At 45.9% G+C, this 72,089-nt stretch overlaps 1 protein-coding gene, 2 long non-coding RNA genes and 2 pseudogenes across 3 annotated transcripts; 3 read left to right on the forward strand and 2 right to left on the reverse strand.

Annotated features, from left to right (window-relative positions):
• Positions 1–7,808: 7,808 nt before the first annotated feature.
• LOC136483135 (disease resistance protein Pik-1-like) lies at positions 7,809–26,349 on the reverse strand (annotated as a pseudogene).
• On the forward strand, positions 17,718–19,469 carry LOC136483136 (uncharacterized). The gene is made up of 3 exons (XR_010765323.1): positions 17,718–18,284; positions 19,188–19,257; positions 19,334–19,469. It is a non-coding gene; the product is annotated as an uncharacterized lncRNA (long non-coding RNA).
• LOC136483134 (uncharacterized) lies at positions 22,667–24,945 on the forward strand. The gene is made up of 2 exons (XR_010765322.1): positions 22,667–24,268; positions 24,565–24,945. It is a non-coding gene; the product is annotated as an uncharacterized lncRNA (long non-coding RNA).
• Positions 26,350–34,365: 8,016 nt separating the features above from the next.
• On the reverse strand, positions 34,366–40,285 carry LOC136481131 (uncharacterized; annotated as a pseudogene).
• Positions 40,286–44,687: 4,402 nt separating this feature from the next.
• Positions 44,688–63,500, forward strand: LOC136483137 (disease resistance protein Pik-2-like). Its single transcript, XM_066480228.1, has 3 exons — positions 44,688–44,791; positions 45,255–46,386; positions 61,193–63,500. Exons 2-3 carry the CDS (start codon positions 45,398–45,400, stop codon positions 63,210–63,212), a joined length of 3,009 nt encoding a protein of 1,002 aa, XP_066336325.1. The 5' UTR covers positions 44,688–44,791; positions 45,255–45,397; the 3' UTR covers positions 63,213–63,500.
• The last annotated feature ends 8,589 nt before the right edge of the window (positions 63,501–72,089 follow it).

Genomic DNA, 72,089 nt, shown 5'->3' on the forward strand with positions numbered 1-72,089 from the left:
GTGTTTGCCGAGTGCAATTCTTTGCCGAGTGCCCGATTTTTGACACTCGGCAAAGAATTTTGCACTCGGCAAAGTCTCTGTTTCCAGTAGTGTATGGATGTTGCCATATTTAGGTTCTACATGTTTACATGCTTTAGTTCCAGATATTTTGTGGTTTCCAGGTTTTGATCTATCAATTCATCCCTAGCAATGTGCTCATTGTGTGAAATCTAATCACCTATGTGGTTTATGCTGTGCTGCCTGAGCCCCATCAGTTAAGCAGCCAGTAGCATAAGAGTGGTCCAGCATGCAGGTCCATATCAGCAAGGCAGGCTGGCAATAGCAGCAAGGAGGTGCTGGGTAGTCATAGTGAAGCAATACGTCACCTGCATTGTTTCTTCAGATAAACAAGATTCAAACTTCTAAACGAGTGGGTTCAGTAACGCAATCACAATTCTAAGTTTAGAGCATTTTCTGTATTTCATATATGATGATTTACATACATGAAAATATTCAGATGGTTGTGGATAGAGTTGAAGCACTGCACAACGTTGCTTATTCTCCCAGAATAAGAAAATAAAGATTATTCCATGTTATAGGTTTCTAGTTTTGAATCGTTGTTACGTGTGCCTTCAACATGCATAAGAGGTTCAATATTTATGGGCATGGGCTAAATGCTTTCTACTTACAGTTCATGTGTGCCTCAGTGCTGATAAAAAGCTTCCTATTGAGAATCTGATGCTGTTTAGATTAGTGGTAATTGGGTTAAGGAACCTGCTCAGTTATTTCACCTATACATGTTTGGATGATTCCACTTCGCTGTGAATGACCGCAATATATTCAGTTAATAAACGTGGTGGATTCCAAAATGTCTGGCTGAGAGTATCTTGATACTATGTGGTTTGGAAATAGAATCCAATGTGTGCTTGATACATGGTGTGTACAGACTGCAGCTGCATTTTCTGCATATATGTGTGTGCTTAGGAGCCATTGTTGCTGATTTTCAGGCCACTGTGAGGCAGGGGTCATTAGTTGCTGCTTGCTGGGTTTTGAAGCTATTGCTGCTCTCTCTTCTATGCATATGCAGCAGTAGCACCTTGCCAGTGTAAGTTGTCTTCATCTTGCATACGACCATTTACTTTCGGCATGGTTGTTTACTTTAGAAGTAGTAAACTTAAAGAACCAAGGAATGACATAAAGATAAAAACAGCTATTTGTAGGACATACATTTCCCACTCAGATAACCTAAAGAATGCGAAGAAATGATGGCCTTTTCCTTATGCACTTATTCTTTGTCAGCGATTGGGTTGCAGTTGGGCATGCGATTGATGAGCTTCCAGTGTATTTTGATGATGCTGGAAGCAGAGAGGTAGGAGATTAGTTGGGTTATATTTTAATATCACATTTAGCTTATTGAGAGTACTGTTCTGAATTGAATTTTAATAGGTACTGCACAAAGTTGGAGTTGAAAGAGCTTGTGCTGCTGCAATTACCTACAGAGCTGTCTGGGCATTGAATAAATATTTCCCAAATGTGAAGACATTTGTTAGAGCACATGATGTTGATCATGGTGTTAATTTGGAGAAAGCTGATGCAAGGGCGGTACAAGGATGTTACAGAGTATTCTTGGCGACAATGGGTTCCTGATGCAACTTTTATTGACCATATGCACTTACAATTTTTATTTGCAAAGAGACTTCTATTGCTTTTATCATAATGGGACCAAGTATGCATCTAATGTACCGTGTAACTTTTGTTACTATGCTATTGTGCACTATCAGTAGATAGTTTGTTTCACATGTAGTACTTATAGTAACATATTTTCTGATGGAATTGTGTGAACAATTTGAAGGTTGTCTGTTAGCACCGGAGTTACTGCACAGGTAATACAAGTGGAAGACAGGAGGCCGACGTTTGGGATCCCGGCAGTGGCGAGGTTGTGATGCCATCCTGTTGGCCGGCGTCAGTAGACAGTGCGTGGGAGAGAGAGCCAGAGCACAAGTGAGCGGGAGAGATTCTAATCAATCTCCAGCTGATCTTCTTATTTCCCAACTAATGAGTACATATAGCTCAAACGATTAACACTCAGCCACTAACACTGAACTGACACAAGCTAAACATAGAAAGGCTAGTCCTGCGGGTGATCCATGGTGACCATGCATGGCGACCAGTCGTGACCGCGCCTGCTGGCTTGGTCTCAGCTGATCACGAGAGTTGGCAGGCGCACGGGCTGCACGCCGCGTTCCTAGCCACGAGTGCGCTTCCTCCTATGGTAGGTCTGTCCGAGCATTACATGTTTGATAATCTACTGCTTCCTTGTATGAACGCACGACAGGGGAAGGCGGCGCCGCAATGGCTCCCTGTTGTGGTACTGTAGCCGCTGTAGAGGCAGGCGCTGAATAGCTCACCTACCGCACTATAGCCACATGCAGAGGTAGGCGCCAGAGTCAGCCTTGCTGTGTTATCTAGTCACTGTTACAGCTGGGCAGCTGTACTAGGACTAGATAGGGTAGAGTTGTATATATATTTTGCCACTGCAACTCAACAAAGAGAGTTCAGATTTGCCATCTCCTATACAGGGCTCCGGACAACGCTGGTGTCTCTGCTGTGTGTGTGCTCTGTTCTCCCCTCTTCTTCTACCTCTAGTCATAGTGTGTGGTCGGACAACGCTTGTTCGTGGTCGGCATAGCTAGTGTGTGTGCTCGCAACACTAGCAGGTGTTCGGCAAGACTGGTGAGTGGTCGACTTACCTGAGCCGATGTTCCTGTGGGCTAGCAAGTGGTATCGGAGCCCTGTACAAACGCCATCGCCGGACTAACCGCGGGTGATGACGAACGGTTCGGAGATGGGCGACAGCAGTGGCACTGTTGTGGCTACACAGCCACGACAGGAGGTCGTTGTTCGCACGGTGTGGGAGGTCAGCGGCACCAGTTGGCCGACGCTGACTCGCACCAACTATGGAGAGTGGTCGGTGACCATAAAGGTCAAGCTCAGAGCCCGATGGCTCTGGAATGCTGTTGACAAGGGCACCGACAATGAAGAAGATGACATGTCAGCATTGGAAGCTATCCTCGTTGCTGTACCGGCGGAGTACAGGGAGCCGTTGGGGGCGAAGAGCTCTGCTAAGGAGGCGTGGGAGGCCATTGCGGCGATGCGCGTCGGTTCCAACCGCGCAAAGAAGGCAACGGCCCAGCTTCTGAAGCAGGAGTACGCCAACCTCAAGTTCAAGGATGGTGAATCGGTGGAGGACATCTCCCTCCACCTGCAGACGCTCATCAGCAAGCTGAAGAGCCACGGCGTCACCATCGACGAAGAGGAGGCATTCTCCAAGTACCTCCACTCCGTGCCAGCAAAGTACATCCAGATCATTCTCTCCATAGAGACGATGCTGGACTTGTCCACCCTCACCATTGAGGATGTGACAGGCCATCTGCGGGCGGTGGACAAGCGCCTGGAGCAGGCGACAGCAACAAAGGACAGCGGCAAGCTACTGCTGACAGAGGAGGAGTGGGCTGCTCGGAGGAACTCTGGGGTAGCCTCCTCCAGCCGCGGTGGCGATGGCAAGCGCCGTAGCAAGGCTTCTTCAGAGAAGAAGAAGAAGGTCGACCACAACGCCTACCGGCGCTGCGGGAAGATGGGCCATTGGGCATGGGAGTGCCCAAATCACAAGCAGGAGAAGGAGGCTGAGGCTCATCTAGCGCAAGCTGACGATGAGGATGAGGCCACTATCCTGATGGCGACGTTCTATGCACTGCACGACATCGAGGCCAAGGAGAAGGTAGAGGTGATGGCGGGCGAAGGACCTGGGATGGCCCTGAAGGCTGTCAACCTCGACGAACCACGCGCCCAAGTCTGCCTCGGACGTGTGGGCGTCGACCAGAAGCAGCGGTGGTACCTGGACTCTGGTGCCAGCAACCACATGACAGGCTCCAAGGAAGCCTTCTCCGAGCTCGACGATGATGTTACCGGTACGGTGAAGTTTGGAGACGGCTCAAGGGTGGCTATCCTAGGGCGTGGCACCATCATCTTCAGATGCTAGAATGGGGAGCATCGCACACTAACGGATGTATATTACATCCCGCCGCTGCGTTCCAGCATCATCAGCATTGGCCAGCTAGATGAGCACAGGAGCGAGGTACTGATCAAGGACGGTATCCTTAGGATCAGGGACCGAGAGCTGAGACTTCTTGCCAAGGTAAAGAGGTCCCAGAACCGGTTGTACCTACTCAACCTGAAGGTACAATAGCTGGTGTGCCTGGCGGCAAGGCACACCGAGGAGCCATGGCTGTGGCATGCCCGGTTCAGACATCTCAGCTTCGATGCGCTTGGTCGGCTGGAGAAGATGGTCCGAGGGCTACCCCACATCAAGCACGGAGGTGAGCTATGTGACAGCTGCCTGGCCGGGAAGCAGAGCAGGCTACCATTCCCAAAGACGGTTAAGTATCGCATGTCGGACGCTCTTGAGCTCATCCACAGTGACCTCTATGGGCCGATCACGCCAGCCACAAACGGTGGTCGGTGGTACTTCCTCCTGCTTGTGGAAGATTGCAGTCGCTACATGTGGCTGCAACTCCGGACAAGCAAGGACGAAGCAGCGGCGGCGATCAAGAAGTTCAAGATGCGCATGGAGGCCAAGAGTGGCAAGAAGCTCCGCACGCTGAGGACTGATCGCGGTGGCGAATTCACTTCGGTGGAGTTCGCTGCGTACTGCACGGATCAGGGTGTGGTACGACACCACACCGCGCCGTACTCGCCACAACAGAATGGCGTAGTGGAGCGGCGGAAGCAGACGGTGGTCGGCATGGCTCGATCCCTGATGAAGGCCAAAAGAATGTCGACAAGGTTTTGGGGTGAGGCGGTGACCACGGTGGTGTTCATCCTCAACCACGCTCCCACCAAGGCCCTGAAGGGCAAGATGCCGTTCGAAGCTTGGTATGGGCAGAAGCCGAGCGTGTCCTTCCTCCGGACATTCGGCTGCATCGACCACGTCGGCAAGACGAAGCCGATCCTCACCAAGCTAGAGGACAGGAGCACACCGATGGTGTTCCTGGGCTACGTGGAGGGTACCAAGGCATACCAGCTCTACAACCCATGCAGAGACAAGGTGCTTGTCTCGCATGACGTTGTGTTCGATGAGAAGGCGGCTTGGAACTGGACCAGTCCGAGCACGAGGGAAGCTGGCGGCTTCACCAGCACCTTCGTCGTCGAGCACTTGGTCATCCACAGGAGTGGAGACACTGGGGAAGAGGTGTCGAGCACTCTGGAAGGGGTGCCGAGCACTCCAGCGATAGAGCCGAGCACTCTTGGGGTAGTGCCGAGAACGTTGGGAGGGATGCCGAGCACTCAGGGAGGAGTGCCACGCACTCCTGGAGGGATGCCGAGCAGGCCAGGAGTGGTGCCGGGAGGTTCTGCAGTGGTGGCGACCACTCTAGGACGGGTGCCGAGCACTCCCGTAGTGGAGCCAAGACGTCTTGCAGTGGTGCCAACCACTCCAAGACTGAGGCTGAGCACTCCTGCAGTAGTGCCGAGCACTGCAGGAGTTGTGACGAGCTATCCAGAAGTAGTACCGAGCACTACATCCGGGGTGCCGAGCACTCTAGGTGCTCTGCCGAGCACTCCGGTAGAACAGGGAACTCCATCAACGTCGATCGAGTTCGCCTCACCTCCAAGTGACATCACTGAGTTCGTGGATGCCTTCCACAAAGGTGAGGAGGTGCGGTTCCGTAGGCTGGACGACCTCATCGGCGGTATAGGGCCCTCAGGCCTGGCGGGTAGGCTACTCAATAATCCAGAGCTGCTGCTCACCAGTGCTGAGGAACCACCCACGTTCACGCTGGCCGAGCGCGATGGAGACTGGCGACAGGCGATGCTGGAGGAGATGAAGGCGATCGAGGAAAACGAGACTTGGCAGCTCGTTGATCCACCTTCAGGATGCCGTCCGATCAGCCTGAAGTGGGTGTACAAGGTCAAGTGGGACGAGCACGGCGCCATTGTCAAGCACAAGGCGTGCCTCGTGGCCCGAGGCTTTGTATAGCGTGAGGGCATCGACTTCGAGGAAGTCTTTGCGCTGGTAGCGCGCATGGAGCCTGTTCGTTTGCTACTAGCTTCTACATCAGTAAAGGACTGGTGCGTCCATCACTTGGATGTTAAATCAGCCTTCCTCAACGGCGAGCTGGTGGAGACGGCCTTCGTCAGGCAACCTCCAAGTTTCGCCATCAAGGGAGCGGAGCACAGGGTGCTCCGACTATGCAAGGCTCTCTACGGGCTGCTGCAGGCCCCGCGAGCGTGGAACGCCAAGCTTGATGCCACGCTGGTCGAGCTTGGGTTCACAAGGTGCGCAACCGAGCACGCGCTCTACACGCGGCGACGGGGGAAGGAGGAGCTCGTCATCGGCGTGTATGTGGACGATTTGATCATCACCGGCGTGCGCGCACGGAGGACATCGATAGCTTCAAGCACGAGATGGCGGCTCGTTTTTGAATGAGCGATCTCGGGGCGCTCACCTACTACCTTGGCATTGAGGTGAGATAGGGGAGGGAGGCACTCACGCTCGGTCAGAGCGCATACGCCTCGAAGCTGTTGGAGCGGAGCAGCATAGCTGAGTGCAAGCCATGCGTGACTCCGATGGAGGATCGGCTGAAGCTGACAAAGGCTAGCACCGCGGTGAAGGTGGATGCAACACTCTACTGGAGCATTGTCGGCGGTCTGTGCTACCTAGTCCACATGAGGCCGGACATTGCGTTCGCCGTGGGTTACGTCAGTCACTTCATGGAGGATCCCAGAGAGGATCACTGGGCTGCAATGAAGCAGCTACTGCGCTACATCAAGGGGACGATGGATCAGGGGATCGTCTTTCCCAAGACCGGCAGAAGTAGGCTGCAGCTCACTGTCTTCAGCGATGCAGACATGGCGGGGGACATCGACGGACGACGGAGCACCTCTATCGTGCTCATCTTCCTCGGGTCGGCTCCAATCTCATGGATGTCGCTGAAACAGAAGGTGGTGGCGCTATCTACGTGCGAGGCAGAGTACGTAGCGGCGGCTACAGTGGCATGCCAAGTTGTGTGGCTGCGCCGGCTGCTGGGAGAGCTGACCGGCATGGAAGCTCACCCACCAGCACTGATGGTTGACAATCAGCCCGCCATCGCCCTCGCGAAGAATCTGGTTCTGCACTACCGGAGCAAACACATCGACGTGAAGTTCAACTTCCTCATGGACTGTGTCGATGGAGGGCAGATCGTCATCGAGTTCGTCGAAACTGGTCGGCAACTCGCGGACGCCCTCACCAAGCCGCTCGGACGTCTTCGACTCACGGAGCTGAAGGAGATAATCGGCATGGAGGGGGTACAAGGGTTAGCAGTAGGATTAGGGAATGAATTGTTAGATAATCTACTGCTTCCTTGTATAAATGCACGGCAGGGGAAGGCGGCGCCGCAATGGCTCCCTGCTGTGGTACTGTAACCGCTTTAGAGGCAGACGCCGAACGTCTCACCTGCCGCACTGTAGCCGCTGTAGATGCATCATTGTAAATGTAAGAGATCACAAGATATGTCAAAGTGAAACGGGAAAAAAAACTGAGAACGAAGTGTGTACAGATATTGACCAAAGTTTGAATGATGTTTTTGTATGCCACATGTATAACATACCAACGCTTAAAACAAACAACCACATACATCAGTTATTTATTACATATTATCGTGTTCTTTTCTCCAATGCAGGAGGTATGTAAATTTCTCAGTAACAAACTGGCACGCGGCATGGAGAAGAAGCACCGACACACATAACAAGCATCACATCTTGGCATGGGGGCCAAGTGTCATTTAGCAAGTCCACTTCTTTGTAGTAGTGAAACACTACATCTTTATTGACTGAAGAACGCAAACCAGAGATATATATAATAATCCACGAGCAACAGCGATCAGTGAAAGGTGCATAATTGTCAAAGACCTGAAACAGTAAACAAAAATGGACGAAGAAACAAATGCATCAGGCATCAGAAATTTCTGGTTTTTTCTTGAAACGGAGAGTTGAACTAAGCTACCGCTATTGCTTCTGTTCTAAGATATATCACCCACATATACCTGTGATTTCATTCGGCAAGGCAGAATGAGCGCAGTTATTCCTGGGCTTCTCTGATCTCCTCAATCTCCAGATTCTCCTCAATACCTGGGATTCGCATAAGTGCTGCCCTCAATACTTGTCCTATTCTTTCAATGATGGTCTTAACCACGAGGCTTGCGCCACTGCTGCCACCTGCGCCGCCACTGGTAACAATGTTTTCTTCAGAAATCTTGTCTGGTGCAGATGTCGTTGTCGTCGTCGTCGCGACCTCCCCCTTCTCCTGGATTACCTCTTCATCCTTGCCATTGATGGAAATAGTGATCTTGGTGGGGTGCTCCTTGGCTTCTTCTCTTACTTTATTAATCACCACGCTGATACCCGGAGCGTCGCTTTTATACCTCGGGGAACTTTGGAAGACAACCCTTTTGAGGCTCAGGAGGTGCCTGATCCCCACAGGGTCTTCACTTGTTAATGCTCGGCTGGTGTAGAACTTGAACTCAAGATGCTCCAGCTTGGGCATTGCACCTTGTTGGAAAGTCACCATGGGCAAGCGGCAATCTAGGCAGAAGCTCATCAGCCTTGAGAACCCAGCGCCTGTGATGACTATAGCCTTCCGTGGGAGGACTTCAAGTCTCAGTGTAAGGTCGTGCAGGTTTGGCATTTTCTTACACAGGAATTCAAGGTCGTCGTCCTCCAGTTTGCAGAGCCTGATATCCAAGGTGGAAACACTGGCCATGTGTTGTTTGAACCACCCTGGGACTCTCATATGACCACGGTGGACGTTCAAGCAGAAGCTCTGCAGCCTTGAGAACCCTGCGCCTGTGCTGACTGTAGCCTTCCTTGGGAGGACTTCAAGTCTCAGTGTAAGGTGCTGCAGGTTTGGCATTCTATTACACAGGTATTCAAGGTCGTCGTCCTCCAGTTTGCAGAGACTGATATCCAATGTGGAAACACTGGCCATGTGTCGTTTGACCCACTCCGGGACTCTCATGTGTCTGCGGACTATCTTGAGTCCTACGACAAGGAGAAGCTGATACGAATAATCATATAACATGATGGTAGGTCCTCTCCAGGTTTTACTAGTGAAGACAAAATAGTTTCCTCATCCAGATGTCGCAAGACAGCCAAGTCATTGTTAGAAAGCTTCCCCGCCTTAGCAGGATACTTGTTACCAGCAAGCACACTGAACGAGTTTGTGAGCAACCAAGGCAACTCCCTGACACTGGTGTGGCTCACATTCAGAGTCTTCATGTGCTGCAGTTTCCCAATTTCTCTCGGAAGCTCCCTGACCCTGGAGTGACTTACATCCAGAGTTTCTAAGCGCTGCAGCTTTCCAATTTCTCTCGGCAGCTCCCTAACCCTGGTGTAGCTCACATTCAGAGTCTTCAACTGTTGCAGTTTTCCAATCTCTCTCGGTAGCTCCTTCACGCTTGTGTTGCTCAAGTCCAGCGTCTCCAAACCACACAATTCCTGGATTTCCTTGGGTATCTCACTTACGTGGGTGCTGCTTACGTCCAGGGTCTCCAGACTCCGCAGTCTCCCTATTTGCGGCGGAAGTCCACTGATGGGCGTGGCCCTGAGACCCAGGTACCTCAACCGGAGCAGCCTACTGCAAATATCTGCCAGATCAATATCAGATAGAGGAAACCCGGTGCTTTCAATGCTCAGCACTCGCACATCTTCCAACTTTTCCCAGCGGACTAGACAACCACCAGCGTGCGGCCAGGGGTAAGAAAAAACCACAAGGGAGCGTGTACGCAGTGCTCCATCCATTACTGAAACAACGCCATCCGGCCTTCCCAGGAAACCGACAGACAACCGACGGATCCGACGAGCATCCAAGATCGACGGACGACTGTCCTCCTCATGATATGCAGCAAAAGTAGCCTGTTTTGATTTGCATACTAGGAAGGCTCGCATCATGGGGTGCACACTGTAGTATTGCTTATTCTCTTCTGATGATTCTGGCTGCAAGAGACCCCTGGAGACAAGCTCGTCAAGGCAACCTTCTGCTGCTGCTGCTGCTGCTTCCTCCTCCCCTGCTTGGTGGTAAAGAAATCCTTCGGCCATCCATATCCTCACCAGACCATGCCTTTCAATCTTCAAGTAGCCAGTTGGGTACATGCTACAGTACAACAGGCAAGTCTTGAGATGAAGAGGAAGGTCGTCATAACCAAGGCGTAGACTCTCTGCCAGCGGCTTCAACGACACATGATTATTACCACTACTCAGAAGCCTTTCAAGTCCATGCTGCTTGCCACTGCCCACGACAAACACTCTACTGCAAGGGGCATGCCACAGCACATCTCGGCAATCTTCTTGGGCAGGATCTTCGTGCCAAATACAATACTAGCTGGGGACCTGATCAGGGCTTTCTTCTTGTGATGTATGCTCAGGACTTTCTTAGTAAATACTCTCCTAGATAGCGTGGCAGCATCCTGATCATTGATACCACCGTATCGGTAGATGCATGCATCTCCATTGTCAAATTTAGTGAGATGACATTTTTCAGCTATAACATTGGCACGAGTTGTAGCGAGTGTTCTACGCCTCGGCACACCCTCGGGAAGAGCCCTTCTGATGATTTCCCAATCTTGCCAATGCCAGATATCATCAACTATCACCAAGTACCTATATAATAAAAGAAGTGGACACTTGTTTAAAATACTAGTATACATATATACAGTGAAAGAAATTAGCACTATTATTTATTTATGTATGTATGTATTTATTCATCAATTACTCTCTACATACGGTGAATTAATCAAATGGACTCTTTATTTATAAATTACTCCCTCTGCTCATAATTATTGCTCACTTGGCTTTATCCTAAGTCATACTTCTTTAAATAAACTTGCCAACTTCACACAAAAATGTACCAATATCTACAACATCAAATCTGTTTCGTTAAATTCTCCATGAAATATATTTCCAAAAGTGCAATTCATTTCAATATCAAATGTAATTTATTTACTTTATTTGCTTTTCCATAGCCATTCGAAGTTTTTCTCCTTGCACCACACATAAATCCATGTGTGGTTTATATCACATACTATACTTTGTTGACACCTACTTGTAATGTAAATCAATATGATCATTGCTTCCTACATGCGTACGTACCGGTTCTATATGATGACACATATATATATACCTTGACTTATTAGCCTTTTCTATATTAGCTATTGTACAATTCGGTAATTTACTATAATAGTTATGCTTGATACACATGAGTTAGGTTTTGGTATAGAATCATTGCTTCCAAATCATAAGTCATTTTCGCTTAGTGCTACAATCCAAACTTTTTAAATTTTGACAAGGATCATGGACAAATATATTAACATCTACAATATCAAAAAATAAACTATCAAAACATATTTCCTCATGATGTAGCCTCTGCTATCACCACGCTAGTGCCCCTACTCCCACTCAGCAACCACCCATCAGTTCCTTTTCCCTTTCCCATTTTCTCCTCTTCTTCCCCTCGTCTGTGCTAGCAACAGCCGGCAAACTTCGCCAAGCCTTCCCATGTATAAGGATCATGTGCCCTATGCATAGTCATGTTTGGTTATGGTAATTATAGATGACAACACAAGCACTATGACTAACATGTGCGCTGAGAAATCTATGAGTTACAAATGTGTTTCATAGTTTGTTACAAGGAAATCTATCTGATCTTATCAGATCAACATGAATATCTTGGTTTCCAAGGCTACATTGCCGGTGGCTTGTTTCCCAAGACCTAGATATTACCCCATCCAGGTTGGGCTTCTCTTTTAGCAAGCTCAGCTCATCCCGTCCCGTTGGACTCTTCTCTAGATGGTGAGGTACTCATGATCCATAACACCGATAGTAGGCCCCGAAGGATTTTTAGACGAGCTAGTCGATAGCTCTATCCATCGGTTACTACACTAAAAACGGTCTTCAGTCCTCCAGATAAAGTGCATAAAGAAGTCTTACTAAAGATAAGAATGTGGTGGAGCGATGAATCCAAGCTGCCTCATTTTCATTTCCTTTACTATTCCGCTTGTGATGCCATGGAGTATGAATCTCATAGTCCGGTCCACCTACAGCTGGTTCGTTAGTCGCCTATAAAACAGGATGTGGTGGAAGCTTTCGCAGAGCACACCACATCTTCTTCCCTGATATTCTTAATTAGATTGAGCAAATACCTAGATCAACCACCATGCCACCATCCCCAATGCCTACAGATGCTGCAGCAATGTTGGGAGAAGGCTCTTCGGGTAAGTCATGCTCAGAAGAATGCTTGTAAAGCAAGATGACGGCCTACAATGGGAGTCCTCGGATGCCTACTGTGGATGAGGGGATCACTATCAAAGTCTCCCCGATTTCCCATTGCTGCCTCTTCGAAGGTGTTGGGTTTGGTTGAAAACTCACTACTACATAAAAGGTTTGTAGCAACGGCTCAATTTTTTGTAGGGGCGGCTGGGGATGGAGGCGCCCCTATAGTGGGCGTGCTCGGGACCCATGAGACCAGCCGCCCCTACAAATGGGTTGATTTGTAGGGGCGGCTCACTCACCAGCAGCCTCCGGTGTTGCGATTTGTAGGGGCGGCTCAATCAACAGCCGCATCTACAAATGCTGCATGTACAAAAGGCTGCAGCCCCTACAAAAGTAGTCAGCGACGCATTTTAATAAAACACATCTGTAGCCTGAGCCATCGGACCCGAAAAAATTATGAAGATGGGTTAAGTTCGGACTCAAGTACTGCGTCCAACGTGCTCAGCGCTCCTCTCCTCTCTCCCCCTCTCTTCTCCCATTTCACCTCAGTCTCTCCGACCCCCTCTGCCGCCGGATCCCGCACCCACGCATTGAGCGGCCATTAGGGGTACCGGATCCACCTCATCTTCGAGTACCTCTACCTCGTCGGCGCCGTCGTGCATGGAGAATCCAGGTGAGGTTGTCCTCCCTATAATCCCCAATCCCCATGCTGCTACCTAGCGTTGCTGCTACTGTGCATCTGGAGTTCGGCCGCTGGAAATCCTCTGCTGGTTGCTATGTGCTGCTGCTACGTGCTTGATGCTCTGTGCTGCCACTGCGTGTAATCTAGGTGTTTTATGAAATGTCAATGCAAGCTAACTGTTGTTTTGCAATTGACTGCTATGTGCTAGCCTCTGTTGGATGGTGTTGTGATTAAATGCATCATCATACAAGAATATGTAATGCACTTCCCACCTGGCCCTTGTCTGTTTTTTGTACAGTTGTTTTTGTAAGAGTTAGGCAGTAGAGAGATGATGGAAGTGGCGAGAGAACAGAAGAAACATTTAACTGGTGTTGAGATTTTCTAAAGAAACATTTAACTGGTGTTGAGATTTTCTTAACTAAACCGTAGAGGACAAAATGGTTGGGAGTTGGGACATTTACTTGCATCGGATTCAAATTACTATCCTTTGCTGTAAGATCATATAACCTACAATCTGAACTTAGCGCTCCTACATGACAGAAATACTACATAATTAATAACTCTTTTGACGATGTATAGGTTCAGTCTGCAAATTAGCACTAGCATGTGTGACTGTGTTACAGGAAAAAAGCCCCCCAAATTTCTATTTCAGCTTTAAAATGTCTGATAATATTAGTTACCTAGTTCCAACATCTATTGCTTGCCTTAGACACTAGTGACGGTTGCCTGAAATTGGGTCATGCTTGAGTGAGTTTGATTCAGGGTATTTTTGGCCTGAGCTAGTTCACTTCTTTAGTAGTTGCTTTTGTTAGGACAATGGTCTGGACATCTTACAGAGCAGAAAATTAGCTCAATTCTCTCACATGCCTTCTAACATACCTAAATTTTTAGCATGTTTATGATTCTGGAGCTCTCTGTACATCCTTGGACCAATAATGCCAGCCTGTTTCTTGGTGTTCCTTATGATTTTTATTTCATCATGTTAAATTTTTTAAAGGCGTTAAAACTGTACTTCGAATTCAGGCATTGATGCAGTTTTAAAACGTCACTCCTCTTAAAGGGCTGTACTAAAAGCTTCAGTTAATGTTGTACAATCGTGCTGGCATCTCAGTAATTGATTTATGTAATTCTAGCAAAATTAACTGTTCTGTCAGATTTTTTATTTTCAGAATTACCGATTCATCACGTTAAATTTTTTAAAGGCGTTAAAACTGTACTTCGAATTCAGGCATTGATGCAGTTTTAAAACGTGGCTCTGAAGTAGACTTGTTAGCGCTACTAGGCCTGACAATCAGCCTTGTTGATATCAGAAGTAGACTTGTTAGCGTGTCCCTGGATTCGTGGCCCGATGACCTGGTGGGGATCTAGGTCTATTAATTTGCTTGTATATGTGAATTTTCCCCCAGTTTCTCTGGTCAAACGGCCTCTATCAGCACCCACCTTGTATATGCAAATTTGTCTCTAGGTGCTTGTGACAAGGCGCAACATAGCTCGAACACAAATTCATCTTATATTTAGAGGGTTGTTCGTCCTTTGTTCTCTCACTACCACTCTATCCGCTAGTACTTCTCTACCTCCATGCCGTTGTCCAGCAGTCATTCTCACGGCCTCATGGCTGCTCAGCCTATTAGCCCAACCATCCCCGTCTCTTGCCATTTGCCGACAACCGTGTGCAAGTAATCAAGCTGGCATCCACGAATCCACCTGCCTACTATAATGGTCTAATCTTCATGTTTTTGTGTATTGAATTGTTTCATATATTTTACTTACTAATCTGTTTGTTTGTATACTCCTTTTATTTTTACCTGTTGCTTGCAGCGCTCTTCATGATTTTTATGTATCGAATTGTTTTCTTCTATATAAGCTGATTCCTTTTTCACCACTGCCATACGAGTCACTAAATCAGCCACTACAGGCTTACGTACTTTTGCAGTTGCTTAGATAATATGACTTACTTTTAGAGTTCCTAATGCTCAATTCTTTTCTTTGATTATTCTAGCCTTTGATTACCTTGATAACGTGATTAGTTGTTACCAATAGTGCCCAATCGAAATTTTCAACAGCAAATATGGTGGTCATAGCTAATGCTTTGTCAATATTATTTTCATTTTATTCTTTCGTTATACCAAAGTTATGGAACACGTCTAACCCCAAGAGAGCCGCCGGCCTCGGAAGGCCCTTGCCCCGGCCACGTCATCCTTTTTAGTGTGTGCAGTCTGATCTTCATCGTGTGGATCATCTACTTTCCCGCCTTTTCCTCAGGACATTCGCGCGCTTCTCACGTCTGAGTGTCTGACACCTCTAGCGTTGTCTACAATTGGCTAGAGCACCTGTAGTCCTGTACAGCGCAACGAGCTTTCTCTCTCGGACCAAGGATAGGAGCTTGTTTACTTCTCCCTCCCTTTACCCTTCTCCCTCCCCCTCTCTCTCTCTCTTCCTCTCTCTCAAGCATTAGCGGAGGCAACGACGTGGGCGTCCTGGCGCGGCAGCCCCTGCTCGGGTGGCCCAAGGCGGGAGGCCCACGGCACGGAGGCCTCGGTCGCGGGCTCCCGGGTATGGGCGGATCCCGGCGTGGGAGTCCTATCGCGTGGCTGCCCCGACGCCCCTCGGCTCGGCAGCGCACTGGTGGGATCGACGGCCCGAGCAAGGGCACCACTAGTGCGCGGGGTCCAGGCATGGGCGCCCCTCGGCCACGGCACACCGGCCCTGGCAGGGCTCGGCGGTCTTGCGTGGGCGGCTCAGGAGAGAGCGTCCCCCAGCGTGGCATTGCACCGGCGTGGGCAGGCCCTGGGTGTGACTGTAGGCGCTGGGCGAGGGTGGCCCCTGGCCCAGCAGCGCACCAGCGAGGGCGTGGGTGCAGCGCGTGGCAATGGGCGCACCGGCGTGGGTGGCCTCTGGCACTCCGGCGGTGGGTGCCTGCGAGCATGCATGGAAGGGAGGGGCTGGTTCTGCCGACATAGACTCAGGTAAATACCCAAGCGCGCGTAGATCTAGGCGTGGTAGATGGCCATGGACAACCACGACGCCATCTGCATGGGTCTGGCGGTTGCTTGCGCTAGGCGCATGAACCACATGAAGCGGGCATGGCCGTCCTTGGAGCCACCACCATCTCATCACTCAGGCTCTTCTCTCCAAGGTGATACGGACGGCGGCGCACCTCCGTCCGTGTCCTATTTTTTTCATGGACAGTCTTGCCTTTTGCCTGGTGCTTTTTGCAGGCCAGGTCTGGTCTCCTTCTTGCCAAAAGATTCACTTTCCCTCTACTCCTGGGGGCCGAAGCTTAGATGTTGCACTCTGCGCTTGTGGATTTTTCGGTGCAGAGTTTGTCTACTCGTGTGGATCTGACTCTGCGTGCAATCTTCTTCTGTTCTTGCTTCTTTTGTTTCATTCTGTGTTTGTGTGTGTTTTCAATTTTTCTCTTTGCTGGTAGTGGCCTTTGCAATTTTAGTGAATGTATCTGAGTTCTAAATAGGTTTCCCTTTTGTCATTTGCCTTTTTTGTATTTTCCCCAGTTTCTATTCCATGGTTCCTGATGTTTCTTTTCTCTGTGCTGTGTGATGCAAGGTACTCAACGAAGGGTACTAGTTGTTTCTAGGAAATCAACTTGAGTGGATCGGCTAGATTCGAAAGTGAACCAGTAAGTTCCTTTGCTTCCAGTTGCATTGTGTTTCTTTTTTGCTAAGGTATTAATGTCCCCTATGATAGCTATCAAAGCAGATGGCATTCTTATAACCAGTTTTTATTTCTTAAGAGCAACCACAATGTTGCAGAAAAGTAGACCATAGGCATTAGAATATTGTCTACCAGCTAGCTGAAACATTGTAGAGGTGGTCTATAGAGTAGTCCACAACTAAAGGTATCCATAGTCTTATGGGCTGCCCATAAGGAATAAACAAATAATTCTTCTCTCTGCTCACTCTCTCCCATGCCTCTCTCATATGGACTACCCAGACCATATACATTGTGGTAGCAACAATAACTATAGCCCACTGGCGCAAAAGCTGTCCATATACACTGTGGTTGCTAATAAGAACCCAAGGTTATTATGATAGCTATCTTCTGGTTCACCAGTTCAAAGCAGATGTCGTATATTTGAAGAAAAAAAAAACACCACTTCCTGCATTGCTGTGAGGATTAGATTATTTTTTTGGTCTACAATGACTTTATGATCAATTTTAGTTCCATAATTTGTTATTGCCTTTGAGTAAGGTTGCAGCTAGAGCCTGTGTGCACTGATATTTTTTTGGTTCTATAGAAATTGGCCAATAAAACACATGAAGATACACCAATCTCAGGTCTGAAAGCAGGCTTGTTGATTGCAATCCATGCAGGTATGGATGTTGCCATATTTAGGTTCTACATGTTTACATGCTTTAGTTCCAGATATTTTGTGGTTTCCAGGTTTTGATCTATCAATTCATCCCTAGCAATGTGCTCATTGTGTGAAATCTAATCACCTATGTGGTTTATTCTGTGCTGCCTGAGCCCCATCAGTTAAGCAGCCAGTAGCATAAGAGTGGTCCAGCATGCAGGTCCATATCAGCAAGGCAGGCTGGCAATAGCAGCAAGGAGGTGCTGGGTAGTCATAGTGAAGCAATACGTCACCTGCATTGTTTCTTCAGATAAACAAGATTCAAACTTCTAAACGATGGGTTCAGTAACGCAATCACAATTCTATGTTTAGAGCATTTTCTGTATTTCATATATGATGATTTACATACATGAAAATATTCAGATGGTTGTGGATAGAGTTGAAGGACTGCACAACGTTGCTTATTCTCCCAAAATAAGAAAATAAAGATTATTTCATGTTATTGGTTTCTAGTTTTGAATCGTTGTTAGGTGTGCCTTCAACATGCATAAGAGGTTCAATATTTATGGGCATGGGCTAAATGCTTTCTACTTACAGTTCATGTGTGCCTCCGTGCTGATAAAAAGCTTCCTATTGAGAATCTGATGCTGTTTAGATTAGTGGTAATTGGGTTAAGGAACCTGCTCAGTTATTTCACCTATACATGTTTGGATGATTCCACTTCGCTGTGAATGACCGCAATATATTCAGTTAATAAACGTGGTGGATTCCAAAATGTTTGGCTGAGAGTATCTTGATACTATGTGGTTTGGAAATAGAATCCAATGTGTGCTTGATACATGGTGTGTACAGACTGCAGTTGCATTTTCTGAATATATGTGTGTGCTTAGGAGCCATTGTTGCTGATTTTCAGGCCACTGTGAGGAAGGGGTCATTAGTTGCTGCTTGCTGGGTTTTGAAGCTATTGCTGCTCTCTCTTCTATGCATATGCAGCAGTAGCACCTTGCCAGTGTAAGTTGTCTTCATCTTGCATACGACCATTTACTTTCGGCATGGTTGTTTACTTTAGAAGTAGTAAACTTAAAGAACCAAGGAATGACATAAAGATAAAACAGTTATTTGTAGGACATACATTTCCCACTCAGATAACCTAAAGAATGCGAAGAATTACAATCTATCTCCAGGTCCATGTGATTTGAAACATGATTTTTATTGTAGCTTGAGGCAGTGCGTTAAACAGCTTGGAAGTGCATAGTGGAGTGAAAATGATGGCCTGTCTATTCTAGAATTTCTTTTGTGTGCTTTGTAGGTCTCATGATTGATTTTTGCCATGGGCACAATGGCCATGGCTAGACTATCAATTTAGACTTACCATTATGCAGGTGGTCACACACTACAATTTTTCCACGTTGGACAGATCCTTATAGAGATTTTTTCCGCTTACTAGATCATCCCTGTGCAACTCCGGCAAGAGCAGTTAGTTCCTTTTGTTGCACTTGATGTTAGAAGGTAAGGTGCATCTTGCAATAACCTGAATTTCATAGAAACTTTGGCCAGCTATTCAGGAACTAAGCGTTTGTTCTGAATTAATGTTTAACCATGAAGTGTGGCTGCATGAACCTATGCAAATTTAAGTCTGTAAGTTACTGTGTACAGTTTACGTCATGTACACATGGTTGATACCGTATTCTAGGCCAATGTGGGACTGCAGTTGGAATGTATTAAATCCGCAAAATAAAACAAACTTTCAGGCAGGCTCTTCCAGGAATTCAGGAAAATGCTGGCAAGACCAGCAGTGTGATGGTTGCATGTCTTAACCTTCCTTTGCAACCAAATCGTCCGTGTTCAATTTATCCACCTTAGTGGTTAGGTCATCCAAATTCTCCTTTTCCTTATGCACTTATTCTTTTTCAGCGATCGGGTTGCAGTTGGGCATGTGATTGATGAGCTTCCAGTGTATTTTGATGATGCTGGAAGCAGAGAGGTAGGAGATAGTTGGGTTATATTTTAATATCACATTTAGCTTGTTGAGAGTACTGTTCTGAATTGAATTTTAATAGGTACTGCACAAAGTTGGAGTTGAAAGAGCTTGTGCTGCTGCAATTACCTACAGAGCTGTCTGGGCATTGAATAATTATTTCCCAAATGTGAAGACATTTGTTAGAGCACATGATGTTGATCATGGTGTTAATTTGGAGAAAGCTGATGCAAGGGCGGTACGTGGATGTTACAGAGTATTCTTGGCGACAATGGGTTCCTGATGCAACTTTTATTGACCATATGCACTTACAATTTTTATTTGCAAAGAGACTTCTATTGCTTTTATCATAATGGGACCAAGTATGCATCTAATGTACCGTGTAACTTTTGTTACTATGCTATTGTGCACTATCAGTAGATAGTTTGTTTCACATGTAGTACTTATAGTAACATATTTTCTGATGGAATTGTGTGAACAATTTGAAGGTTGTCTGTTAGCACCGGAGTTACTGCACAGGTAATACAAGTGGAAGACAGGAGGCCGACGTTTGGGATCCCGGCAGTGGCGAGGTTGTGATGCCGTCCTGTTGGCCGGCGTCAGTGGACAGTGCGTGGGAGAGAGAGCCAGAGCACAAGTGAGCGGGAGAGATTGTAATCAATCTCCAGCTGATCTTCTTATTTCCCAACTAATGAGTACATATAGCTCAAACGATTAACACTCAGCCACTAACACTGAACTGACACAAGCTAAACATAGAAAGGCTAGTCCTGCGGGTGATCCATGGTGACCATGCATGGCGACCAGTCGTGACCGCGCCTGCTGGCTTGGTCTCAGCTGATCGCGAGAGTTGGTAGGCGCACGGGCTGCACGCCGCGTTCCTAGCCACGAGTGCGCTTCCTCCTATGGTAGGTCTGTCCGAGCATTATATGTTTGATAATCTACTGCTTCCTTGTATGAACGCACGACAGGGGAAGGCGGCGCCGCAATGGCTCCCTGTTGTGGTACTGTAGCCGCTGTAGAGGCAGGCGCTGAACAGCTCGCCTACTGCACTGTAGCCACATGCAGAGGCAGGCGCCAGAGTCAGCCCTGCTGTGTTATCTAGTCACTGTTACAGCAGAGCAGCTGTACTATGACTAGATAGGGTAGAGTTGTATATATAGTTTCCCACTGCAACTCAACAAAGAGAGTTTAGATTTGCCATCTCCTATACAGGGCTCCGGCCAACACTGGTGTCTCTGCTGTGTGTGTGCTCTGTTCTCCCCTCTTCTTCTACCTCTAGTCATAGTGTGTGGTCGGACAATGCTTGTTCGTGGTCGGCATAGCTAGTGTGTGTGTGCTCGCAACACTAGCGGGTGTTCGGCAAGACTAGAGAGTGGTCGACTCACCTGAGCCGATGTTCCTATGGGCTAACATTACATTGTCCCTGTGAAACCTTGGAGCCAAGTCTTCAGCTAGCACGAGGGAAGCTGGCGGCTTCACCAGCACCTTCGTCGTCGAGCACTTGGTCATCCACGGGAGTGGAGACACTGGGGAAGAAGTGCCGAGCACTCCGGAAGGGGTGCCGAGCACTCCAGCGACAGACCCAAGCACACCTGGGGCAGTGCCGAGAACTTTGGGAGGGATACCGAGCACTTAGGGAGGAGTGCCACGCACTCCTGGAGGGATGCCGAGCACGCCAGGAGTGGTGCCGGGAGGTTCTGCAGTGGTGGCGACCACTCTAGGACGGGTGCCGAGCACTCCCATAGTGGAGCCAAGACGTCTTGTAGTGGTGCCGACCACTCCAAGACTGAGGCTGAGCACGCCTGTAGTAGTGCCGAGCAATGCAGGAGTTGTGACGAGCTATCCAGAAGTAGTGCCGAGCACTACATCCAGGGTGCCAAGCACTCCAGGTGCTCTGCCGAGCACTCCGGCGGAACATGGAACTCCATCAATGTCGATCGAGTTCGCCTCACCTCCAAGTGACATCACTGAGTTCGTGGATGCCTTCCACGAAGGTGAGGAGGTGCGGTTCCACAGGCTGGACGACCTCATCGGCGGTATAGGGCCCTCAGGCCTGGCGGGTAGGCTGCTCAATGATCCAAAGCTGCTGCTCGCCAGTGCTGAGGAACCACCCATGTTCACGCTGGCCGAGCGCGATGGAGACTGGCAACAGGCGATGGTGGAGGAGATGAAGGCGATCGAGGAAAACGAGACTTGGCAACTCGTTGATCCACCTTCAGGATGCCGTCCGATCAGCCTGAAGTGGGTGTACAAGGTCAAGTGGGACGAGCATGGTGCCATTGTCAAGCACAAGGCGTGCCTCGTGGCCTGAGACTTTGTACAGCGTGAGGGCATCGACTTCGAGGAAGTCTTTGCGCTGGTAGCGCGCATGGAGTCTATTTGTTTGCTACTAGCTTCTGCATCAGTAAAGGACTGGTGCGTCCATCACTTGGATGTTAAATCAGCCTTCCTCAACGGCGAGCTGGCGGAGACGGTCTTCGTCAGGCAACCTCCCGGTTTCGCCGTCAAGGGAGCGGAGCACAGGGTGCTCCGACTATGCAAGGCGCTCTACGGGCTGCGGTAGGCCCCACAGGCATGGAACGCCAAGCTTGATGCCACGTTGGCCGAGCTTGGGTTCACAAGGTGCGCAACCGAGCACGCGCTCTACACGCGGTGATGGGGGAAGGAGGAGCTCGTCGTCGGCATGTATGTGGACGACTTGATCATCACCGGCGCGCGCACGAAGGACATCGATAGCTTCAAGCATGAGATGGCGGCTCGTTTTTGAATGAGCGATCTCGGGGCACTCACCTACTACCTCGGCATTGAGGTGAGACAGGGGAGGGAGGCACTCACGCTCGGTCAGAGCGCGTACGCCTCGAAGCTGTTGGAGCGGAGCGGCATGGCTGAGTGCAAGCCATGCGTGACTCTGATGGAGGAGCGGCTGAAGCTGACAAAGTCTAGCACCACGGCGAAGGTGGATGCAACACTCTACCGGAGAATCGTTGGCGGTCTGCGCTACCTAGTCCACATGAGGCCGGACATTGCGTTCATCGTGGGATACGTCAGTCACTTCATGGAGGATCCCAGAGAGGGACGATGGATCAACGGATCGTCTTTCCCAGGACCGGCGGAAATAGGCTGTAGCTCACTGTCTTCAGCGATGCAGACATGGCGGGGGACATCGACGGACGACGGAGCACCTCTGTCGTGCTCGTCTTCCTCGGGTCGGCTCCAATCTCATGGATGTCGCTGAAACAGAAGGTGGTGGCGCTATCTACGTGCGAGGCAGAGTACGTAGCGGCGGCCACAGTGGCGTGCCAAGTTGTGTGGCTGCGCCAGTTGCTGGGAGAGCTGACCGGCATGGAAGCTCACCCACCAGCACTGATGGTTGACAATCAGCCCGCCATCGCCCTCGTGAAGAATCTGGTTCTGCACTACCGGAGCAAACACATCGACGTGAAGTTCCACTTCCTCAGGGACTGCGTCGATGGAGGGCAGATCGTCATCGAGTTCGTCGAAACTGGTCGGCAACTCGCGGACGTCCTCACCAAGCTGCTCGGACGTCTTCGACTCACGGAGCTGAAGGAGATGATCGGAATGGAGGGGGTACAAGGGTTAGCAGTAGGATTAGGGAAAGAATTGTTAGATAATCTACTGCTTCCTTGTATGAATGCACGGCAGGGGAAGGCGGCGCCGCAATGGCTCCCTGCTGTGGTACTGTAGCCGCTGTAGAGGCAGGCGCCGAACGTCTCACCTACCGCACTGTTGCCACATGCAGGGGCAGGCGCCAGAGTCAGCCCTGCTATGTTATCTAGTCACTGTTACAGTAGGGCAGCTGTACTAGGACTAAATAGGGTAGAGTTGTATATATAGTTTGCCACTGCAACTCAACAAAGAGAGTTCAGATTTGCCATCTCCTATACAGGGCTCCGGCCAATGCTGGTGTCTCTGCTGTGTGTGTGCTCTGTTCTCCCCTCTTCTTCTACCTCTAGTCATAGTGTGTGGTCGGACAACGCTTGTTCGTGGTCGGCACAGCTAGTGTGTGTGCTCGGCAACACTAGCAGGTGCTTGGCAAGACTGGTGAGTGGTCGACTCACCTGAGCCGGTGTTCCTGTGGGCTAACATTACATTGTCCCTGTGAAACCTTGGAGCCAAAGTCTTCAGCTAGCTGCGGCTGTTCTTAGATTTCAAATAAAGCTACCAATTTTCAGTTTGCCATTCTTCCAGTTTTCACTACCTCGGTGAACCAAGCTTAGGTGCTATCATGAGCTGCAGAAGTGTAAATCTCTATGATGATTTTTTAGATATAGTGCTAGGTAAGTATCCCATTAAATGATCGATTAAGCAATTATTATGTAGGCTGCTACAGTGAAATTTCTATGCTGCTACACGCTTAAGCTGGTTTATTTACAAGTCTGCAGCTGGTTTGATATCCTTTTTAGCTAATTTTTATTGCAAAAAAGAACATCAGTTTAGCTCTCACGCTTAACATAGTTACTAAGCATCAAATCTATTTGCTGTAGTTGACTAGCTACGATGCAAATCAATAGGATGGTACCCTTGAGTATAATTTGAGTTTGTGCCTTTCAAGGTCCATGGATCAATAGAATAGCACTTTGCAGAATAGTGTAGACATGTTTGCGGCTTGCCCTACTAGGTGTCTGTAGTATGTCCTGTTTAAATAAATAAATAAATTATTGATCTTGGTTTGCTGTTTTTTAAAAAAAATTCCAGCTTAAATTGCACTCACTATTGTCGACTTTCTTTGATGACAAGTTTGTTAAGCAAGAGACTAAAATTGCTCCTTATGTAATGTGTATCTCTGTTCCTTCTGGAGCTATTCTGATAATAGTATTAATATTTTGGTTGGATATTGATTTAGTATGTCCTTTCTACCTGGTGACTGTAGTGTCTTGGTTCAGCAGGAACATACAGTTGGAGATTCTTTGGAATGAGGGCCATTTGTCTTTTTGCTAGACAAATATACACAGGAATCAGAAAAAGAAAGACATGCTCTTACTTTCACTAACGGGTGAATCATTACTTTCTAGCACGCAGAAGTTTTATCAGGCTTGGATTATCATCGTTCTATCCATGTGTTTCCAATCTTCACATAGTTGGCTTGGCCTTTCTTGATGCGACATAAGATCCATTGGTTTTTCTCTTTCCACAAATTTCACGTTACGTAGATGCTTATCCCATTGAATTTTCGCTTTTCCTATTTTGGTATTGTCTTTACAACAGCTTCCCACACAGTTACTTATTTGTTGTGTTTTGTAAGTTGGGTATCTATATAGTTAAGCAAGTGACAACTGTGCAGTACTTCAGTGCAGGTGTCAGGTTAGCTGCTTTGGGGGAGAGTGGATACAGATACTATTAAAAGGAGGGAAGGTGGAAATGAAGAAAACGGTGATTGTTCTCGAAGATAATTACGGAGTTCCAGCCATCTATCCGATGAATGAACATTCCCAAAATGGTCACAAAGTTGTGACCAAGTTTTTGGGATGGGGGGAAATGGATTTGTATCTGGTTTGAACAAATTTCGCCAGAATGCCAAGATGCTGTCTGATTCTATATATGTGGATGCAGGAGCTCCAACCTACTGCTGAGCTAATTGGTAATAGGCTATGCTATGTTCTATCATCACAGTCTAGAGATATGTCCTTGATATTGGAACTTTATGCCAGTTATGCTAAGACATATTCATCTTGTGCTCTGTGGCTCATGTAAAATATGTAATGTTTGAACATAACAGCTCTCAGCCTAGCAATTTTGCTTTGAGAATCAACCTTGTGTTCCTTACTTTTTTTTGGCAAGGGCGCGCACTTATCACTTGTATTTATTATATTCGGACAGTAAGTTGATTACAGAATTTCTTAGTTACGAATTCTAACTGCTCCATGCAATATTTTTTCTAATATCTCTGTTCCCGCATCAACGCTCGGGGTATTCACCTAATTAACTATAAACCGGCAACCTCACTGGTTCGATGGCAAATAGATTATATGTTAGTAGAATAAGAACTAGTATATTAACACGTAACAGCTAGTTATTATTTATAAAACCGTGTATAAATTACATGAAATGTTTTTATATTGATTGAATATTTGGGTGCCTATATGGGTTAATGTAAATCAACAAAAAGAGCAACCCAGTAATCTGATGGTTTCATTTTACTTTCTTGAAGTTGAGTCTAGTGATTTATTGTCCTTTGAAATTAACACATATAGAGGGTTTTTTTACTTTTCTATTAGGGCAAGTGAATATGCTTGTTTTGACGGATTGAAGGGGATTAATATTTTTATACAGTGCCTACATTGTGGGAGATTTGAAGGTTTGCATACCTTTTGTCAGAGAGGAAATTTGATATTGCATTGCTGAGATTTTCTTCGGTTGCTGCTTCTGTGCTACGACTGCCTGATGACTGTACATGGTTAGTAACTTGTCTGTGGACAGCTCGAAGAACCTCCAGCATATCAGGGCTTTTGGAGAGTGAAACGAAAGCTCGGCACTGGAACTCATGCCCGATTTCGTGGTACACCAGGTCAGCAAGTGTTGTCTTGCCGATTCCAGCAAGCCCATGGATGCACACCATTTCGTGATCTTGAGGAGCTGCTCCTTGGGTTCGTCCATGCCCACGAGCTCGGACGTATCCCTGTGGAGGAAGCCAGCTCGAGGGTCTTCGGTCCGCTTGCTATGGTGGCTAGAGATGGCTTCGTCAGGAGCGCTCCTCCACTCATCACGGCACCGCTTTGAGACGTCCAATACTCTGATCTTAAATTTCTGGAATAGGCTCTTGAAGCTAACGTCGCCATGGCTGCCGTCACTGGGCTCCAAGCCAAGCATGAAGTCGTCAATGCCATCTTCCATGTCGTAGGACAGCTCCCGAGCATCTATCATCCACTTCTTGCACTCTGCACCAAGATCCTCCCTCTCCCATATCCTGAGAAGAAGGGAGTGCATGGAGGTCAGCTCGGATTTGATGAACTCGATGTCGCTGCGGGTCCCAGCTTCAAGACGAGACCTGTACTGATCTTGGACCAGCAAAGCAGTGAGCTTCTGCAGGACGGGCCCCAAGGCACCCGTGGCAACATTCACGGTAGCCCGCTCCATGTCGATCTAGCTCCTGTGGCCACAGCACTCACACTCGCTCATCATCCCCTTGCATAGTTGTATGCAGTGGTATATCATTTGTGTGTGGTCTGGTGGTTGTATGGCTTCATCATGTGGAGAAGGAGCGAGCAAATGAAACAGATGGGTTTGAGGCCTTGCGTGCACGCCTTGAGGGGAGACCTCCTCCCCCCTCTGCTAGCTAGCCATTTGATGCCTTACTTGCCGTATGGGTTACTGCATGCCTTCTAGCTCTAGGTGCTTTTCTTTTTTCCCGCAAAATATGAAAAAGTATCCTAATACTAAGAAAAATTATATTCTTCTCTAAACTCCAGCATCTTTGGAGAAGAAAAGATCAGAAGGAAGCACGTGAACAGCAGTATTTTTCAAGCTAAGTAACAACAAAAGGTCCAGCATATATACGATGAAGATCAGAAGGAACGCAAGCAGTGGCGGAATCTAGAAACTCATACAAGAGCTTAGGGGGCTTCAGTCACTTTGAACCTAGAGCCTCTCCTTGCTCTCTTCCATGTCTAAGATATGTGATAGATTTCTGTGCTTCTTTGCCTCCTTGGTAAGTCTCCTGGATAATAAAACATTTCAGAAAAAGCTTCCTTGATATCCACACCTAACGTGGTCCTCAATAATAAACATTAGTTCTGCGGTAGTGAATCTCCTCTATCGATCCATTCATCCATATTATATAATCCCACAAAGAAGGACGTCTGCTTCTTTATTCTCTTACAGCTAGGCCTGTTTGGATCCACCAGCTAAACTTTAGCTGGCCAAATTTAGCTGCTAGGTATCCAAACGGCCCATCTAAAAGACCAACTAAAGTTTAGCTGGAGGTCAAGATGCACAATCCCTTTAGCTGTTTCAGCCTAACTAATGATAGCTAAAGAGGCTAAAGACCAAATTGCCCCCTCATATTATTCCGCAATCCATGTGCCGCTGCCACCCCTACCTCTATTGCAGGCAGCTTCTTCTTCCCATGCGCCGACACCTCGGCAAGCACCGCACCTCCCCCGCAAGCAGGCGACGCCCCCAGCAGGCCTCCGCAAAGCACCCGGTGGCGCATGCCACGGCTCCCAACAGGCCTCACCGCGTGTATACCTGTCATTGGGGAGTGTTTGGGCACACCCGCACTTCCCCACACCCATGTCCATTTCTCTGATCCCTGTTCTATACCCTCCCCAAAATTGCCCATATCCAATTATCCATAATCATTGGATAATGCGGGTAAGTTGGATAAGAACTCCACAGGCAGCAGATTGCACACCGTCGTCCCTTCCGAGTCCTTGCATCCGCCATGGTTATTCCTCGTGGACCTCAACCTCTGTAGCCATACGAATCACGCGTTGCAACGATCTCGCTGAGCTAGAGAAGCTCAATCTCTGCCACCAGTTGAGTCATGCCATGTATCGTCCTCACCGAGCTCAAGGACCTCGACCTCCGCCGCTGGTCGAGGCGGAACTCGAGCTCCCACCGGAGTGCCTCATGGAGGTCGTGTCCAGGTGCTCAACCTCTCAATCCACCACGTCAGCCATAGCTATCCTTTCTCAATCACCGAATCTCTTGCTGGCTATCTCTTCTCACTGTGATTTACCTCAATGTGTCTCTTGTATTTCTCCGCCAAAGTCCAGAGCAAGAAGAAAGGCAAAGGAAACTCACATGGTGGGACCCAGACAAAACGGGTAAAGTGAATGAGCGAGTATTACCCTGATTCGAAATGGGTATACCCTACCAATGCCCAAACTTAATTGGATAATATATTTTTATCCCTACCCTACCCAAATACTATGGGTGTGAACTTGGATACGCCACCTCCGCCGCTGCACAGGATCCTCTTGGCCGCACCCGCCTCGCTCCGCCTGGCCGTGCCCGCCGTGGCCGCGACCTCAACTGCCTGTACGGTCGGGACTCAGGAGGAAGAAGAAGAGCCCGCGACCTCCTCCCCAAATAGGCCCCAAGGAGGGGTAGCATGGCCCAAGGTCTTGAATTAGCTAGAGGATCCAAATACCGCTAGTTAAAGTTTAGCTGGCTAAAGTTTAGCTCTAGCAATTACTCCCTCGGTCCCTGAAAGAATCAATTCCTGGAGTGGTCCTAAGCTTTTTAAACTTCAACCGAATTTATAGGAAAAAACATCAAGATTTATGATATCAAACTAGTATCATCAGATGTATCATAGAATATATTTTCATAATATGCTCATTTCATGTCACAGATGTTGTTATTCTTTTCTATAAAGTTAGTCAAACTTAAAAAGGTTTGACTGGCACGGATTCTAGGAATTGATTTATTTGGGGGCAGAGAGAGGAGCTAGCTAAACTTTTAGTTAGGGTACGTGAATCCAAACATGCCCTTAGACGGTCAATGGCACCCAAGACCACAACACGTCAGCCTAGAAACTCGCTGCTATTATGTATATTTATATTGAACGCAAAAGGCAGGTTCCCCCATCTCAGACTTTAGCATCTTGGCCCACGATATGTGATAGATTTCTGTGCTTCTTTGCCTCCTTGGTAATTGTCTCCTGGATAATAAACATTTCAAGAAAAAGCTTCCTGGATATCCACACCTAACGTGGTTCGGAGTAGTACATCGTCCTTTAATTATTTGTTAATGTATATATGCGATCTGAGTGCGCGCTTTATTAGCTATCGCCCATCTTACACACATTCGATGGACTACCTTTAATTAGCACATTGCATCGCCTGCCTTTATATGTATTCAATGAATGAACATGGTTCCGTGGCATGCATATATGGTGAAAGCAAAAGGAAGTGCTGGCGAGTAACTTGAGAAGAGCATGTTAGCTTTCGTGCATGTCAAGAGATGGAGTTTATAGATTCCCATCCCACACAGCCAGACCCGAGGCAACCCTTGTTGACCGACAATAAACTCAGGCCGGCACGCCGACTAAGGCCGGCCGGCTGCCAAAGGGCCTCCCATCCATCCCGGCCACTGTTGCCTTGGACGCCGATGCCGAGGACGGTACCGTTGGGATAACCGGCCAGCGGGCAGGCAGCACGCTCTCGATGTAGGTACCTCTTCCGCCTCCTCTCTCTGTCTGGTTTCTTTCCTCCGCTTAGCATGCTTCTTTCGTTCTGTGCTTGTCCTCTCCTGCCACCGCCGCGGCATGGAGTCCACTCTCGACCTCCCCAGTTTTTGTTTAAATTTCTTTGTTTCCTTCTTTGTTTCTTGTTCTTCAACATTTCTTGTTTTCTTGTAGCCTATACTCTGTTGTTTTTTCTGTTAATGCTTTTAATAATTATCTGTAGGGGCTGCGGCCCCTCGGCCAGTTTCCTACTTTGTTTTTTTCTGTTCATGTAGGTAATCCATTTAATATATGGTGTATCTATATTGGCAACATGCACCAGATTTATATGTCAACAGAGTCGTTGGTAAGAATATTGTTTCACTCGATGAAACCATATGTAAGTGGATCTAAAATTATGTCAGTAGACTTAAATCCCAATGACGCTAACAAATTGATATGTCAGTAGATAACGCTAACAAATTGATATGACAGTAGACTCGGTGGTAAGAATATTTTGTCTGGAATGGATGAAACCATATGTAAGTGCGTGAACATGATAATAATCTCTAGAGCTAGTTAGCACAAAGGGGAATGTCAGTAGTGTGTGATGTAATTACGTGTGCCTATTACTTAGAACATGAATGGCTACCTCGTATTGCGAAAGGTACAGGTGCCTTTCGTTTCTTGCGTTGCTAGCAGTTCCGTTTGGGGGGCGTATCTGCTGCACTGAAAGGTAATAGGTAAAAACCTTGAAACATGAAATGTTTTAGAACCATGGGGTTAACATATGGCCAAAAAATCCTAGCATCATGATATCTAATTCAAGGACGAAAATATGTATAGCCTTTCTCTTTTTTATGGATGCCATGCATGGCTGCCCTATGTGGTTCATGTATGTAATCAATCCAATAACTGGTATATCTATATTGGCAAACTACGCACTAAATTAATATATCAGTCGATGCAGCCATACGTAAATGGATTTAAAATCATATCATTATTGACAATGATGGCAAAAAGTAAGGGCGCAATGAACAACAACAATTAACATGATAGAGCAACAAAAATATTAATCAACTGGCCAGCCTCCGCCTGACTGTTCAGTGTCATGGAAATGGCTAACCTCCAAATGCCTGATTTGTGTGAGTATTCTATCGATTGAAGCCTTTGTCCGTGGTTAGAGAAAATACTCATTAATCCCGAGGTGGAGTATAAACTGGAGCAAATACAAATGTCAGATATCATAGCACCAGCAACTTGATGCAGTAAAGGAAGCACAAAAGCAAACCAACGATGCCCTGCAAAAAGCAAGATACCATAATTGCCATCATAGGAAGGACTAACATTTGTGACATCTGCAAATCCTGAACCTTAAAAGCAGTAAAGCACCAGATATAGAATAATTGGATAGAAGGGTGTAAACAAATTGCTCTAGTTTTGGATAAGAGAGCAAATTGCTTTAAGGTTGACATAAGCCTGTACAAGCCAAGTATGTATACAGAGGGAATGATCGAAGAAAACCTGGACATCTCCTCACATGTGGAGATGTCCAGGTTTTAGCCACCCGACGTCGCCACTTGCTCGAAACTTTCTCAAATTTTTATCACAGCCTCCGCATGCGATGACAAGACACGTCGTCAAGTTTCGTCATTTTCGGACTCCGTTTCGATTTTATAAAATTTAAAAACACTTTTCACGCGCGTGGCTCGGCGTGTTCCGACACCAACACGGTCGAAATTTCACGTGAGGCCCCGCACACGGCCTCAACTTGCTCCAAACATCATGAATATCATTTTCTGAATGGCCGGATTCTATTATTTCATGTACCTGCAGTTCAAATCTGGAGCTGTCGGAAAAAATCAAAGAAACAGAAAAAATCTACGGAATATAGCAAAATAAATCAAAATGACCCCAAACTTGGAATATATCATGTAATTACTGTATCAAGGCAACACAAAAAAACTGGGATCGAAAATCGAAAAAAAAAATTAATTCTTTGCCGACTGCCATCAGTGGCAGTTGGCAAAGAGCCTTTGCCCACTGCCAGGGAGGATGGCAGTCGGCAAAGCCTGCGCCTTTGCCGACTGCTGACGGAGTGGCAGTCGGCAAAGGTGACGGCGTGGATGGCGTCACTCATGGCCTGCCTTTGCCGACTGCAATTCTTTGCCAACTGCCTGGCAGTCGGCAAATCCAGGCAGTCGGCAAATCCTGCTTTGCCGACTGCAGGAAATTCCAGTTGGCAAAGGGACCTCTTTGCCGAGTGTCGAAAAAAAACAGTTGGCAAATAAAATTGCAGTCGGCAAAGAGCCAGTTTTCTGTAGTGTTGGTATGTAGCATACACGGTAGACGACAGAAGCAAATTGATTAGTAGCAGTAACACTAAAGCTGGCAACCAAGAAACTGTCAGGCATTAACACAAAACATGGAATAACTAATAAAACAGATCACCAACTGAACACTGTAATGTTATGTATCCAGGGTTGAAGCTGGGATCAAATCGATGTTAGCAATAACATATTCTGCACATATACATCAAAACATGTAACTGTACGTTATTTTGTTTTTCCAAGCAAGGATGCATTGATTGAATCATGTTATACTGTGGTGCCTATGCCCATACCTCTGCTCCTATGGGCAATGGCCACAATAGACTACTTAGAAGCATATGAATTATGCAAAGATTAGCTGCTCTCCTCCGGCCAGTTTTGTTGTGGACCTGAAACCTCCAAATCTTCTTGCGTGTCGACCCATCTGCTTGCAGTAAATGGGGATTAACCTCAGAGGTAATTATCAACTTTCTAGAAGTAAGCAACGCGAACCTTAAGTTGGTAACAAGATAAACAGAAATAAGTGACATAACCTGATAATCGAAGCAGCACAGGGAGAACTTGAAAGGCGCAGCACCACCGGCAGCAAGGATTAAGCAGAGGCAATGTAGGGCAGGAAGAAGCCTACCCTAGGCTCACATTGAAACTCGTGCGCAAGCGTTAGGAGTGAGGCAACGACAACGCAAACTGAAGGATTGGGAAGACGGAAGCCGTAGTGCCGCGGCCCTGTACGTCATGGTAGAGGCGGTCGGCGTCGCCGATAGCAACGGAGGCGATGGCCCTGTAGGCCACAATAGAGGCGGTCACGCCGACAGCGGCAACAGAGGCGAGGGCCCCATAGGCCATGGTAGAGCCAGTCAGCGTCGACGGCAGCAACAAAGGTGAGGGCTCTGTAGGCCGCGGTAGAGGCGGTCGCCGTCGTCGACGGCAACAGAGGCCAGCGCTGACGGCGGCAACAAAGGCGAGAGCCGCCTAGGTGGTCCGAGACGGTAGGCGCGGTAGGTGGCGGAGGAGGAAACGATAGGCTGGGGAGGACGGCGGTGAAGACTGTGGTGTCCCTATACACGGCGGCGGAGTCGAGCGTCGGAAGGTTTGAGGAAGGCAGGTTTTTTTTGCCGGGCCTTTTTCTTTTCCTAGCGGGCGAAATGCAACTTCTATGTTGTTGCTGGAGCTTTTTTTGTCGCGTGCATGTACGTGGATCATGGAGTCAAAGGCAAATGTAAGGATCGAGCAATCTTTGGTTGCTTCGGGTGGAGAAGAAAAAAGCGAACGGTGGTGGCTTGTTGTGGAGGAATAAATGAACAGTGAGAATGCAACCGTGACGTGGCTCGCGGGGAATCGAGTTGTGGTCTATAGAAATAAGGATTATGGTAGATATGTCCATAAGAGCAAGAGTTAAACCTATGCTAAGCACTCTACCAAACAATTCTTGTTTTCACTTCAAAAGAACATGCACACAAATGATCAAGGAAAGAAGTAATAATACAGGAAAGAGAGGCCCAGAGGTAACTAGATTTTTTTTTCCAAGGTATCCGGTTGTTGCCACAACCCCCTAGATAATGTTGGAGCATAAAAGAGTTACCAAGACTCACTTAATTTAATTTCCTCACTTCACTCTTGAATACCCTTTCCTCTCTGGAATGGCGGGTTTCAAACCATGTACACCATTTGCAACCTCCTCAATAAGAACTCCATCGAGAAATGTCACCAACACTACTAGATTCAGGCGCTTTGCCGAGTGCCTGCAGCACTCGGCAAAGCCCCAAATACACTCGGCAAAGGCTTTGCCGAGTGCCGCACTCGGCAAAGGCTTTGCCGAGTGCCGCACTCGGCAAAGGCCACTCGGGAAAAAAATGGCCGGCAAAGCAGCCTTTGCCGAGAGCCATTTGTTGGGCACTCGTCAAAGCTTTTGCCGAGTGCCGAGCCAGCCCTCGGCAAAGAAAACGAGCGGTCACGGCCCAGGAAACGGTGACGGCGGCTTTGCCGAGTGCCAACCCGGACGGCACTCAGCAAAGTTTTTTATTTTTTTAAAATTCTTTGCCGAGCGCCGCCCGGGCTGGCACTCGGCAAAGTTTTTTATTTTTATTTTTTTTAAATTCTTTCTTTGCCGAGCGCCGCCCGGGATGGCACTCGGCAAAGTTTTTTTTTAATTTCTTTGCCGAGCGCCGCCTGGGATGGCACTTGGCAAAGTTTTTTATTTTTTTTGTTTAAAAATTTCTTTGCCGAGCGCTGGACGGGTGGCACTCGGCAAAGTTTTTAATTTTTTTAAAAAAAATCTTTGCCGAGTGCTATGGTCATGGCACTCGGCAAAGCTGGGAAACGGGTTGCTACTTTTTCCAGCTTTGCCGAGTGCAGTGACTATTGCACTCGGCAAACTGACCAAAAACAGTGTTTTTTTTCATTTTTTACATTCCATCACGACAAACACAAATCATCACATATATCTCACATCCATCCAAACATGCATCATAGTTATCCAAACATTTCTCACATCCATCGCATATATCACATTCATCACATATATCACATACATCAATCCAAACATCTATCGCATATATCATAGTTATCCAAATATACCACTAGTGCATGACAAGTATATCAGAAATCCATCACCAAGTGAACAACAAATGCAAATACAACTAATGCTACTCATCAGAAAGGTGGAAACTGAGTGCCTGGTGAAGGAAAAGCTGGATCAGTCGGAGGCGCATGAGCTGGATTATTTGAACCCTCCGACTGAGGCTGCACAAAGGAGAAAAGATTGCATGTGTTAGACAAGATTACTTGGATAGCTAATCTAGGTCATACAAGCAAAGCACAAGCGAAAACTCACAGGAGTAGCTGCAACTGCAGGAGTCGGATGTGGAGCGAAGAGCCCAGGTGGCACAGCTAGACCCGTATGTTGCCCAAGAGTCTGCATGAACTGCATCATTTCCGCCATCCTCTGCACCTGGGCCTCTCGCGTGGCTCGCTCGGACTGCAACTGGGCCGCCAGGTCCTGACGTTGCCTTGCTTCTTCTTCTAGCCAGGCCTGCAATATTTGACTCCAATGTTTCAGTAATGCAAAGCTAATTAAGGTGTGTAAAGATCAATGTACGACGAGTAAAACAGGAATAACCTCAAGTGCGTCGACCCGTTGCTGTGAAGCGCTTGGCCGTGGCCGTATGGCCGGGCCTTCACTCGTGCTCCGTGCTCGGATCTAGGAGAGAGAGGGAGTAGAGGTCGAGTCGATGACACCGTCACCAAGCCAGTATCGCCCATGCTTCTTGCCTCCACCCACCCTCATGACGATCTCTGCATCAAAGTCCTAGGTGCTCGGGTCGTACTATGGCCCATGAACCGACCTTGCCGCCGACGTGTACTCACTGATGCAGGTGTGGACGCTCGGGTTGGTGCACGCCTCGGGTGGGTCCTCCGGGTTGTAGGAGACGGCGGACGTCGCCTTGCCCTTGTGGGACATACACCATGCCTGGAAGTCGAAGCAATGCTGACCACCATGTGCCTCCGACTACGAGAAAGACAACAAGATGATTAGAAATCATGCCTAATTGAGCGTCAGAATAGATAAATGAATTCGCGTACCCATAATTGTTTGTATCCGGCAAGGTTGCGGTTGCCTTGATGATGTGCTGGACCTTGCATCTGCAAACGTCGCTCCCGGGCAGCTTCGTGCGTCTAGGCCCACGCGGGGATGAACCACTTGTCCACGATCATCGCCCAGCACTCGGGATACGAGGAGCACCACCAGGGACACATCTACACATCATCAAGTATTTGACATATAAAAAGATCAAATTAAACCAACTTAATCTCAAAATGAATCAATATTAATGTTCTTTATCTACCTCAAGGTACTGGTCCCGAGTCAGCGTCATCTTTCTTCCTTCTTCTTTGCTGACCTTCTCTCCAAGTTTTGACCCGTAGTAGGTCATGATGGTCTGGATGCGCATCTCGTGATGGATATCGGTGACGAGTTTTTTATAGGCTTTGGTAGCCACCAAATCTGCCCTGGCCTCAGATCCCTCCTCGCATCTGAAATAAGTCTGCATACAGACGCGATGTATCCATTCATTATTTCAAGAAAAGTCCAATGAATGCGATGTATTGAGCAGTGTAGTGCGAGGGAGACTTACCCAAAACTCCGCCTTCGCCCGCTCCGCCTTGTTGGGGTAACCCACATCGGGGGCGGTGGCGTAGTGGTCAAACATCTAGGCCGGCTCCCTCCTGCTGGCGTAGTCAACTAGGCCAGGGTAGTGTTGCCTGCACAGAAGACCCAGGACGCCATTGACCAGGCATCCGTGACCACCACCCAACACAATCGTCCAGTTCCTGCACAAGTAATTAAGAAAAAATATTAGTTTCTCTATGGATTTTCAACATATCATATGAAGTGGTGGTGATTAAATCTAAAGTTACTTACTTTTGCCCTTCGGGGCGAATCATTGGGCGTTGGTGAGGAAGCAGAACCGGAGGGAGGCTCATCGGACCTCGCAAGTAGACGTTGGACGAACCAGAGGAAGCGGAACCTGTACCATCCTCCTCATGCGTCCCCTCCCCCTCATGCGCCGCCTCCTCCTCGTCCGTCTGCCAAACCAGCTCGTCGTCGTCCCCGGGCCTCGCCTCCTCCTCGTCCTCCTCACGCTGTATGGTAGGAGGCGGCGGTGGCTGCCTCCTGTGGCTGCTGCTCCTCCTCCTCCTCCTCCTGTCTGACGGCCCCTCACCTAGAGCGGCATTTGCAGTGCGTCGTGTTTGGTAAAGCGAGGACACGTCCCTGTGACGGTCGCTTCGGCCCGCCATCTTTGTTCAATCACCTGCAATTAAAAAGAATAAACAAGACGTAATTAGAAATAGAAATAGATGCAAAATAAACAAAACATAGTATTACATGTATTAGAAATAATCTTCATGATTGGGATTAGCTGGATCATAGGTCTCGTCATCACTATCAACATTGTCATTGCCCAAATAATCAACACTATCCGAAGGAGGAATGTTGTCTTCATTGTCATTGCCTAAACATAATCGCTCAAGCATTTCGAAGTCCTTCACATTTTGCACCTCATCTCCAGCGTCCTCGTCATCAACCCTTTCATTGTCTAGTTCCATTCCGATGGCTTCGGTTAAGTCTATCTCAAACCTCCCTTCTAACCCCTCTTCTTGAAAGAACTCTCCATCATATGTGTGTGGGTTGAAGTTGTAATCTTCATCGTTTGGGACAGGTAGTTTACCGTGTGGCGAGACCTTGTGCACGATATCCCAACCCTTAAGATGCCCTTTGGTTTGGCATGCGTATGACGTATAATAAACTTGCGTGGCCTGTTGAGTCACAATATAGACATCGTATCCTGGATAGACGGAATCCTGTCAAATTTCGACTAGCCCAAGATTAGGGGCCCGTCTCGTTACTCGAGTATCAAACCAATGGCATTTGAATATGACAGGATTAAAAGGTTTGGCACCATAAAATGAAAGTTCATATATTTCTTCAATTCTTCCATAATAGTCGAGGCCATCAGTGCCGAGCGTAAAAACTCCACTATTTGTGGTTTTTTTATTAGGCCGACTCTGCTCGTAGCTTGCTATGTGAAAGCGATATCCATTCACATCATAACTGGTAAATGGCCTGACCCTGAAGGCACAGCCATTTGCAACCTGTTTCAACTCATCACTTATAGACGCATCGGTTTGGGCCTGCAAGCTCAAGCAGGATAGATCGTTATATTATTCGAACATATGAGCAACTTGGAATGTTGAACTAAGTACGAGCTAAATTGGACGATACCATATTTTTGAACCAAGAAATGAAACCGGGCCTCCCTGGTCCCACACCCTGTGAAAGAAGGGTATCATTTTCCTGCGGGGTAGGATCCCTTGATTGATGCCAGGATTCATGAAGAAATTCCCTGTACCAACGAGAAATAAGGGAGTTGGATGCAGAATAGTGATGGCATACAGAAACAAGTTCGTTGAGAACTTACCTCACATACAACTGCACCTCGACAAGGTTGGTCAACACATATAGCATGATACTGTGCCACTCTTCAATACTCAAGTGCTTAGTGGTCGATCCACTTGCGCTTCCGAGTTGCCCTTGGAAAAGGCTGAGGTTCGATTCATTTTTGCCAGCATTATAACGAGGGGGTAGATTATGCACGCTAGGAAGGTTCTCAGTGTAGTATTTTTCTATGAAGTTTGACACCTCCTGCAAAATATATGCCTCTGCAATGGAAGCCTCAATTTTGGCTTTATTTCTACATTTTTTGCGAAGAGTCTTTAGACATCTCTCGATTGGATAGCACCAACAGGCCTGCACAGGCCCCCCCATTCGTGCCTCATACGGGAGGTGCACAATCAATTGCTGCATCGATAAGAAGAAGTCGTGTGGAAAGATCTTCTCCAACTTACAAAGCAACACAGGTGCCCCTTTTTCCAAGTCATCAATGACGGTCTGAGATAGCTCCTTGGCACAAAGCTGGCGCAAGAAATAGCTCAACTCTGCCAGCACTAGCCAGACATGCTTAGGGACATAGCCTTGAACCATCGCCGGCAGAAGCCGCTCAATCCATATGTGGTAGTCATGACTCTTCATCTCGTTGACTCGCAGAGTAGATAAGTTCACTCCCCTCTTTAGATTCGTTGCATACCCATCAGGGAACATTAGCGTCTGGATCCATTCAAGTACTTCCCTCCTTTGTTTGCTAGTCAAGATGAAATCGGCCTGAGGCCTCCTCCAATTCTTGCCGCCTCTAGGAGGCTGCATCTCTTGATTTGGTCTATCGCATAACGTTGCCAGGTCCACTCTAGCCTTAGGGTTGTCCTTAGACTTTTCAGTGTCCATGAGTGTTGCCCAAAGTGCCTCGGTGGCATTCTTTTCAGTGTGCATTACATCATTGTTATGTGGCAGAAGAAGGTCATCAAAATAGGGGTGCCTCATCAAGCCCGACTTATGAGTGCACATATGTTGCTCACCATATCCCACAAAACCACCTTCTTGATTGGCCATGAGAGCATCTATCTGAGCATGAACCTCGGCACCAGTCATCATCCGTGGTGCAGGGTCTAACACTATGACACCTTTCGTAAAGTTTTTGATGTCTTGTCTGAATGGATGGTCAAGAGGTAGGAATTGACGATGTCTATCAAACGACGAATACTTGCCACCCTTCTGCAACCAAATGAACCTAACACCTTCCTTGCATATTGGGCATGGGAACTTCCCATGAACACACCAGGCGCAGAATATCCCATACACTAGGAAGTCATGCAGGGAGTAGTGGTACCAAACGTGCATTTTGAAGGTTGTCTTTGTAGCTCGATCGTATGTCCATACCCCTTCATCCCAAGCATGGACCAATTCATCAACCACGGGCTCCATGAACACACCCATATTACTCCCTGGGTGTCCAGGAATTATCAACGACAAGAATACGTTATGTCGTTGAAAGGAGACACCGGGGGGAGATTAAGGGGGATAACGAAGACGGGCCAACATGTGTATGGGGCAGCCATCATTCCATAAGGATTGAACCCATTTGTTGCCAGCGCGACATGTACATTACGAGCCTCATCTACTTTGTCACGATGTTTGTCATTAAAGCGGATCCAAGCTTCACCATCGGATGGATGTACCATCTTGTTAGGATTGTACCGTTTGCCATTTTTGTTCCATGTCATCTGTTTCGTGGATTCCTCGGTCATGTATAGCCGTTGGATCCTCGGTAGGAACGGAAGGTACCGTAGGATTTTCACGGGGATCGTAAGTTGCCTCTTCTGGCCATCATCAGAGTCTACCTCCAAGTACCTAGAGGATTTACACTTTGGATAGAACTTTGCATGCTCGTGTTCTTTCCTAAATAGGACGCACCCCTTGGGACAGGCATGTATCTGCTCATACGACATCTTAAGTGCACAAAGGAGTTTCTGTGACTTGTACATGCTCTTTGGTAGAATGTGGCCCTCCAGAAGCAGGGTGCCAATCACGGCCAACATCTTATCGAAGCCTTCTCGACTCAAGTTTAACTCGGACTTCAACCCCATTAAGCGTCCAATGGCATCCAGTTGAGACACCGTTGACCGATCGTGAAGGGGTTTCTGTGCCGAGTCCATCATGTCGTAGAACGCCTGTGCGGCTGCCTCCATCTCCTCCTTCTCACGTCCATCATCAAATTGGCCATGGTGAAAGTCATCTAACATGTCTGCTACCCCCGCATCAGCATCAAAAGCATCCACCCGTGGTCTCACCACCTCCTCTCTCATACGATGGGCTTCACCATGGTGGACCCACCTGGTGTAGTCTGGCGTAAATCCATTCTTCACAAGATGTTTACCCATTTCCACCTTGTTTACCCTTCTCCTGTTTCCACATTTCCTGCAGGGACACAAAACTAGGCAATGTCCTTTAGCAGCCTTGCCAAATGCACTGTTCAAGAAAGCCTACCCATCTATGCATCCGTGGGTTGTCCAAAGACAATCCGAAATAGATACGGTCATAGATATGCAAAGATCTGCATACCTCCAACCGTATCTCTTTCGAACGGAAGATGCCTAACTGGGTTACGCGATCTACGACCATGATATGGAAAGAGGGGTTATACCTAGGGTGGCAGCGGAGTCTGGCTAGCGGGGCCGTGGCGGGTCGGTGCAGTGGCGAGGCGACGCGGTGCAGGCAGACCGGCACGGCGACGGGAACGGACACTCGGCTCCGACGGGCTCTTCTCTACAAAAATGGAACAAAATACTATCATTTAAAAAATCGGCAGAACCTCCCCTGCACGGTGAGGTTTCCAAAACCTGCAAAAAACAACGGCACGATGGCCGACAAGCACATATGTCTCAAGAGAAGCCATGTAGTTTGGATATCAATCCATGCAGAAGAATATATCCAAGTACTGTAAGAGGACTACAGAAAAAGTTTGGAGGTCAAAATACAAAAAAAAATTGGTTTGCCGAGTGTCATCTTTTGACACTCGGCAAACATGCTCTTTGACGAGTGCCAGATGGTAGGCACTCGGCAAAGTGTTCCCTTTGCCGACTGTTCATGGGGACACTCGGCAAAGTGGTAATTTTGTTTTTTTTAAATACGATGAAGTGTGGTTTAGGGTTTAGATTTAAAAAAAGGAAAAAATCTTTGCCGAGTGCCCCGATCTGGCACGCGGCAAACCGGCAGCCCTAGTCCTTTGCCGAGTGTCAGGGTCTGGCACTCGGCAAAGAAGTGGTTTGCCGAGTGCCTACCCATTGGCACTCGGCAAACCTGGACGGCAGGCGGCGGCCGTTACCTGACGCCGTTTTTTGCCGAGCGCCAAAGTTTGCCAAGTGCCTGACACTCGGCAAAAAGGGCCTTTGCCGAGTGCCTGCCTTCTTTGCCGAGTGTATATCTTTGCCGAGTGCGGCACTCGGCAAAATAGCTCTTTGCCGAGTGCCCGATTTTTAGCCCTCGGCAAAGAAAGTTGCACTCGGCAAAGAACCTGTTTCCCGTAGTGCAAGTTCTTCTTCGGGCCATCTAGGTGATGGCAATCACCAAGTCCTTCATCAAGCTATCTAGGTGATGGCACTTACCAAGAGTACATGTTTTCATCTTCAAGCCAAAGAAATCTAAGCAAGAACACCACTGAAGGCTAACTCTCAATTCTCACTTCTTGGCTTGGATGGCTCTCCAAGTGTTGGCAAGAATGGGGTGGAAGAGCACTCCCAAATGTACTAGAGGTTGCACTTGTATAAAGAGTGAAGGGTTGGTAGCCATTGTAAAAAACTTGCAGATGAAGACACCACCAGTTGATCTGCCAGCCACCATTGTCGGCACAGGATCATATATGGTGTTGCCGACCTGTTTGTGAGGTCTGCGGCCAAGAAGAAGAGACGGCGGACCACATGATCATGGGGTGCCCATCGGCGAGGGAATTCTGGGGAAAATTGGCATTCATTTGCCATTAGACACCGCTAACACAGGTAGTGAACTCCACAACATCCAATGTCCCGCAATCATCCCTGAAAAACACTACAGCACATTCATTGCGCTATGCTATTGGCAGCTCTGGAAGCGTAGGAATGGGGTTGTCTTCAGGTCAGAGAGGGTGAGCCTCCGTCAGGTGCATGATGACAGCATGTCTGGTTGATGTCAAACTCTGGAAGCTACGGCTTCCAAAGAAGAACAGGGACCTACCTGAGGTTTCGTCTGGTGTTTTCAGAGCTACTGTAACACCCTAAAAATTTGCTCCTTTTTAAATAGATGTAAATTGAGTTAATTTTGTATTTTTATGCTCATGAAAATATGGGGAAATAATAAATTTTTATTAGATTAAAATTTATCTTAAGGTAGAAATGTGTTTGTTACATTCATGCCGGTCGCACATTGTGTTTCTATGTGCAAAATATGTTTTTTTAAATACGTTTATGAGACGAATATCTATCTCTAGGAATTTTCCAGCTTCTTTCTGGAATTTAATTCCTACCTCCTTCACATTAATCTTTATGTTCCAAGTTCCTAACAATCTTTTCATGACCTCAAAATATTTTATTTGGGTTCATCATGTTCCAAAGTGTTTCTGGGAATTTTCCCCAAATTTTCGGAGGTCTCGAAGTATTTTTCGTGGATTAAATATCAATTCTGGACTTTTCTAGAATTATTTTATTCACGAAAATAATTAATTCCAAAAATAAATAGTATATCTCATTTTCCAACCAACTCTCAAAGCCCATGTGTAATAATCGTAATAAATCTCAAAGGCCCATGTATTTATTTACTAATGGGCTTTAATGATTATTTAGGTCCATTAGTAAATGTGGAGGGTGCAATATTAATTAGTATCATATTGCTAGTTGATATAGATGTGGGGAGTTTTTATCCCTATAGATATGTACCAACCCCTTGGGTAAAGCACACCAAAACTACCGTAAAGGGAGCCCCTAGTTTGGAAAATCCCACGTTTAGTAAATTAGATTTTTCTCCTCCTTCTCTCACCGTCGTCGTCGCCGCCGCTCTCTCCGACGCCGTAGACCAGTCGTCAATCGCAAGAAGGCCCTAGGTGAGTTCGTCGTCTTCTCTTATTCCATGTGCTCTCAGCTCATCAAACCGTGGCCTCTGGGGTCCAAACCGAGCGCTCCGGGGAGCTTCTCGTGGCCGGTATTAGAGCTCCGCCGCGCCGGTTTTTTTCTCCGACCGGTGACTCTCTCTCCCCCTCCTTTCTAATCTGGGCCATCCAGATTCAATCCAACGGTCCAAGATCGCCCGTACCCCTTCACCGGGTTTATTTGTAAAAGAGGCCCTACAGTTTCGCGTAATATAACCCGCAGTCCATGACGCACTTCCAGAATACGTTTTCCTATTTCGAAAACGTAGTTTCTTTCTAGTATATTCAGAATACGTTTTCTCTTTCAGAAAGCGTAACATCCCTCTGTTAAATTCAGAATACGTTTTCTTCTTTTGAAAACGTAGTTTCTTCGGTTAGATCCAAAATACGCTTTCATCAATTTACAGTTTTACCACTTGTCTTATTTAGGCCATAAAATCTTTGTTTTAACTCCGTTTTGATCCATTCAAGTTGCGTTAGATTCGTAATTGAGTAATCTACTTGTTCATCCTACTGTTAAATATATTTTAAACTTTTAAAATTCAAGGTTAGATTTAATCTATTATTTTATTAAAGGAAATCTTGTTTAATTCATAACTTTTTTGTTATAGCTCCGATTAGAGTGCTTTTTGCGTCTGTGTGTTTGTAGCGAGACGTAGATTCATTTTACAAACTTTTGATCTTGATTTTATATTTGGTGGACTGTTCTAATTTAGATCTATTATTTGCTTCGTATATGATTGCATAGATGCTTGTGTGGTGCTTTATGATCATGTCCAGTCGGTGAGCTTTACGTTGGTGATATAAAAGAAGTTGGTGATCCAGAAGAAGTCCTTTGGAGGTTACAATTCAATAGAAGAAGGATCTGAGTTTAAGGCAAGTATAGCATAGGATCTTCCTTGTTGTCCTATTCACCTTAATATCATTTTAATCATATGCATGTGGCTATCTTGGCAATCGTAGTAATTTTCATAGCTATTTGATATCCTGGATTCCTCGATTCCTATGGGTTATTGCATTGGGTAGTATGATGCTAGTGCTCAACTAAAGCCATGATCTTGTAACTTGACTAATGATATATGCAATAAACATTAAAAGATGTTTTTTAGCAACATAGAACAAGGGGGCTAAAGCATTGGGCTGTTTTTATGGTGCTCTAGATTCCTCTCCCTAAGGACTTATCTGTAAGCGAACATCCGAGACTTATAGTACAGCTGTGAGGGCTACATGGCTCTAGCTTTAGCTCAGTATGAGGACCTTTTCTAGCTTGTTAGTGGTTACCTTTATGGCGCAAGAGGGGCTCCGACAGGTATGATCTCGGCCTGCCAAGAAGGTACACTTTGGTTTCTTGGTATTTTGTTACTCACACCTTGGAGGGGGTTCATGCTTATTGATAGGGAAACCTTAGCGGCCCAAACTTTTTAGACGAACCTTTAAAAGGCTTCGTAGTGAACCCTGTCGACCTTCCTAGGTTATGGGTTAAGAGGCTAGCGAACTCGGGCGAAAGGGTAAATCACGACTCACAGTGAAAGTGTACAACCTCTGCAGAATGTAAAACTGGTATATTAGCCGTGCTCACGGTCACGAGCGGCCTTGGAGCCCTTACGGAATAGATGAAGAACACTGATGATACTGATGATAAAGATGCTCATTAATGGTTAATTGTTTATGCTATTCATTATTTATGTTTACCTGATCATGTGTTTATATGGGCTTGTGATAAATTTATTGCTAATCCTATGCTAAAATTGTGACAATTAAAAGCTAATCGCAGTTAAACCAGTGTCAACCTTTTGAGCCTCATGAACCTCATGTTATATTTGTTCATGTTATATTTGTTGAGTACGACATGTATTTACGCTTGCTTTATTTTTCACATATTTGGAAAAAATCCCGGATGGGTACCAGATTGATAGAGTTTGGAGAAATTTGGCTTGTGATCAACCAGTCCCTGTGAAAGTGGAGTCTTCACCTGAAGATCGGAGTTGTCTTTCCGCTGTCTGTACTCTGAGGTTGTATTCTTTATACTAATACGCTATATAATAAGCATTGTCTTCTGATATTACCCTTTTTTGTAGCTATATGTGAGATTTGATTTACTGGGCTCACATATGGTGTGTATCTGTAATTCACAGTTAAATCAATTAGGACGTTCCAAAAAAATCAATTATGACCAAAATGATGTAATTCCTAAACAATGTTTGCCTCTGGGCACGATCAATCAATACACACGTTCAGGTGGGGAACTTCTCCTCCCCCAGTGAACCTTAAAAAATAACATAATAAAAAATAAACATGCAGATACTCTAATGACGAGATTAAATTTAACATATTCCATATATGTTCATCTCACGACAGAATCGTTTTATATGACAGTATTCAAGGAATTTGTTAATCTACATGCTTCTTATATATAAAATGCTCATTGGTGATGACCCTTACATTTTTTTCTCTTCTCGTTGATTTGTCCACCAGAGCAGGCCGTGGGTGTACAGTGAAGTTGTCAATGTCTGTGCTTGATCTCAACTTTCCGCAGCTCGTATATTTCAACACCTGCATCAGTGGGAGATCTTTTCTTGTGGGAATTTGTAGTGAAGAAAAGCACACTGAACAAGAAGATGGAGTTGGTGGTTGGTGCTTCAGAAGCAACCATGAAATCTCTCCTGGGCAAGCTTGGTGAACTTCTCGCCCAGGAGTATTCTCTGATCAGGGGGGTTCGTGGTGACATCCAGTACATCAATGACGAGCTTGCCAGCATGCAGGCCTTCCTCCGCGACCTGAGCTCCGCCCCCGAAGGGCAAGACAACAGGATGAAGGACTGGATGAAGCAGATCCGTGACATGGCCTACGACTGCGAGGACTGCATAGATGACTTTGCCCACCGCCTCCCCAATGAGCCCATCAGTGATTTCACATGCTCATGGATAGTCATTGGAATCTACGAGCTCTGGACATGGTGGCCTCGCCGTGAAATTGCTTCCAAAATTGTTGACCTCAAGGTCCGGGCGCAACAGATTGCTGAACGCCGCAGCAGATATGGAGTGAACAACCCAGGACACGGCACTAGCAATAGACCTGGTGTTCGTGCAGCTACATATGACATTGCTGAACATCAGGTCGCGGCCCGTCAGCTCATTGGTATGAAGGAGCCTGTGGGGGTCGCTACTGACATGGATAAACTTGAGAAGTGGCTAACCACCAAAATTGATCCTAATGAGAGAGCTGTTTTGTCCATAGTGGGATTTGGGGGTGTGGGGAAGACCACCATTGCCACAGCATTGTACCGGAAAGTCAGGAATGAGTTTGAGTGCCGGGCATCAATCACCGTGTCCCAGAACTATGACCAAGACGCAGTCATGAGGAGCATTCTGAATCAAGTAATGCCGCAAGACAGAGATCAAAAGCAGCAAGGCAGTGAGCCAGGGACCCCGGAGGACAAGAAACTGGTGGCACAGATTAGAAAGAAATTGAGTCGAGTTGTGCCATTAATCCAAATTCACAGGCAGCAAGGCAATAATGGGAGCTCTCATGTAAAGCCGATCAAGATTGAGACAATGGACCATGATCAACTTGTCAACGAACTGAAAAGGCAACTGGCTGATAAGAGGTACCCTCAAATCATTATTTGCTTCTTTATCAATAAACTACCTGATTTTTTCACTCTTGTGATCTACCCAGATTACATGTATCCATACAACAATTCTCTATTTCAATTTCATATTTTTCAAGTTTCTGGGCACCCTATCTATGTTGTTTCTGCTCACCACTTCAGTTAGTCAAGCAGGACCGTAATAGCGGTCACTGAGTTAGCGATGTGCATATTTATTCTGCTCCCTTTTTTCTTCCATTATGTGTATTTCAATGCTTTAGACCAATTTGGCACCACCTGCTAGTTGATGTTGTTGATTGTCTAATACATTTATTTCATAACAATAATCTAATATGTTAGCATGTTTAATACTCCCTCCATTCCAAATTATAAGATGTTTGGCTTTTTTTTATTCAAAGATTTTTCTATGCACTTAGATATATACTATGTCCAAATACATAGTAAAAGAAATATATCTAGAAAAGTCATAACAACTTAGAATTTGTAATAGAGGGAGTACCTGCTATAACTGTGTCGGCTGCCCGCTCCTGGGTTTGGGACTTTCCACCTCTTAATTCTCTAGTTTAGCCTTTGTCTAATATCTGCAACATAACCCTTCTTCAAATATTAATGAATATACTGGCTTGTTTATGCTCTAATATAGTATCAAGAGACTCTTGAGATCCTGTGATCTCCTTCCGCACCCTCCTCTTTTGTCTTCCCTCCATGGCTCCTGAGCCACCCATGGCCATTGCTGCTGAGCAGGCTGAGCGCAAACACGCAGCTGAGACCGAACACGTGGCTGCCGCCGCCATGGCCAAGGAGCAGGCTGCATTGGAGAGGGCCGCTGCAGCTGCTATCACGGCAGCCACCGCCGCTCTGGAGCACATTCGTGCAGCCCTCGCCATCCTGGATGACGAGCGTACTGTGGTCATGGACCTCAAACACGAGGCTGCCGCAGCTAGGACAGCACCACCCCACTCAGTGGCGGATCCAAAGGGGGGGCTGGGGGGGGGCTCCAGCCCCCCCTAATGTCTTGATTTCAAGCCTAATCACTGTAGCAAAAGCTTGATTTCATCATTAAATCTTCATGCAAATCAACATCTCCATTGTTTTAGCCCCCCCTTATCCCGCATCGTGCATCCGCCACTGACCCCACTGCACCTTGAGGGCGACGGCTCCAACATCAGCGACGACGACACTCATCCCAATTATGAAGCTGCCATCATCGCCAACCTCCACGCTCAAGCTGCGGGTGTCCAGAACATCCGCTCCCTTGTGCCAGTGGTCTTCGATCCCCTATCCTCCCACTACAACAGATGGCGCAACTTGGTGCTGCTGAGTCTCCAGCAGTACACCCTTGTCCACCGTGTCCTCTTCGATGTGCCTCGCCTCGGCTTCCTTCATGGCACCGGATGGACTGCGTCGTGCTGTCCAGGTTATTCAGCACCATCACTATAGATCTCCAGGACACCATTCGTGTCTGTGGAGGCACGGCGCGTGACGCTTGGATCAGCATCGAGCAACAGTTCTTGGGAAACCACGAGACTTGTGCTCTCCACCTAGATGCTAAATTCCATGCATTCATCCAGAGTGATTTGCCCATCGATGACTGCTGTCACAAGATGAAAGGCATGGCTGATGTTCTTCGTGACCTCAGCGAGGTCATCCATGACTGAACCGTCGTCCTTAATGTCCTTCATGGACTCAACGCCACATATGACCACATGAAGGCCCTTCTAAAGCACACCCGTCCATTCCCGAATTTCAGCGAGGTTCGCAATGACCTCACTCTCGAGGAGCTCACTCTGCCCCCCCCCCCCCCCTCAGCCATTGACAGCTCTCCTTACTACACAACAGAAGGTAACCACCACCAACATCTCCCATGTGCCACCTCCTCCATGCCTTACACTCCAACAACGCTTTTGCCACCGGCCCCAACCACAACAATGTATGTGCTAGTCTGGTGGCACCAGCGGCAACAGGCGTCAACGATGTGGCGGTAAGGGCAGCGACAACAGCAAAGGTGGCTCTCATCGGCCCTCCTTTAGAACTCCTTGAGTGGGCTCCTTCACTATGGGGCCCACTAGCGGCCAGCAATAGCTCTGTGGTCCTCCTCCAGTGCCTCAGGATGGGCACTTTGGGTACCGTGCTTCCTAGCAGGCTTTTATGGTGCGCGCCCAACCCCTAATCCCCTATGGTGTCTCTCTATCACTGGGATTTCCACCTATAATGCCTGTAACCATCACGCCTATAGCAGCAGGTATAATAGGCGCACCCCCAGTCTCCCTAGATAGGCTCCTAGGATCAACAGCCTCTACTGGCCAACTCCTTGAGCACCATGAACCTAACCTCTCCTGCCATCACCAACTGGATCATGGATTCTAGCACCTCCATCCACATGACGCCCGATGCCGGTAACATCTCTTTTTTTCGACCACCTCGTTCCACTTGTCCTTCATCCATCGTTGTTGGAAATGGTCCCAAAAGGAAGACTAGGGATAAAAGAGTACTAGTTGCCATTCCACTGCCTTCATTCTTGATGGTTGTGCCTCTAGTGTTGCCATCAATAATGGAAATGTCACTACCCAAACCATCAGCATCTGCACCTACCACATCAAGTCCTCCCACACACACTCTTCCTCTCATGCCATCAATGTCTGATGACTGGTGATAGGGGCAAAGGTTCAACGATGACAATTGACCTCCCATAACAAAGCGATCTAGGCCAACCACTAGTAGGATTGTGGGGGTTGCGGTCCAGCTGACAATCCAACTGTTGACGTCGGAAGTGATCCGAATCAAACACCAACAGGGCATTGGACGCCCGAGCTGCTACAGACCGAAGAATGCAGCGAGGATGTCACTCTTTCGTGGTGAAGAACGGAGAGGTTTACAAGCAAACCACCAAAGGATAACCAACGTGCTTACATGATGAAGAACCGGCTAGTTTTCAGGCAAACTAGCAAAGAAACCATCGAGGCTCTCGCCCGGGAGGGACCCCGTCAGGACAAGGACGTCGTCGGGTTGCCCTAGGTCGGCCGGCAAGCCTAGGGCGCCATCCTTGGTCGTCGGATCAAGGGATGAGCAACATAGGGGTTGGAGAAGAGGGTAAAAGGGTTGGAGTAGAGGTAGTAGATTGATTTGTTTGACGATTGGATAGATGGGTACTCAATCGGCCATGATCCTCTCATATATATAGAGGGGGTGGTCTTATCCCAGCAGGAAACCTCTCCAAGCCTTATTTTCTAGGTTTCCCACGAGTTTGGAACAGTTCGGATCGGAATCCAAAAGGCTAGATCTGAACAGGATTTTCTGTCAGGTAGGTCGGAACTTCCGACTTTTGTCGGAACTCCCGACGTAGGGCTAACCCCAAAAGGCCAGATCCGAACAGGATTTTCTGTCAGGTATGTCGGAAGTATGTCGGAAGTACGTGTCGGAACTTCCGACTTTTGTCGGAACTCCTGACATAGGGATAACCCCAGACACCCGAGCAGATTTCTTCAGGCTTCCCAAAAGTCCCGACACACGTCGGAACTTCGGACAGTCGGAAGTCCCGACTTGGGTCGGAACTCCCGACAACGAGGCATCTTTTTGAGGGCATAACTTCTTCATCCGGACTTCAAATTAGACGTTCCATATATGTTTTTTGACCGTCTCGACGAGAGGAACGCAATGGTGAAGTCCATTTCATATTTTAACAACTTCACAAAATGGACATTTTTTGTTGTCAACATATGCCCCCCTGTTTTCAGGTGAATGATGCATGAACCTGAAAACACTTATTCAAAACCAAACAGCGATGATACCCATCTCATCGGCTGCTTAGTGACTAAGGGCGATGTATACATCGGCTGCTCAGTGACTAAGGGCAATGTATACATCGGCCATTTTTTCTAAGGGCGATACATGTATCGGCCATTGTTTGAAGAGCACTTTAGCTTCTTGCCAAACACTTGGAAAGTACCCTTTCAAGTACCTCCCGTTGAATGCTCTCGTGAGACATTCACCTTGCAATGTCTCTAGTACATATGAATTTCCGAATATAACTTTGACCACTTTGTAAGGACCTTCCCAATTCGGTGACCACTTGCCAAACTGATTGCTCTTCGATCCAATTGGTAGTATGGTTTTCCACACCAATTCTCCCACTTGGAAGGATTTGCTCCTGACTTTCTTGTTGTATCCTTTGGCAACTCGAGCTTTATCTTTCTCTATTTCCTTGAGAGCTTTTAATCTCACATCAGTCACCTCATCGATGTTATCCATCATCAAATCATGATACACAACAGCTGATAAATTATTTTGTTTAGCAAGCCTGTGTGCATCCAAATTCACTTCGACAGGCAACACGGCTTCTTGACCATATACTAACTCAAAAGGAGTAACCTTTGTAGCACCATGTCCTGAAATGCGATGTGCCCATAGAGCCTCAGACAAAACTTCATGCCATCTCCTTGGATTCTCCTTAATTTTCTTTTTGATGAGCTTGATCAAAGTCTTATTACTAGACTCAGCTTGGCCATTGGCTTGAGCATAGTATGGAGATGAATTGAGAACTTGATCTTATATAATTCAGCAAATTCCCTCACCTCTTTAGACACAAACGATGTCCCTTGATCTATAGTTGATTTTTGAGGGATGCCGAATCTATGAATAATATGCTCAGTAATGAACTCAATTACTTGTGTATCATATTCTTCAAAGAAACTCCCTCAGTCCACTTAATAAAGTAATCCGTAGCAACTAACACAAATCAGTGTCCCTTCGAAGATGGGGATATATTTGGCCAATGAAGTCTAGCCCCCAACCACGAAAAGGCCATTGTTTGATGATAGGATGAAGCACAGCAGCAGGCATAGGCTGAATATTTTCAAACTTCTGGCACTCTTCGCAACCTTTGTAGTAGGAAAACAATTGGCCATCATAGTAGGTCAATAGAAACCGGCTCTACGTAATAACCACTTCATCTTTGGGGCCGATTGATGCATACCATAAATGCCTTCATGGACTTCTCCCATAGCCGCTCTTGCCTGATCTGATCCCAAGCACTTAAGCAGCAAATCTTCGGCGGTTCTTTGATAGAGCTCATCATTATGCAATACATATTTGAAAACGCTTCGCCGAACACTTTTATCAATTTTGGCACTTGGATCACGTAGATATCTCAACAAGGGAGTCATTCAATCTTCTAAATCGGCCCCAACATCACTAGAAGTTATATCAGGCCGATTTGATAGCTTCTCAAGCTAATTGACCGGGCTGGTCATAGGGGAGTCGGCTGAGCCAACAGGACCGGTAGGCTTAGCCGATTTGGAGGTGTCGGCTTGGCCAACTAGGGTAGTCGGCTTAGCCGACTTGGCCACAGCAGAAGAGTAGTCGGCTGAGCCAGCTTGGTTAGTCGGCTTAGCCGACTGGTCTGTACCTACATAGGAAAAATTGAAATCTTCTTGCATCGGCTGTTCTTGAATATGGAAATTATGTCCATTGACATCATAGCCAGATGCTTGTTGAGCTACCATGTTGGTCTTTTGATTTTCATGCCTTGGAATATGCCGAATTCGAAATTCGGCAAAATAATCAATAACATCAAGGCAAGCATCAAGACAAGCTCTTAGTGATCCTTCTAAACATTGAAATTCACTAGCAACTTGCTATACCCCCAGCAAGGAATCACCATAGGCTTCAACATGTTATACCCCGTGGATTGCAATATGCCAAGCCGAATAAGAAAACTTCACATTCATCTCAAATGTTGGTGCAGATATAATTTTAATTGGCTTGATGTCTCCAATAGCACCATTGTGAGAAATAATGATTATGCCAACAGCTTGGCCTTATTTGCAAGCCGACTAATCATATTGTCACATCCATGAAATAAATCAAAATGCATATATCACGCCCCCCCGGGCCTTAAGGCCATCAAAGTAAATTCCATGGGGGCTTTCTAATAGCACGATGGTTGCAAGCATTCATCGACTATATTTTACACTAAGGGCGATATCAACATATCGGCCATATGAATTCATCCACATAAATATGCATAGCCGAAACAAAATATTTCGGCTCTCGATCATTGGTAAGTAAAATAATTTGGCAACCCTCCATAACATAAAGATCCACACCAAGTATCAAAATAAGGAGCTAAGGGATAACCATGCATACCAGGGGATGAATTCCACATAGGCATAGGCAGAGAGTATCGATGATGCCATGACCAATGATTTTGTTGATTTGGTGCAAACCTCCAACTTGGCAATTGTTTCATGAATCTCCTCTCCTTTGTTTTTGTTGCACCACTTGCTTGAGCATCATTCTTTTGAGATTGAATTCTTTCTTTAAGCACCCATGCCAAGCCTTTTTCTTTCAGCTTCTCTGCACTAAGCTTCTGTAACTTATTTTCTTGCCACTTTGGTAAACCGATTGAGCATATCGGTTTTATTTCTGTTTTGGATAGCGGCAAATCTTTCTTGATTTTGGGCACTCCCACCTTCTTTTGTTCAGATTTGGCACCTACAATATCAATAGATGATTTCCCCACTTCTTTGCCATCAATAGCCGAATTTTTCAGCAATGTAATCGGCTTTTCAATAGTTGATTTCATATCTGAACTTTTCTTCTTTCGGCCATCATACTTCATGCGGTAAACTTGCTTTACCACTTTCTTCTTTGGTTGAGCTCCAGACCGGTTTTGATCAGAATGGTCTTTACAAGATGATGATATCTCTGAATGTCTAGGAGCTGCATACTCTATATATTGTGGCCTAAAATATGGTGAAACATGTGCCTCTTGATCAAACCAGCCCCAAGATGAATAAGGATGAAAATATACGGGCTGTGGTCCATATGACATGGTAATTGGCTGCTCAAAAGGAGAATATGTTGCTGCTGCATGCGTGAGATCTATCTCCTTGCCAATTCCACTCTTGAGACTTGTGGTTTGGAGGCAATTTTGATAATTGGATTTTCTTTGGCCGCTTGGTGACATTTGCTTCTCCTATCTTCTCATATTTAGCTAGAAGTTCCTCGAAGCTGAGTTTTGGCCTTTTACTTCTTTGTTTGTCATGGCCTTTACCTCCATTAGCTTTACGAGCATCCTCCTTCTCCCCATCTTGACAGACATGCTCCAAAGGAGGATCCTTAGCCGATTCTCCTTGCTCAACGAGATCAATCAGCTTTTGCTTTGGTTGGAGAGATTATAGCTGCCCCCCAGTGTCTTCTGAAACTATGATAACTTTGCTGTCCTCTGGAATATCTTCTATTTTCAATTCATCAACAACAACCTTGCCTTCACTTGGGGGCTCCACATCTCTCTCTTGGGCGTTCAAGCTTTGAGCTTTGAGTGAATCGGCTAACGCAAGCCGATTCAAAACCTGTTTGCCATCAAGACCAATTGAATCCAATTGGTCTATGTGTTGAGCTTCAGAAAATCTCAATCGTCCTTTATCAATGGACGATTGGATGACTCGATGAAACACATTGCAATCAGAAGTATTATGATCAGATGAATTATGCCATTTGCAATATGTAAGCTCTTCTAAGTTTTGAATAGATGGCAAAGCATTGTGACTAATGATTCTAATAAAATTATTCTTAAGTATGATATCAAAGATATGATCACAAAAGGTAAAGTCAAAGGTGTACTTTGATTTCTTGAGGCAATTCTTTTGTGGAGTCGGCTTTAAAGCTAGGCAAACGAATGGATCGGATTTATTATCAATCCATTCGACCACACCTTTGCAATTGCTTATAGGAAGCTTTAGCTTTGATGAACTACCACTATTGGCTTTGCCATATGGAACAATGTCTTGGCCGATAGAATCTGAATTTATTTTATCATCAACAAATAAATTGTTATTCTCAATCGGTCTATTACAATAATTAGCAAGGATATCTCTAATAGATGCAGAAATTGAAATAGTATGACCAGATTGGAAATTGAGCAAAATATTTGTGTTTTCTACCTTGTTGATCACGTTGGAAAAGTGCACGTCCTTGATTTGCATGATGTTGCTCTTCTTCTCCAGAGAATGATCAACAATAGGTGCCGAATCATCCGAAGATGCATCAGCAACTGCCGAGACCAAGAAAGTCGGCTTAGCTGACTGGAAGTCGGCTAGGCCGACTTGGGCACTAGCAGGGGCAGTTGTCTTGGCCGACTGGGAAGTTGGCCTAGCTGACTTAGGGAAGGTAGTAGAGGCAGTCGACCTAGCTGACTCAGGGCAGGTAACAATCGGCTCAGTTGACTTTGAAGTCGGCTCAGCCGATTTTGAGCAGGCAAGCAGCCCTCCTTTGTTGCTTGTAGGGGCTTGATCTCCATAAATGATGCGGTAATTACTAGATAAGTGTACAACCTCTTTAGCTCCTGAAAAATCAAGTCTAGCTAGTTTCTGGCGTTTTTCATGCTTTTCTATAGCAAGACTTGTTTTTTGAGATGTGATTGATTCGGAAAGGATATTGTATTGTTCGGCTTTTGTAGCCGAACCTTTGCTTATATCCGAATCAATTATTTCTTTCATGCCCACTAGCAATCCTCTTTTAGCCGATGACTCAACTGTGATCGGACTTTTCTTATTAGTCGTTCCAAAATATTCATAGAATTGCTCCTCTAATTGAGACCATGAACCAATAGTACATTGTGGCAAAGATGTAAACCATGCAAAGGCAATACCGGTGAGAGATAAAGGAAAATTTCGCACTCTCATATAGTCTTCTTTACCGGCAAAACCCAGCTGTGAGAGATATATACTAATATGTTCCATAGTGGTTTTATCATCTTCACCACTAAATTCATAAAAATCAGGTACCCACCAACCATTAGGAGTTTTTAAGTAATCATAGTATAATGGGTATGGTCTATGATAAGTGGGCACATTCCATTTAGAGGAACCATATGGATTCCTAGCATGGGCCAAATCTTCATCGATTCGGCTTGATTTGAGAGCAACAAATGAAACCAAATCATGATTGTTTGCAAGTGCACACATTGCTGAATTTTCATTGATTCGGCTACAATTATTAGCAATATGTGGAGCCGAATCATGAGTTTTAGCACTCGGATGCCTTGCTGAAATTTCACTAATTCGGCTTGAGTTTGGAGTAACATATGGAGCCGAATTATGAATAGGAGCATTGGCATATGGTGCTGAATTTTCAGAGCAATTGGCTAAATAATTAGCATTGTTATAGCTATTTCTCTCATTCATCGGCATGTCTTGTGGTGGAACCACATATTGTGAACTTATAGCCGATGAATAACAATTTACATGTTGTATGTTGCTAGTAGCATCAAAACTCGAAGAATTTACAACACGCATTGGCTCTTGACCATAATATTCATAATTATGATGTGTATGATGAGGAGCATTAATAAAAGTATTAGCCGATGTAACAGATCTAGTATCATTACAGCTAGCAACACCAACATGAGAGCTCATAGAACTTGCAAAATAACTATTAAGATCATAAGATGTATTTGCAAGGTGTACCTCAGGGTGATTGTAGTAATATTATGATGCAACACCTTGGTACTTCATGATTTATAACTTGACCGCGTTGCTGAATTTTCCGATAAGCAGCGCAACTTGTTGCAAAATCGCAAACAAGATAACAAGAGGTCAACACCAGATGCGATCGGCCTTTTGGGCCAGATGCAACGATAATGGCGAGCTCAAGAAGATAGATCAATGAGGAGTAAGGCTAGGTCAGAGATATCGGCTATAAGAGATAGCCGAACCAATCGTCCCTAGCGGAGTCGCCAAAAAGTGTGTTGACGTCGGAAGTGATCCGAATCAAACACCAACAGGGCATTGGACGCCCGGGCCGCTACAAACCAAAGAATGCAGCGAGGATGTCACTCTTTCGTGGTGAAGAACAGAGAGGTTTACAAGTAAACCACCAAAGGATAACCAACGTGCTTACATGACGAAGAACCGGCTAGTTTTCAGGCAAACTAGCAAAGAAACCGTCGAGGCTCTCGCCCGGGAGGGACCCCGTCAGGACAAGGACGTCGTCGGGTTGCCCTAGGTCGGCCGGCAAGCCTAGGGCGTCATCCTTGGTCGTCGGATCAAGGGATGAACAGCATAGGGGTTGGAGAAGAGGGTAAAAGGGTTGGAGTAGAGGTAGTAGATTGATTTGTTTGACGATTGGATAGATGGGTACTCAATCGGCCATGATCCTCTCATATATATAGAGGGGGTGGTCTTATCCCAGTAGGAAACCTCTCCAAGCCTTATTTTCTAGGTTTCCCACGAGTTTGGAATAGTTCGGATCGGAATCCAAAAGGCCAGATCCGAACAGGATTTTCTGTCAGGTATGTTGGAAGTACGTCGGAAGTACGTCGGAAGTTTCGACTTGGGTCGGAAGTTCCGACTTTTGTCGGAACTCCCGACGTAGGGATAACCCCAAAAGGCCAGATCCAAACAGGCTTTTCTGTCAGGTATGTCGGAAGTACGTCGGAAGTTCTGATTTAGGTCGGAACTTCCGACTTTTGTCGGAACTCCCAACGTAGGGATAACCCCAGACACCTGAGCAGATTTCTTCAGGCTTCCCAGAAGTCCCGACTTGGGTCGGAACTCCTAACAACGAGGCATCTTTCCGAGGGCATAACTTCTTCATCCGGACTTCAAATTGGACGTTCCATATATGTTTTTTGACCGTCTCGACGAGAGGAACGGAATGGTGAAGTCCATTTCATATTTTAACAACTTCACAAAATGGACATTTTTGGTTGTCAACACCAACACATGTAGAAAAACAGGGAGGAGTGCATGTTGTGGCTAAGGAGAAAGGAGTGAAACTTCCCTTTACTAAGCTTTTGTCCTTAGGCTTATATAGTTGGGAATACATTTATCTATGTGGACTTTGTTGAGCAAAAAAAGATTAAAATGGACAAGACTAAATGAATGGTATGGGTTTTTACCATGTCCTTGCGGTAGAAGCATTTTTGCTAATTTTGGTGGAAATTCATAAACCTGGTTACTGCCACTATGCTTCCCACACTCCCACTTTGTAGTGACCCATGCACTCTAGTCACTCAAATCCTTACTTGATGGGCTGAAGGGCATATAGACCAACTCAATTGCTTTCTTGGCAGACGCCATCGGCATCCAAGAGCAGCTAGCTAAGCACACAACAATACTAGTTGTGTGAACTGACCCATGCAATATAGAAACCGAGAGAAAAAGCAATTAGTCTGTGTACAAATGGATGACAGATTTTATTGCTGCTTACTTCAACCCTAGTTTGGATGAGCATCCATCTAATCTAGATGGCATCCATTTGATTTATTTTATGACAAGGTATATCTCATTCATAGTCTAAAGAAACTCTAGAAATGTATCTTGGTAGCACCACCTCAACTTCTTATAAGTGTCGTCAAAATTGGTGGTTCACAATATTAGAGGCATAGTGGATACTAGGGCCTCTATAGTGGCGGCTCGTTCTTGATGTCATGGAGTACTGTCGTGGCCAAGCATGGGCACAATAGAGACCAAACTATGAAGGAATACAAGAGAGGAAACAGAAGATAAACCAAGCTTGCATACTAGGATCATTAATGTGGCACCATATAGGATAAAATTGCCCTCAAAACCCCATAGGCTGGAAAAATAAATAATTTAATAGGTGTGTCAATCTTCGGTTTTGTAGTTCGGGAAGGTAAGTTGGACTCATGTTCTAATCAAAGGAGGTGAAATGGATATCTTCTAGACTTGGTGGGGCTATGAAAGTGAATGGAAATTAGAAGATAAAAAATGAAAGAAGCATCAGGGACTAGATTGTTCAGCTGTATTACAAAAAGGTGTAGGGTCAAGATGGTGGACCTGAGGGGGGTGAATAGTCATTTCTAAAATTAATCGCGCCGGCTTACCGAAACAAATGCGGAATTAAAACTATCGGTCTAGCCAAGACTATACCCTCTATCTAAGTTTACAAACACCTTATAAAGATCATAATTAGGCAACAAAGGTGCTGGGCCAGCTAGAGCTCACCTAATGAATTCTAGAAGCAAGATCACACAAATCTATTTCACTAGTACTTCAAGGAACGAGGGAGCTCCTACACATGCTAGTAATCAAAAGCACAAAGCCACCTAAGCTCATTAGCAATGCTCAATAACAAGGCTACATAAGCCAAATTATAGAGCGTAAATTATTTAGCTACACAAAATAAGCAATGTGACTAACAAGGTTACTCAAACCGAATTAGTCACGCAAGGAAGCTACTTCTATGCTACACAAGCAAGAATGTAACTAGCAAGCTACACAAGATAACTAATTACAACAGCAACTACACAAGCATAATGTAAATGAAGTAAATACAAGCTTGTATAACGAGGATGCAAACCAACGAGAAGACAAGGATGACACGGTGATTTTTATCCCGAGGTTCACGTGATTGCCAGCACGCTAGTCCCCGTTGAGACAAGCTCCAAGATTGCCGCCGGTCCTCTTGCTAGTGGTGACCCGCAAGTCACAGTCTCCCACGTGGAGTGCTTACCACAAGCTCTAGCACTTGATCCAGCCGGACCACTTGTCGCCCTTCGCGTCTCGCTCTACTAGAGTAGCTCTTCGTTGCTCCCGCGGGGTAAGCACAATCCCCCTCACAATCAATTCTCCGGAGCATCGCATAATCTTCTTTGCGTGCTTCAATGGAGACCACCACCAAGCCGTCTAGGAGGTGGCAACCTCCAAGAGTAATAAGCACCACCGGCTTGCAAGACAACCACCTAGTACCACTCGATGCAACCTCACGATGCAATTGTACTAGAATCGCTCACTTACTCGATCAGATGAACACTATCAAGCAAGAGTGAGTTAGAGGGCTCCCAAGCACCACCACACAAGCCACCAAGGCTCTAGTGTGCTCAGCTCTGCTCCTCTCATGGCCAAAGGCCAACCAACACTTCTATTTATAGCCCCACAGGCTAAAATAGCCGTTACCCCTTCACTGGACGAAAATCGACGTGACCGGATGCACAGGTCACACTGACCGGACGCACCCAGCCAGCGTCTGGTCACTCCTAGCCGTCCACATGGCACCCGCGTTCAAGCCAGGCCGCGTGATCTCAACGGCTAGTCCTCTTCATGCCACGTGTTAAATTGCGACCGGACGCACTGCTCAAAGTGATCAGACGCAGGAGGGGCAGCGTCCGGTCGAGTCCAGAGAGCTCCCAGAGCCGCTCAACCGCGACCGGACGCGTCCGCTCCTGTACGACCGAACGCAGACCAGTGTCCAATCAGCTCTACGCCCGCAAGCCAACTCCAACGCCGCCTATGTCACAGTATGTCGCCTGTGACCGAACGCAGGCCCTGCGCATCCGGTCACTTTTACTGTGCAGCGTCCGGTCACTTGACCGAGACCGCGCCCAACTGCTGCCACTGACCGGACGCACCGGTCCTACCAAGGCCAATGTTCGGTCACTCACAGTGGCCTCCTTTTCTTCACTGAGTTGATCCGTTTTAACTCCAACTTCTTCTCCTTTGCAAATGTGCTAACACCAACAAGTGTGCAACACCTTGTGCACGTGTGTTAGCTTTTCACAAACATTTTTAAGGAGTTAGCCACTCAACTTGCCACGCCACTCGATCCTAGCAATGATGCAAAGTTAGATCACTCTAGTGGCACTAGATGACCGATATGCAAACAAGTTTGCCCCTCTTGATAGTACAACCATCTATTCTAAACCCGGTCATAAACTTCTCTACATACCTATGACCGGTGAAATAAAATGCCCTAGGTTATACCTTTGCCTTGCGCATTCCATTCCATCTCCTCCATTGTTGATGCAACAAATGAACCAATCTTGATCAACAAATGATATGATCCACTTCATATCATCACGTGACCTTGTTGGTTCATCGATCTAGACCTCACTTGCTTTTCACCGTTGTCTTCGTCCATCGGCGCCATGTCTTGCTCAAGCTTCACCGCCACGGGGTCCATCGCTTCAAAGCCTCTAACGTGCCCTTCACGCTTGCAACCGGTCCGTCAAGCCAAGTCTTGTCTTGATCTTCTCCACCTTAGTCACATGACTCCATGTCATGTCTCATATGCAATAAGCTCCTTTATCATCTCGTGTGAGTTTTGCAACATCTCCGAGCCATTTCCAACTCCATGACATATGTTGCTCACACACGTGTACCTGTGGACTAAGTACTTGTGTATCTCATATAAACACAATTAGTCCACCTAGGGTTGTCACTCAATTACCAAAACCAAACAAGGACCTTTCAAAAGGTATTGGACCGATAAGGATTTTGATTGTGGAAATTGGACTTCAGACTTCAGTAATTCAAAATGGGGTTCGAACTACAATTTGATTCAAATTCAATCTAGCAATTAATAAAATACAACAAATGACAGCCCCATTTGGCACAACTACATGTCTGGCTTTCACATCATATCTGAAGTTGGTGTGACAAAATCAAAAATTTTAACACTTTATTTTATTTGTCCAGTATAGAAAGAAAACACTTCAACCAAACACATTTCAACCAAACAACTCTGGTGTTTCCATAACATGAGCTCTATAGATTTTTGGAACAAAAAATACCCAGTTCCCAGAAATCCAAAGCTGGTGCTTTGACAAACAAGGCTGAAATCCATTGAATTATAAAGTTTCAGAATTTGGGTTGTTTAATCCCAATTCAATTACATAAACATTGATTTTGTTACAAATTTGAAAAGGTTCAAAACGTCATTCTTTTTTATCAGGATGTAAAACACATGGAAGGAGCATCACTGAAAAAATATTATCCTAATGCCATAACCAATAAGTGTGCCTATTTTCCTCATATGTGTTTTGTATTTTATTTCTTCCCAGGTATCTCCTCTTAATTGATGACATATGGTCTGCAAAGACATGGGAGAGCATCAGAATTTGTTTGCCACCAGAGAATAACAGAGGCAATAGAATAATAGTGACTTCAAGGTTTCAAGCTGTTGGTGCTACGTGCTCCCCAAATGAAAAAATTGACCTTCTGCATACAGTTGATTTTCTCACTGATGATGAGTCCAAGAGATTATTCTTTCAAGGTGTTTCTGAATCCAAAAGCAGCAAAAATAATGAGATAGTTCAGAACCATGTCCCTGAAGAGATTTGGAAAATATGTGGGGGCTTGCCTTTGGCCATAGTCACCATGGCTGGCCTAGTTGCCTGCAACCCAAGCAAACACAGTGATGATTGGCAAAAAGTCTGCAAATCATTATTTCCAGAACCTGTGACTTCTCTTACTTTAGATGGGGTTACAAGGATACTTGACTGTTGCTACAATGATTTGCCTGCAGATCTCAAGACCTGTTCGTTGTACTTGAGCATATTTCCAAAGGGTTGGAAAATTAGCAGGAAACGTTTGACCCGGCGATGGATAGCTGAAGGTTTTGTTAGTGAGAAGCAAGGGTTGACAGAGGAGGAAGTTGCAGAGACATATTTTAATCAGCTCACAAGAAGAAAGATAATACGTCCTGTGGAGCACAGCAGCAATGGGAAAGTAAAAACCTTTCAAGTTCATGACATGGTCCTTGAATATATCGTGGCCAAGTCGAGTGAAGAGAACTTTATTACTGTAGTAGGTAGCCACTGGATGATGCCAGCACCTAGCAATAAAGTCGGTCGACTTTCAATGCAGAGCAGTGGTTCCAAGTATGGAAATTCAACAAAAGGTATGAACTTATCTCAGGTTCGATCATTGACCATTTTTGGGAGCCTGAACCAACTGCCATTCCATTCATTCAATAATGCAATAATACAAGTGCTTGATCTAGAGGGCTGGAAGGGGTTGAAAGAGAAACATCTGAATGACATATGTAATATGCTTGTCCTGAAGTACTTGGGCCTTCGACGGACAGAGATTGCCAAGATTCCCTCAAGGATTGAGAAGCTTGAGTATTTGGAAACTCTTGACATAAGGGAGACAAATGTTGGTGAGCTTCCAAAGGCTGTGGGACAGCTAAAACGAATCAGTAGCATACTTGGTGGAAATAAAAACCCAAGGAAGGGATTGAGGTTGCCTCAAGACAAAAGTAAGGACTCAAGGAAAAGTATTTTGCCACAGGAAAAAAGTAAGGATGGAATGAAATCACTCCGGGTATTGTCAGGGATTGAGATCATTGGGGAATCAACAGCTGTAGCAGGCCTTCATCAGTTGACAGGATTAAGGAAGTTTGCCATCTATAAGCTCAGCATAAATAAGGATGGTGACACATTCAAAGAGCTACGCTCCTCTATTGAGTACCTTGGCAGCTGTGGTTTGCAAACTCTGGCAATAAACGACGAAGGCTCTGATTTTATCAACTCCTTGGACACCATGTCAGCACCTCCAAGATACCTCATCGCCCTTGAGCTGTCTGGAAAGTTAGAAAAGCCCCCAAAGTGGATCAATAAACTAGAAATGCTGAACAAGTTAACCCTATCGTTAACAGTTCTCCGGACTGACACTTTGGAGCTCATCTGCGCCCTGAAGTCATTGTTTTCGCTCACCTTTTCCCTGAATGCAGTGAAACTGGATGAGGACACACAGGAGATCCTCGGGAAGAACAAAGAACAGTCCGATGGGGAGATATTTGTTCCTGGTGGATTCCCATGTCTTAAACTGCTCCGCTTCTTTGCCCCTCTTGTGCCAAAGCTAGGTTTCAGCGACAATGCAATGCCATCACTGGAGATGATTGATATGAGGTTTGGCGCTTTCGAAGGTTTGCTCGGCATTGACACCCTGGAAAATCTCAAAGAGGTGCATCTCAGAGTTAATGACCAAGCAGACGAAACAACCAAGTTCTTTGTCGATGATCTGAAGAATAATGGCCATGGACTGAAGGTAATTGTTGATCATGTCATCACTTCTTGAAAATGGCAAGATATCGGTGCTGCCCAGAGAGCACTTAATAAGTCACTGACACATGCTGTGTTGGTTTCGAGAGTGGGTAATTTCTTATTATCATACGTATTTTTGCTATTCATGTTTGAAAAATAAATAGGGATGGACATATATGCGTTCACATCCCATGGTATTGTAATTTGTTATTGGAATTTATTTGGTTTTCCTCTTTATGTTTGGATGGTGTATGCTATTAAGGTGAAACATTGTTTGTTCTAATGACATTATATCTTCTGGCAAAGGGGATACACCTCCCTAAAGAAACCACTGTTTTCGTTTCATCCTTGGGTCCGTTAGTGATATATTCTTTTGTGGTACATATTATTATATAAAGCTCAGGAAGTTTTTGCGTATTGTGAATCTGTGATGAAGTGTTGGTTGTCTGAATGGACGCTTGGCTTGGCAAGTGAAACAAGATGCAGCAGCTACACTCGACGCATACTAAGAAAACTAATGGAATGTACTTCATGCCGCTCATCGTTGAAAGGAAAACAGCATGTCGTTTTCTTGTTTCTATTCGTGTGAAACAAATGCCGAAATGATAGATGAGTTGAAGAAAAACGGTGTCTAAAATAAGAACAGGGCATATGATAGGACAGCATAAAGGGCAAGACATATATATGGCCCCACGGGCTCTGTGAGAGAAGGAGAGAGGAGAGAGAAAAACAGCTCCTATAAATAATGCATGAATAGTGAATGCGTCAGAGAAGCTGGAGCCGGTGGAAGCCCTACCAAACAGGGCCTAAGTAGGCATTATGTTTCATCTGGCGAGGGCCGGTGGATTGGGAGGGAGTCGAGCCTGGCGGGGAGGAATCTCACGGGGCCGGTGACGACGACGACGGCGACGGCGACGGCGACGGCGTGGCGCCGCCATAGCTGCTCCTCTCACCAGATCACAGTCGCACCTCTGTTAGTGGGCCCATAGGGGGTCGCAGATGAAACGTGGTGGCAGGAGTCAGCCTGGGCGTTCGGTTTTAACCGACGGTTCGGTTCAGTTTTTTTGGTTTTTCAAAATTTCGGTTTCCAGAAAATGACCCCCGATCGGTTTGCTAAAATTTCAAAAACCGACCAATTTCGGTTTGGTTTTTTAGTTTGGTTTTTCAATTAAAACCGAATAAACCGATGCAAGAAAACATCAGACAGGATTCAATGCTCAAATCAAATATTACAAATTTGCAGTTCATTCTTGATAATAAACCACAGTACTCCATCAGTTTTGCAGTTCATTCTTGATAATAAACCACAGTACTTCATCAGTTTTGATAAACAACAAGAAAAAAACCACAGTACTCCACCAATTTTGGTTTCTCGGTACTTTGGTTTGCAGTTCACAGAAACCGAAACCGAACCGAAACACTGAACTTCACAAAACTGAAAACCGAAACCGAACCGAAAAACCGAATTACCGACTATTCGGTTCGGTTTCGGTTCGGTTCAGTTCGGTGTTCGGTTTTCGGTGAAAAAACGCCCAGGGTGAGGCAAGAGGATTGTTGTTTGGTCGGGCCGTCCCAACGCTTGCGCGAGGGGCCTTTAGCCTGATAGGCCCAGGCCCACTCGAAATGGAAGCCAGAATTCAATCCGTCACCCAACGATTTTTTTTTTTTTTTGCAATTTTTGGATCTTCAGGCATTTGTCCATGGATGCGCTGGAGCTGACGGGTCTGCGTGAGTCATCTGCATCGTAGAATATTTGCAAAAAGGCCCTTCGCGGACAGTAACTAGAGCGAGCATGTCATCTCGTGAGACGACGAGGAGGGCTCGTGCTCCCAGGTGTAGTCGTCGACCGAAAGCTGCGTTGTACGGTGTCGTCGTCTCCCAACTTTGAGGCGTGGGATCCAGCTGTGCCATGCGGGAGAAGGCAAGCCGCGCACCAAAATCCCTCCTGCAGCGTGCGGGAAAAGCCAAGAGTGCACCCAAATGACGAGCGCGGCGACGCCAATGGAGCTCAAGGGCGCGATGCAGATAGGAAGACGCCGACTTCAGCTAGGAAGATCAAGGGTACGGCGGCGGCGGTGGCGGTGACGGCAACCATCACCGCCGGATCGCCGCGGCGGCGGCGGCGGCGGCAACTATTGAAAGCCCACCGCCACCCCAAGCAGGTGCGCCACCACCCCCATTCCAGTTCGCTGCCCAAATCCGCTCACACCGTCTTCCGCATTGACAGCCGCCACCTATCCAGCTAAATCACCGTTCCAGTAAAGTTTGGCTGTCTCCAGGAGCAGGAGCTATTCATTCTTTGCTCTCCCAGGAGGCAGGACCCTACGCAGCTCCCCCAGGACCATATGTGCTGTCTCCCGCGGCGTACAGCACCCCGGTAAGTGCTCTAGCAGCAGCAGTGTCACGACATGGACAACGCCCACCACATGCTCAACGAAATGCCTGTAAGGTTTGCCTCTCCAGTCTCCAGCAGATAAGCAGCTTAGCCTAGCTCTGTAGTACCAGCTCAGCTCTTTATTTTGTAGTTCGATTTACAGTTCAACAACTTGGCTTGTCTGAATCTTTTGTCTCCTGATGTGCCTTCTTGTTAAGTGTTCTCCATAGGTTAGAAGACGATACCCGCAGCAGCACTTCGAAGAACAGCACTTCAGCTGTATTGAATTTATCTGTTTGATGGGAGCAGCAGGAAATTGTTTCAGTTTTTTATGTTGTTTCTTTGTAATCTGTAGTTTTAGTTCATTAGTTGCATGTTTCTCCGCTGAATCTTGATGCTGTAACAGTAACACGTTGATGAGTGCATGTGAACATGTTGTAAGCCAAATGTAGATGAATGCACACTACTACCAGTCCTGTAAGCGTGAGTTAAATATTGGTCATGTCAAGTTGTTGGACACATCATGTTACGTTTTATCGAGTTATATATCTAGTTTACATTTTGTCTATGTGATCAGCTAGCCACAGAATAGTATATAGAAATCATATTTACGCTTGATCATAGCTATATAGAAGCATTAAACAACTTGCAGACAGTCAAATAGACAGCCCATTGTACGATATGTCTATTTAGGTGTCTGTATGTCAGATTTCAAGAACTTGCAGACAACTCCCTGTCTGTGGGTTGAATATGCCCTAAGGCCAGTCTCAGTGGGAGTTTCATGTCCTAGTTTTCAACGTATCTATATTTTGGAAACAGTAGAAACTCTCTTTACTCGCGTGAAACTTTTATTATCTCTCTTCATCAATACGGTGCAACATCAACATATTTAATGCCCATGAAACTCTGATGAAACCCCATTAAGACTGGCCTAAAAATCATGTCTGGCCATACAGCCTTACCTGGGGAGTGGGGACACAACTAAGACAGGTACCACCGGAGATAAAAAAAAACAGGTACCACCGGAGCGACAGTTGTTTTTCTTTTTTGGGTGCCGGACTCTGAGGGTCATGCCTAGGATAGGATTTGTTCTCTTTTTTTTATTTCAAATTCGATACATATACTCACTCCATCCTAAAAAAATGCAAACAATTCTAGCACTCGTATATTATTCAAAAAAAGAGTGCAACTATCACGACCCAATCATGCACATTGATTTATCATAACCATCATGAGCATAATCTGCATTTTATTATCATATTTTCAAAAAAAAAACATGATAATTTCTGCATTATCTGGGCTCTGTTGTCATTTTTCGGATAGTCTGACCCTGTTTGTTGGACAGTTCGTGAATGCCAGGGCATGTCTGAATAAGTTTGCACTTTATTGCACTGCACATCCCCTTGTCAAACAGTCCAACAAAACTCATCAAATAGTCTGATATATCACAATTCACAACCATGCATCAAATGGTGAGTTGTCAACCTCTAAACTCACCTAGATCCACATGTCCAGCTCTCACGAAATCTGAACACCAAGAGGTCTCTCACCCTCTATCTCACTCTTTCACTCTCACACTCCCTCTCTCTCTCTAGTTCTTCATCTCTCTCTAAACCCCCACCAATGCGAGGAAGGGGAGGAAGGAAGGGGAAAGCAGCAGGGATCAACCATGAAGCTCACCATCACCAGAAAGGATGACCTACACATGCTCTTGCTTAGGATTGAAGAGGGAGGAGCTCTCTCTCTTTCTCCCTAGCAAGGGAGGGTGAAAAGCCCTATGTTGGTTTTAGTAATTGACTAGTGGACTAATGTTTTCAGTGAGTCGTGATTAAGCTAGGGTCCACACCGGTTCTAGAAAAAGCTAGGGTGCACACTGAGGTTATGAGTAAGTCTAGGAGATGGATAAAGGGTGATTGGTCCATATGGAACAAGCTCTTTGCTATTGCATTTAACTTGACTATGTTGATACTATTGCATATAAGTTACAATATGACTAGAAACCTGCAATTTTACCTATTTGGGCTTACGTCCTTACAATTGACTCATCTACCTTCTATCATGATTGTTTAATGTGGTTTACTACGTAACTCATGGTTCGTATGTTTAGTAATGATAGAAGTCGAGGTAATGATGGGTTCCTCACTTCTTGCGTGTTATAGTAATTGTTTTCACACAAAACAACACAAACTAGAGCAAACTCTAGAACTTGACCACGTGATGAGAATTTAACTCGAGGACCAGCAAGGGGTTGGGTCATGTCAAGATAGGGAGGTCTTGGATGGTGTAGCTCGCTAGACTGATTAAGGACCGTATATCCGTAGTAGTAAAATTGAAACACATTTGTACATACCACTTGCCATGCATGTATGGTAAGCCTAGTACTTTGTTGCGATTGGATGTCCCATGGATTCGGCATGAGGCGTAGTGCGAGGTAGCTAGGAGGCAGGGGCGAAGGTATAGTGTTTCTAGGCGGTGCAAATGCACCCCTAAGAATTTGAAAAAACAATGATATTGACTAAAATTTCACCATATATGCACCCTCCTTGACACAAGTATATGCACCCACAAGGCAAGTGCACCCCCTTCAATTTGCTCTAGCTTCGCATTACTAGGAGGGCTAATACCTTCGTTGACTCTTTAACAAGTCGTAGGCGGGTTAGCCAAACTTGGGAAAGGTTGAGGCAAGAGTCACCCCTTATTATGTATTGTCGGGTCGTATGGGCTGTGACCGTTAACTTTGGTGGGGCTCACTTGTACCCCTCTACAGAGTGTTGACTTTCTTTGTTCCATTCTTCTAGATTGGACCAGCGATGATCGCACAGACTCGTGGAAGATCGAGCTCCACTTCTACTAATCGCTCAAACATGATAACCATGCTATGCTTGCTTAGTTGAATAGGAAAGTTTCACTTTATGAACAAATGCTTTTATGCAAAACTGACTGCATTCCCTACTACTTCGCAATTGCATGATCCTTATTATCATATGGGTAAGTTCTGCTGAGTACAATTGTATACTCAAGATTCTACTTGTTGAGTTTTGCAGGTGAGGTAGCCCCTACATATGGTTTCTTCTACGCACCCGAGTCCTCTACGGATTGGCAGTGGTAGATGACCGCCCTATGAGGCTCAGGTCTATGGGAATGGCACGCCCATGGACGTGTATCCAAAACTATGTTGTTTAAGGTTGAAGACTTCCGCTAGACTCTGAGTGCTTGTGTTATGACTGAGTTTTGAACAATTTGTTGTACTTAAGTACCTCCTCTAAATGTGACGTGAACCTGATGTGAATCATAGGTGTGACATATCTTGCAATGATCATGGATGAAGGTCGGATAGATATATTCAATATAGGTAGTACACCAGGATGACCGATCGAACTGGGAATTAGCCTAAGTGCGGCCAATGGAGGACAACTTAGTCTAATTACTGGTTCGAGTGAGAGGCGATCCTGACAACAACTCTAGCTTATAAGTAGGGGTGGTATCTAAAAAGGTGTGCTATATAGATGTATGATGTAATAAAAGATAGAGTTTATAGGTGTAATCATTTGCTTTTGTTCAATCAACATATGTGAAGAATAAAAAGAATAGGGGTAAATGGATCTTTTTGTTGTGTGATAACTTCTTTTGGATACGTGAGAATTGCATTTTTGTCAGGACAGAGAGAGTATGATTTGGTCTTCTTTTTCTTTTTCCTTTTTGTTTTGGCCTTTTGCCCTTTTTGTCGACTTTTTTTAATACCTAAAGCAAAGCAATAGTTAACTTTAGAACAACTCCAACAAAGGCCCCTCTAAAACAGAGCCTCCTACTTAATTAGGGTTTGAGGACTTCTCTTATTTTTAGGGTCTTGTTTACTGGGATAAACTTCACAAAGTAGGGACTTGAGTTGGGCCTTGTTAGATCAAGTATAGTTTTTAGCATTGGGTCAAAAAATAGAGTAGCAGCCCTGTCTATATCCTCTGTTGGAGATGCATTCACTGGTAGAGAACAGAGCTTTACTCCCGGTGGGGAACCCCCTCTAGTCCAGGTTCCCCACCCGGGAGCAAGCATCCGGGACTAAAGGGGGTCCTTTAGTCCCGGGTCAGGAACCGGGACTAAAAGAGGACCTTTAGTCCCGGTGGGTAACACCAACCGCGACTAAAGGTGCCTCCTGACATGCCACGATGGCCGGCACCTTTAGTCCCGGTTGGTAATACGAACCGGGACTAAAGGTTTTTTTTTTCCTTTTTTCTTTTATTTTCATTTTTTTGTTTTCTTTTCAAAATAGGTTTTCGAAGTCATATTGTACGCTGCTAATTATACATTTATACGCGCGTATAGTATGTTTCGGTTCAAGCACAATGAACGTATTAAATCACACAATTCAAGCATAGAAATATATATATATATGCATGCATGCATCATATATATATTTACATGCATGCATGCATATGTGTATTTTACATTATATTATTTCATGTGCATATATTACAAAAGATTGCATTACAGTTGTTGTGATATAACAATTTCCTCTCATCCTCTAGCTTGGCTTCAATGGCAGTGTTGGGTCGAAGTAGAACTCGCCCTTGGAATCGATGACCTGCTCATTAAAAAATCCGGCTATAGACTCTTGAATTGCTTTGATTTGGTCTTGCCGTATGACCTTTTCCTCCAACCATCGAGCCTACAGGTTTGAATTAAAGGAAAATAAATGAATATATGTACATACATACATACATACATATATATATATATAAAGACAAAGTAACACAATCAATAATAATAATTAAATGAATATATAGTGTATTTTTAACGTACTTTGAGTCTCTGTGTAGGAGTTCTTTGGGAGAGCACCTTGATAAACTTGCAAACATAGTAACCACAGTAGTTGTTCCCATGTTCCTGCCTCAGACACCACTTTACGAGAAAAAGATTTGTCATCCAATCTGGTGATCCGGTGAAAGCTATATGTTTAATTAATAAAGATGATGCGATTTAGGGGACTTACTTTCAAAGGGATTACATTCAGTGGCGCTTTGCATTTTCCCATGTGTTGCTTCTCAATAAAGGTTTTCCAAACACTGCCCAATAAAAAAATTGCCATGTCATCAGATATAGTTAATCATCATGTTTGTGTGTATATATAGTTGCTAGAGATACCGAAATTACCTCTAGATAATATCTATCATATCTTGGTAGTCTTGTTGTGGTTTTCTCATCGAGTCATAGATTATCAAGTGACTTTTCACCAGATCAATGTCCATCAATATCCAGTGATTGCTGCATGTGTTTATAGGATATAACGCATAACACTCATTAATTAACTAGAATCAACATATGAGGCATTAAGGATGATCGACATTATTAACACTCACTTGAAGTTGTAGGGAAAGAGTATATCCTTCTTGTGGCGTTGGTTCACTAAGAAGTTCATGAGGTTACTCTCTGACTCAGACTTTCAATTAGTCTTTGGAGTAACTGGGTCTTTGAATACTATATGGGGATCAACAAAACCAATTTCATTGCAGCCTTCCTTTCTGAACTCTGTCATTGTAAATCTGCATATATATAGTACTTGTTAGGATAATTTATATGCATATACACACATATGATGAGTTTAATAATAGATCGAAAGAATTATTACTTACAGAAAATAGCAGCTAATGATAACTTTGTCCAGAGAGGTCAGGTGGCATAGTTGATGAAATTCTGCAAAGTCAACATACATAACATCATCGCCACGGAACCAATGTTCGTCTCTAATTCTGACACCAACGCAGAAGTCTCCACCGGTAGACGCCTACATGTACCACTTGTTTAGCAGGTACATTTGCGTCCCCAGATCACATAAGGCTTGAGGGTTGTATAGACTCTGGCCTAGTACAAATTTTTTCTTCCAAATATCAACCTCCGCCACACTCTCAATGTTTCCATAACCAAACATCTGGTAAAGGTCGAGACCAGTCTCTTGAATAAATTCACCAAGGTGATCCAAATCGACATCCGGAGGTATGTTTGCCTGATGCATTAATCCTAAATTCGAACCATATTCATTACCAACAACTAGCATGGGGACTGATTGGTGCAATTGTTGTCCGAGTTGTGCAACTCCTTTCCCTGCCCGCTTCTTTTTCTGTGCCGCCTCAATTGACTTGGTGAGAGTGCGGTCATAGTCCGTTAACGTTGATTTGGACGGCTTATGAGATTCCCGCTGTTGTTGCTGGTAAGAAGCCACCTTTTTTCTTAGAATATCTGGAGCTACGAAGAAGTACGGTTTCTCCAGGTTTCTCCTTGCTTCTTGACCCTTTTTAAGTTTGTCATAGAATCTGGACATATCTTTTTTATATGCATCAGTTACTTCTTCCTTCTCTTCAGATACTATTTTGGGAATAGCCCTTGGTTTCACGGTGGCTTTCTTTGCCGGCGGGAACTGGTTCTTCGTTTGCGGGGCTGGCCTCTTGCTAGTACTTGGCTTCTTGGTAGGTGGGGGCGGGGGAGGCATTGGAGACCTCCTTGGAGGTGGTGGCAGCGGCATTGGAGACCTCCTTGGAGGTGGCG

This window comes from Miscanthus floridulus, chromosome 9 (assembly GCF_019320115.1).
Source record: "Miscanthus floridulus cultivar M001 chromosome 9, ASM1932011v1, whole genome shotgun sequence".
NCBI classification, from domain to species: Eukaryota; Viridiplantae; Streptophyta; class Magnoliopsida; order Poales; family Poaceae; genus Miscanthus; species Miscanthus floridulus.

What these genes read in the sequence shown, in the direction of transcription:
- LOC136483137 (XM_066480228.1), top strand. Translation starts at nt 45,398, where the DNA reads ATGGAGTTGGTGGTTGGTGCTTCAGAAGCAACCATGAAATCTCTCCTG. An exon ending in AGGCAACTGGCTGATAAGAG is followed by an intron (nt 46,387 to 61,192) that starts GTACCCTCAAAT and finishes ATTTCTTCCCAG; the next exon opens with GTATCTCCTCTTAATTGATG.